Source organism: Herpailurus yagouaroundi, unplaced genomic scaffold (assembly GCF_014898765.1).
Source record: "Herpailurus yagouaroundi ecotype Mexico unplaced genomic scaffold, PumYag 166, whole genome shotgun sequence".
NCBI classification, from domain to species: domain Eukaryota; kingdom Metazoa; phylum Chordata; class Mammalia; order Carnivora; family Felidae; genus Herpailurus; species Herpailurus yagouaroundi.
Genome location: NW_024412407.1, coordinates 4,042,753 through 4,114,841, shown reverse-complemented (window position 1 = coordinate 4,114,841; position 72,089 = coordinate 4,042,753). Strand labels below are relative to the sequence as shown.

The 72,089-nt window shown below is 40.8% G+C and overlaps 3 protein-coding genes and 1 pseudogene across 3 annotated transcripts in view; 3 read left to right on the top strand and 1 right to left on the bottom strand.

The window, feature by feature from the left end:
- TMPRSS12 (transmembrane serine protease 12) overlaps positions 1-16,993 on the top strand; it is a 20,629-nt gene extending 3,636 nt beyond the window's left edge. The window contains exons 3-5 of the mRNA XM_040488145.1: positions 4,673-4,941; positions 13,181-13,323; positions 16,417-16,993. Of these exons, the coding sequence (XP_040344079.1) occupies positions 4,673-4,941; positions 13,181-13,323; positions 16,417-16,668 (664 nt within the window). The 3' untranslated portion in view covers positions 16,669-16,993. The remainder of the gene's footprint in view (positions 1-4,672; positions 4,942-13,180; positions 13,324-16,416) is intronic.
- Positions 16,994-26,896: 9,903 nt separating this feature from the next.
- On the top strand, positions 26,897-35,751 carry TMT1A (thiol methyltransferase 1A). Its single transcript, XM_040488150.1, has 2 exons — positions 26,897-27,756; positions 35,183-35,751. The coding sequence occupies exons 1-2, from the start codon at positions 27,259-27,261 to the stop codon at positions 35,417-35,419; spliced, it is 735 nt and encodes a 244-aa protein (XP_040344084.1). The 5' UTR covers positions 26,897-27,258; the 3' UTR covers positions 35,420-35,751.
- LOC121038979 (heterogeneous nuclear ribonucleoprotein A1-like) lies at positions 31,339-33,731 on the bottom strand (annotated as a pseudogene).
- A 17,608-nt stretch (positions 35,752-53,359) lies between the features above and the next one.
- HIGD1C (HIG1 hypoxia inducible domain family member 1C) lies at positions 53,360-68,217 on the top strand. Its single transcript, XM_040488139.1, has 3 exons — positions 53,360-53,745; positions 58,277-58,411; positions 68,044-68,217. The coding sequence occupies exons 1-3, from the start codon at positions 53,574-53,576 to the stop codon at positions 68,106-68,108; spliced, it is 372 nt and encodes a 123-aa protein (XP_040344073.1). The 5' UTR covers positions 53,360-53,573; the 3' UTR covers positions 68,109-68,217.
- Positions 68,218-72,089: the final 3,872 nt, after the last annotated feature.

Below are 72,089 nucleotides of genomic sequence, written 5' to 3'. Positions count from 1 at the left end.
CATTTCTTACGATGATGCACTGGTACCTTAGGAGGAATCTCACTTCTTTTCTGGACAGCTCTAATTCTTAGAGAGCTTTTCTTATGTTAAAGTAAGTGCCTTGATTTTTTTATCTGCTTTCTGACGCCAGATATATTGAATTCAGTTCTTCGAGGATAATGTTCATATTCCACTTAACGTTTCTCAAGGCTAAATCTCATTGATGTTTTTTTTACTTCCGCACTCGACATTTACTGGATATATGTTATCTGCTAGGGGCTGGGCTGGGTGCTGAGGAAGTAGACATTACTGGGGCATAGTCTCTACTTTTCAGAAGCGCCCCCTCTGTCAGAGGACTAACTTTGCCACCTTTTATTCCGGTTCCTCCTCACTTATCTTGCACCGTCAACGATCCCTTATTCCTTCTTATAACGACCATTTATCAAAGACTTGCTCTGAGATTAAGTACTAAGGATGTTAAATATAATTCTGTGTTTAAAAAAAAAAAAAAAAAAAAAGCCCTCCCAGTAACCCTCTGAGGTAGATAGCTATTATTCTCTCTGTTTTACGCCTGAAGAATCCAGAGAGCAGGGCGATTTGGTAACTTGCCCAAGATCACACTGCTGTTAAGTAGCAGCCCCCTGATTTCAAGCCAGTTCTCAAATCTGTGCTGTTTCATTATACCTCAATGTTGCTCTAGTATTTTTCAACCTCTCTCTGGTTTCTTCCCTGGAATCGTTACACGTGTTTAGATCACTCCGCCATTATTTAAAAACCCAAGCAACCTACCGATTAACCCTACCTGTTTCTGTTCTTCCCTTCACTGTTAAACACTCTGAGAGACCCCCTTTTGCTTCCTCTGCATTGACTCATAAGATCCCAATTGCAGTCTGATATCTGGGGCCAAATCACACTGTTAAAGATCCCCCTCCGTGCCAAATCCAATGACTTCTTGTTAGTCCCCATCTTATTTGATTTTTTTTTTTTTAAGTTTCTTTATTTTTGAGAGAGTGAGTGTGTGTGTGTGCAAGCGGGGGAGAGGCATAGAGAGGGAGGGAATCCCAAGCAGGCTCTGCACTGTCAGCACAGAGCCTGACGCAGGGCTCAAATTCACGAACCGTGAGATCATGACCTGAGCTGAAACCATGAGTTGGATGCTTAACCGCCTGAGCCCCGCAGGGGTGCCTCCTATTTGATCTTTATAGCATGTGGCGAAGTTGACCGCTGCTCTCCTCCAAACGATCTGTTTCCTTGATTTCTTTTTTTTTCTTTCTTTTTTTTTTCCTTGATTTCTAAGTCACCGTCTCTTTTTTCTTTTCTCCTTTTCCTTGATGAGTCTGCCATTGTCTAAATGGCAATATTTCTAGAGTTCCCCTTGTTATCCTTTTGCCTTATCCTCTGTACTCTTCGCTGGAGATGTCCGTCTACTTCTGTTTCAGTAGTCACCATGTCCTAGAAACACCCAAGTCTCTCCAGGGGAGTCATATTTCTGGTTCTCTACTACACATTTATACTGGAGTTGCCGTCTCAGCAAGTCCGAAAATGAATTTTAAAAAAATCTTTCCTCTACAACCCTGTTCCTTCTCGATTCTTTCACATAACACCATCACTAATGGCTCCATTACCTAGAATTAGCTCTCTCTGCACAGTAGCTCTTAAATTTGTTTCTCGTCTCCCAGTACCCCACACTGATTAGAAATCGATTCAGAACGTCAGTCTCCATGTGCCTAGCTCATCGCTTACACAACTTAACACTTACACTACTACTATGGTAACTATCCTAATGCATGTGAAGTGTATCTCACGGTGGCTTTTGTGTTTTGTCTTTGTTTCTGTTTTTGTCTTTGTATTTTTCTCAGAGAGAGCGTGCAAGAGTGGGAGTGGGGGGCAGGGGTAACGGGAGGGGGGGCAGAGGGAGAGAGAATCCCAAGCAGGCTCCATACCCCACGTGGAGCCCAATTTGGGGCTCAATCTCACACCCTGAGATCATGACCTGAGCTGAAATGAAGAGTCGTTTCAGCATTCGGTGCTTAACCGACTGAGCCACCCAGGCGCCCCTCACTGTGATTTGGATTTACATTTCCCTAATAACTAGTGATGATGAGCACCTTTCAATGTGCTTATTGGCCATGTGTATATCTTCCCTGAAGAAACATGTATTCAATCCTTTGCCCATTTTTAATTAGTATTTTTGCTGAGCTGTAGGAATGTTTTTTTATATTCTTGATATCAGTCCCTTATCAAATACAGGATTTGCAAATATTTTCTCTCATTCTGTGGTTTGTCTTTTCACTCTCTTCATAATGATCTTTGATGCACAAAAGTTTTTAATCTTAAAGACGTCCTATTTATTTATTTATTTATTTATTTATTGTTACCTGTGTTTTTGGTGTCATATCCAAGAAATCATTGCCAAATCCAATACCGTGAAAGACACTCCTGTGTCTTCTTCTAGGAGTTTTTTTGTTTTACTTTTATAGTTAGGCCTTCATCTGTTTTGGTTTAATTTTTGCATGTGGTGTAAGGTAAGTGTCCAGTTCATTCTTTTGCATGTACATACACAATTTTGCCAGCAAAATTTGTTGAAAAGGGCTGTCCTGTCCCAGTGAATTGTCTTGACACTTCTGTTGAAAATCAGTTGAGCCCATACGCAAGGGTGTATTTCTGGGCTTTCGATTCTTTTCAGCTGGTGTGTGTGTGTGCCTGCCAGTATGATACTGTTTTGACTATTGTAGCTTTGCAGTAGGTTTCAAGTCTGGAAATGGGAGTCCTCCAACTAGAGTCTTCTTTTTCAAGATTATTTTGGCTACTTGGGGTCCCTTGACATTCTGTGTGAATTTAGGATGGGCTTTTCTATTTCTTCAAAAACAAATCATTGGGATTTTTATACAGATTGCATTGAATCTATAGATTGCTTTGGGTAATTACTGTCATCTTAACAATATTAAGTTTTCCAGTCCATGACCACAGAATCTCTTTCCACTTATTCATGTCTTCTTTCATTTCAGCAATGTATACATTTCAGTATACAGCCTGGGTCGTGTGTGGTTTTTTTTGTTTTGTTTTGTTTTGTTTTTACTATTATTTGAGAATGAAAGAAAGCAGGGGGAAGAAAAGAAAGAGAGGAGGAGGAAGAGAGAGAAAGAGAAAGAGAATGAATCTCAAGCAGACTCCACGCTCAGCACAGAGCCTTATGTGGGGCTTGATCCCATGCTGGGATCATGACCTGAAACAAAATCAAGAGTTGGATACTCAACCAACTGAACCACCTAGGTGCCCCTACAGCCTGTTTTGTAATCTTATGGTCTGAATATAAACTGAAGTAAGGAATATAAGTTGAGTAAGTTTGGAAAAGAAAAGAAAAGACCATTATTTCAAAGTAGCTCAAAGCAGTGATTTCTTTTTACACAAAATAGAACTAGGGCTTTACAATTTTTTGGTAAACTTTCTAGAGGTTACCTAACCCACTTTTAGGATAGCTAAATATCTTCTATTTCCTTGGGAGAAATTCTAGGAAGTAGAATTGCAGAGTAAAATACAATGCAAATTTTATAGGCTATTGATACATGCTGGCAAAGTACCCATCTGTTTATACTTCCCACATGAATAAGAGTTGCTTTGTTTTGGTGACTTTTGTTTATCCTGAGCATTACACACACACACACACACACACACACACACACTCATAAACTTGGCCAGTTTGAAGGATGAAAAGGAATTTCAGCATTTGTAAACAACAGCCTATAAAGTAAAAGGCCCTCCTTCCCAGTCCAATTCCAGATGAACAACTATTAAATTCTTAAGGTTTTAATTGTTGATTTTGACCTACAGAAAACATTTTGGTTTTTTACTTGTTCTTTGTTTTTGTTTTGTTAAGATTGTCAAGATCCATAAGTGCATCCTGTTTTATATATTTAGAATGTTGTGCTTGATCAAGTCCTTTTTCCTATGTATGCTATGTATTCCTATTCCTATTTCCTATGTATGCTATGTATTTCCTATCAATGCTATGTATTCACCTACATTTTCTTCCTAGTTTTTTATAATTCTCATGCTAATTTCATATCCAAAGGTTTCATTCTAAAATTTCAAAAATTTACAAAAGTAGAAGGAATAGTTTAGTGAATTCCATGTACCTAGCATCCAGCTTCAAGTTATCAACTCTTACCTGATCTTATTTCATTTTTATCCCCACCAACTCCTCCCCCCTTCAGTTATTTGGAAGCAAATCTCAGACAGATCACTTTATGTATCTCTAAAACGAAGATGTTATTTAAAAGATTTCTGCATTAAAAAAGATTTTTGCATTTAAATATTTAATCCATTTGGGGTTTATTTTACTGTTTAATGTTTTTCAGAGATTTAATTTTATCTCACTTTTCAAACTAGTTAGTTTAGCTAGATGTCCCCATACCATCTATCAAGTAAATCATTCTTTTGTCCACTGGTGAGAAGAGATACCTTCATCATATACTAAAGTCTCATGTACTTAAATCTGTCTTAGGACCTCTGTCCCATTGATCTTTTTCTCCTTTCCTATGGCATGATATTTTTGGCTCTTATTTGATGTGACTTCATGTACATGAAAGTAAGATTCAATTTTTCTGATTACCCTGAGAAAAACAAAAACTAGTGGGAGATGAAGAATACCGACTTAATAAACATGTTTATAACAACATTTATTCTCTTTCAGAGATCCTTTAATGTGGAGAGTTGTGATTGGAACTAATAACATACATGGAGGTCCTCCATACTCCAAGAAGATAAAAGTTAAAGCAATCATTATCCATCCAGATTTCAATTTGGAAACTTACGTAAATGATATCGCGCTTTTTCATTTAAAAAAAGCAGTGAGGTATAATGACTATATTCAGCCTATTTGTCTACCTTTTGATGTTTTCCAAATGCTGGACCAAAACACGAAGTGTTTTATAAGTGGCTGGGGAAGAACAAAAGAAGAAGGTAATTATAATCTGAGTTTTATGTGTATATTTTTTTCCTGATTATTAGAGAGGATGAACCCTTGTATAGGTGTATCTCTTTATATCATGAGCTTGAGCAGTTAGTCTTTATAAACCATTGAAAAGGAAATGTTCTTTTTTTTTCTTGTATTTTTTTCTTTTTTGTGGGAAAGATGAAACTGTCTTCCAAAGCAGAAATAGAGACTTTCTCTGGTTATACCTGCCAAGACCCTTGAACCTCTAGACATTCTCAGAGAGGATGAGAGAGAGGTTTTAAGTGTTTCTTTGTTCCAGCTCTGTAACAGAATGGCTTATCTTTTTATTAAATTTTTTTAATGTTTATTTTTGAAAGACAGCACAAGAAGGGGTAGGGCGGAGAGAGAAGGGGACACAGAATCTGAAGCAGGCTCCAGGCTCTGAGCTGTCAGCACAGAGCCCCACGCGGGTCTCGAACTCACCGCGAGATCATGACCTGAGCTGAAGTCGGACGCTCAACCGACGGAGCCCCCAGGCGCCCCCAGAATGGCTTATCGTAATAAGCTTCTGGCTATAAGGGATCAAATTTAGGGTCCTTTTTACTTAATGTCCTATTTAGTATCAAGCAGGTTGATTGCCATACATTTTCTTTAGTGCACAAACAGGCACTAATTATTGATTGATTGAACTACTGGGAAGAACAAATAAATGTAGAAACTAGTCTCTGCCTTTGGTGTTAACAATAGCTACTACTTGAGAGCATTTACCGTGTTTTAGGCCCTTTTTCTAAATATATCATTTTCTTTTATCTTCAAAATATTCCTATTAGGAAGTTAATGTTATTATTCCCATGTAACAGACCAGGAATTGTGGATCTTAGAGGCTGAAAAGGTAGGACACAAATTCAGATCTTCCTCATCGTAAAGCCTGAATATATAAGTACTACATGAAGTACAAATTGCCCTCAAAGGAATCCAAATCTAGTTAGCAATACATGATCTCAAGCGTTGAGTCTCTTTTCTATTCCCCACAGAAACTAGCCATTTAAATATGTGTAGATTAGGCGTGCCTGGGTGGTTCAGTAGGTTAAGCATCCGACTTCAGCCCAGGTCATGATCTCATAGTTGGTGGGTTCAAGTCCCGCATCGGGCTCTGTGCTGACAGCTCAGGGCCTGGAGCCTGCTTCAGATTCTGTGCCTCCCTCTCTCTCTGCTCCTCCCTGCTTGCACTCTATCTCTCTCAAAAATAAATAAAGATGAAAAAAAATTTTTAAGAAGTAAATAATTAGGTATAGATTAGATAGAATACCAGATAAATGTATGAAAGATCTGTGAATTATTTTTTTTTCCTCTGAGAATACTGTTTAAACAAGATAAAGAGGTATGGGCTTTAGGACCAAAGACCTAAGTCTAAATCTCAGCCCTGCAGTGTACCAGCTGCATGACCATGGGCAAGTTACTGACTCTTGAACAACAATTAGAGCAATGATATAGCAGCAGCTTCCATTTATTCAGGTCTAGGTACTTAATAAAATGCTAAGCACCTTAATGCATTTCTCACTTAATGCCCCCAGTAACACCATGAAAAATACTATGACATGAATAAACTGAGGTTTGAAGATGTTAAGTAAGTTGCCCCAAATTACACAGCTAAGTGAGGAGTAAAAATTCAGTCCCAGGTTGGCCGGCTTCGAAACTCATGTGTTTCCACTATATTATATCATCTGTCACAATGTCATATGTATTCATGATCTGTGAGATGATAGCAATTATACCTATGAGAGGGGCACACGGGTGGCTCAGTTGGTTAAGCGTCCTACTTCGGCTCAGGTCATGATCTGGTGGTTCGGTTCGGGAGTTTGAGCCCTGTATGGGGCTCTGTGCTGATAGCTCAGAGCCTCGAGCCTGTTTTAGATTCTGTGTCTCCCTCTCTCTCTGCCTCTCCCCGGCTCATGCTCTGTCTCTCTCTCGCTCTCAAAAATAAACATTCCAAAAAAATTGAAAAAAAAAAAAGAAGTGTTAAGATACTGATTAACATTAGATTGAAGCATGAATGGTCAAATCTCAATAATAGCAATAGAAGATACAATGTGTAAACTAGTAGCAAGAAACAAATGGAATAAGAAAATGAAGACAAAATCTTAATAAATCAAGAAAGAAATAAGAAGCATAGGAAAAGTGAAAAAAGTGGAAAATATAAAATAAGACAGTAGAAAAAAGCCCAAATATATCCATAATCACGATAAGTGTTAATGGAGCAAACCACTAGTTAAAAGACAGATAATCAGATTAGGGAGTAGGAAATCCAGTTTACCTAAAGGGATAAGTAAAACAATAGTAAAGAAATATATCAAGTAAATCCAAATTAAAAGAAAGCTAGTATCACTATGCAAATTGCAGACAAAATAGACTTTAAGACAAAAGAATTATTAGGGATAAAGAAGGTCATTTTTATTTAGAAAAGGTTTAACTCACCAAGACGATAGAGCAATTCTAGACTTCTGAACCTAATAGGACCCAGATAATATTAAGGAGAATTATAGAATTGTAGGATTGTATAGAAAAGTAGAATTGTACAATAAACATTATAACTCCTCTGTGATGGTAGGGAATTTTAATACAACACTATTTTTATTATTAACATATCAAACAGATGAAAACCTAGTAAGTAAAGATTTGGAATATTTGAACAACATAATTAGTAAGCTTGATTTAATAGCCAAATCACTGCCTTCAAAAAGTTAGAGAATTTTATCTTTTCGAGTATAGGTAGAATCTTTATAACAATTGACCACCTTCCGTGGGTTCAAGCCCTGCATCAGGCTCTGTGCTGACAGCTCAGAGCCTGGAGCCTTCTTTGGATTCTGTGTCTCCCTCTCTCTCTGCCCTTCCCTGCTCGCACTCTGTCTCCCTCTCTCTCAAAACTAAATAAACATTAAAAAAATAATAATAAACTGACCACTTACTAGCCCATAAAACAAATCTTGAAGTTCAAAGGGTAAGTACTGTACAAACTATGAACTGTGATTATGAAACAATAAAACGATAAAAGGGATGGGAATTTGGGCTGTGATGGCATGGGGAGGGTGGCAAATCTTCTCCCCCCTCCCCAGATATAAACTGGACAAAATTGCCCAAAGCAACCATTTCAGGGCCTTGAAAATCAACCAAAGTACACAACACATTGAGAAATATTTGTTCATCATAAACGGCCATAAACTGGGTAAAAGAGGAACTTGCAGCTTTCTTGTTTGTGGTTGGTCCAAAGTCCCCTCTCATCAGTCAGTGCAATAGTTTTACTAGGGTCACAAAGAACAGAATCTTGTTACCAGAGGAGGTGAACTCTATCTGGAACAGCAGATGAAAATCCTGGCTAACAGCATTCTCAATAAAAAGTAGAAGACTCAGCAAGAGACAAATGGGGAAAACCCACAGCCTCTGCTAGTCCTGGATGTGGCCAGCAGTAGAACAGTCAGAAATTTGACAGATAAATCCTGAAAATGTGAGAGCTATAGAATAGCTCAATAAGCTTTCCAAATATCCTTGGCTGGTTGGGAAACCATACATGTGTCAGGAAAATCCGAGAGAACTCACAATAAAGAGAAAGTCAAAGTAGATTTGAAAACTGACTGGACTTTGAATACAGTCCCCAACCCAAACACAGATTTATTCATCAGCAGCCCAAATCATTGACTGACCCCTAAACTATACAGATACACATGCAAGCCCTATGAAGCTAGGCTGAAGGTAAAAATCAGAATGAAAACACTGAGCAGAAACATCAACAGTCATGACAGACGAGTCTGCAATTTAAGTCCGGGCAAGTTACTTTAAGGATGACAACATTCTTTTTTTTCTTTTTTTTTTTTTTTTTAATTTTAGAGCATGTGAGCAAGGGAAGGGCAGAGGGGGAGACAGAGAGAGAATCTTAAGCAAGCTCCACACTCAGTGCAGAGCCTGATGTAGGGCTCAATCCCACCATCCTGGGATCATGATCTGAGCTGAAATCATGAGTTGGATACTCAACTGACTGAACCACCCAGGTGCCCCTGACAACAGCATTCTTGAGGAAGGAATCAAAATCCAGGGTTGTTACAATATACTGTCTAAAATGACAAATTTTCTTTCTTTTTAAAAAAAAATGTATTTATTTTTGAGAGAGAGAGAGAGAGAGAGAGAGAGAGAGAGAGAGAATGAGACCATGAAAGCAGGGGAGGGGCAGAGAGAGAGGGAGACAAAATCCAAAGCAGGCTCCAGGCTCTGAGCTGTCAAACAGAGCCCAATGCAGGATTCAAACTCACGAACCATTAGATCATGACCTGAGCTGACGTTGGACTCTTAACCAACTGAGCCACCCAGGTGCCCCTAAAATGCCCAATTTTCAACAAAAATATAAGACATACAAAACAAACAAAAAACCCAAAAGTGTCACCTATTCTCAGGTGCGGGGAAATGGTCAATAGAACCAGACTCTATATAGGCTCAGATGTTGAATTTAGCAGATAAAGACTTCAGAGAAGCTCTTTAAAAAATTATTCATTTACTTTAAGAGAAAGAATGCAAACCAGATTGGGGGAGGGGGGGTGGAGAGAGAGAGAGAGAGAGAGAGAGAGAATCCCAAGCAGGCTTGGTGCTATCAGCACAGAGTCTAACACAGGGCTTGATCTCACGAACCATAAGATCATGACCTGAGCCAAAATCAAGAGTTGGATACTAAACCGATTGAGCTGCCCAGGCACCCCAAAGAAGCTCGTTAGGTGTGCATAAGTCAAAGGAATTAAAGGAAAATGTGATGACAATAATTTACCAAATAGGGAATATCTGTAGTGAAAGAGTCAATTTTCAAAAGAACTGAATAAAAAGTCTCGAATCAGTGAACTGAAACTGAAACAGCAAAAGAAGTGACCTAATCTGAAGAACACAGAGGAAAAATATTGCAGAAAAATCAATACACACTCAGAGACATGTGGCACAACATCAAGTACACCAACATGTGTGCAATGGGATTTCTGGAAGGGGAAGAGAGAGAAGATGGGGAAGAAAAAATAATTCAAAGAAAATATGGCCCCAAGCTCCTGAAATTTCATGAAAAACATTTACAAAAGCTCAATGAATCCCCAGTTGAGATTAAAAAAAAAGAAAGAGATCCACACCTACATTCACTGTAGTCAACAGAAGAGGTGCAAGGTCTATACATTGAAAACTTCAAGGGGCACCAGGGTGGCTCAGTCAGTTAAGCGACCGACTCTTGATTTCGGCTCAGGTCATGGTTCGTGAGCTCAAGCCCCACATCGGGCTCTCTGCTGTCAGCACAGACCCCTACTTCGGAGCCTTTCTGTCCCCCTCTCTCCTTACCCCTCCCCTGCCTGTGCGTGCACATAGTGTTCTCTCGCGCTCTCAAAAATAAACATTACAAAAAAGTAAATATTAAAAAAAAACCCTGCAAAACATGACATAATGAAGACCTAATAAATGAATGTCATACCGATTTGTATTAGAAGATTCATTATTGTTAATATTACAAGTATCTCTAGATTGACCTATATATTCAATGCAATCGCTATCCATATCCCAGCAAACTTCTTCATACAAATTGACAAACTTAGATGAAAAGGCAAAGGACCTACAACAGCCAAAATTATTTTGACAAACAACAAGGCTGAAGGAGTTACTCTGATTTCATATAAAACTATAGCCATCAAGACAGCAGGGCATGGGTTTGTTTTCTGTACTGAGAGCATAGAGATCAATAGAACACAATACAGTCCAAAAAAAAAAAGGCGGGGGGGATCCTAACTTACATTTGTGGCCAGTTGATTTCTTCATACAAACTTTCTAGAAAAGGCAAACCCATAGTAGCAGTAATCCTATTAGTCATTTTTTGAATGTGGGTTGGAGGTGGGAATTGACCGCACATGGGCATGGGAGGACTCTTTGGAGTGAAGGAAATAGTCTAAAACTGGGTTGTGGTGCCGGTATAAATTTACCAGAAATCATCGAACTGCAAGCCTACAGTGTGAGAATTTTGTTATGTAAGTTAAACATTCATGAAGCTTTTTAAAAAATGACAAAGATAATATTTTTTTTGAAAACTCACACATTTAGAAAATTCAAAATACACTACGAAATAAGTCCTGTGTCATAACTTTAAATCCTTAGACCTGAACTGTAATGTATATACTGCACAGAGAAGCCTGAATGTTGCAATTTCAGTGCCACATAAAGGGAAATGTAAAGCTTTAAATACATACACCTTTAGGCTCAAAAATACCAAAGAGTAAATATTTGACCTATTAGAGAAAAAAGGCTAAACACCATGCATTAAATATCCAACTGGAAAAAGTTGAACAGAACATTACATGACCCATAGAAAGAAGAAGAAGAGAAACCGAGATAAGCACAGCAATTCATGAATAGAAAATAAAGTTAGAAAAAAGAGGACCAACAAAGCCAAAATCTAGTTCTTTGAAGAAGGAAAAAAAAATAGCAAACCCCGGTGAGACTGATGAGAAAAGGAGAGAAGACACAAATACAAATAAGGTTATGAATTAAAAGATAAAATACTTTAAGCTATGTTAAGTTCTCCATTTTAATACTTAGATAAAATGGATAAATTCCTAGAAAATTCAAAGTAACCCAAACTGACTAAGAATAGTCCTATAAAGAGTAAAGGAGGGGCGCCTGGGTGGCTCAGTCGGTTGACTTGGGCTCAGGTCTGATCTCACAGCTCTTGAGTTTGAGCCCTGCGTTGGGCTCTGTGCTGACAGCTCAGAGCCTAGAGCCTGCTTCGGATTCTGTGTTTCCATCTCTGTCTCTGTCCCTCCCCCGCTTGCACTCTGTCTCTCTCTCTCTCTCTCTCTCTCTTAAAAATAAATAAATGTTAAAAAAAAAAATTTTTTTTTTTAAACAATAGCAATCCAGACACAGAAGCGAACTTCCTGAACCTGGTTAAAGTTATCTACCTCCAGACTACAGCAAACATCATTATTATAAACGAACATTTCTCTTAGAATCAGGCACGATTTCCCCCACCATCACTACTTTTGTTAATATCATAGTAGAGGTTCTAGCAAGTGCACACTAGAAAAAGATGCACAACACCTATGACTTAGGTAATAACAAAACACTCACTATTCACAGATGATGGGACTACCTACATTAATACAGTCCACAATACATTGGAATTAAGAGAGTCCAGTAAAGTGGCCAGATATAAAACCAAAATGCCAAAATCGATTTCATTTTTATACACTACCAATAGTTAGGGAATGTAGGGGTGCCTGAGTGGCTCAGTCAGTTAACTTCCTGACTTTGGCTCAGGTCATGATCTTGCAGTTCGTGAGTTCGAGCCCCGTGTTGGGCTGTGGGCTGACAGCTCCGAGCCTGGACCCTGCTTCAGATTCTGTGTCTACCTCTGTCTCTCTGCCCCTTCCCTGCTGGGACTCTCTCTGTCTCTCAAAAATAAATAAACACGAAAACAAAAAAAAAGAATCAGGAACAGAAACAAACCCCAGATCTTTTGATCTGCAGATATTTAAAAAAATTGTTAGGAAATGTAATTTTCAAAGTTAATAAATGTCACACCCACAAGATGTCTATAATCCAAAGTTAGACGGGAACGAGTGTTGACAAGGATGCGAAGAAATTGGAACCCTCGTGCATTGCTGGTGGGAATATAAAATGGCACAGGTGTTTTGGAGCATAGTTTGGAGTATAGTATAAATTAAAATTTATAGTTCCCGTATAATTCCAAACCTCCACTCCTATGTCTATACCCAAGAGAAATGAAAACACTTGTCCACACAAACACCTGTACTCAAATGCTCACAGCAGCATTATTCATATTAGCACAAAAAAAAAATCAATCTAAATATCCATCAACTGATAAATGGATAAACAAAATGTGGTATATTCATACAATGGAATATTACCTAGCCGTTAAAAGGAATGAAGTGTTGGTACATGCTACATTATACCAAGTGAAATAAGCTTGAGATAAAAGCTCACATATTGTACGATTCCATTTGTAGGATGAAATGTCCAGAATGGGCAAATCATAGAGACAAAAAGTAACTTAAAGGAATTAAACCATAAACAATCAGATTATTCTTCCACGATCTTCCTAGGCACACATGCATATATGGATACAACTTTACATAATTGTTGAATCACTTTGGAAAGAAAACCTATTCAACACGAACATTTTATATTGACGTCAAAATGCCTGCTCTCCAAAATAATTTACTGGTATTTTTTTGTTAATAGGTAATGTTACAGATGTGTTACAGGAAGCGGAAGTACATTATATCTCTCGAAAGATCTGTGATTCTGAGCAGAGTTATGGGCAAATAATCCCTAACACCTCATTTTGTGCAGGTGATGAAGATGGAATTTTTGATACTTGCAGGGTAAGACCAAATAATTTTCCTCTGCAATATTTGCTAAAGCTAGAGGGAAACTTGAACAGGCCTTTGATCACTTTCTGCGAAAGTCTTGAATTATCAAATTTAAAGGTACTAAATTCTTTTTTCTCCTTTTAAACTACATTCCAACAATCCAAATCCTATTGCTTTCCTGATTCCTTGGTTTCGTGGTCAACTTCAGGCGGAATTTGTCTTGAATCTTCCTTTTCTTATTACCACCTTTAATATACATATGTGTAATTCACCCATTTAAAGTGTATAACTCAACGGGCTTTTAGTGTATTTACAGAGCGTTGCAACCATCATCTCAATCTAATTTTAGGACACTTTTGTCAACCCAAAAAGAAGCCTCTACCCATTAGGAATCACTCCCCATTCTCCGCCCACCTGCCCTCAGGCCTAGGCAGCCAGTAATCCCTACAGATTTGCCTATTCTGGAATTTTCATACGAATGGAATCATTCAGTATGTTTTGTGATCGGCATCTTTCACTTAACGTAGTGTTTCCAAGGTTCATCCATATTATAGCATGTATTGATACTTTATTCATTTTATTGTCGAATAATATCCCACCATATGGATGTGCTGCATTTTATCCATTCATTAGTCGGTGGACACTTGAGCTGTTTCCATTTTTTTGGCTATTGTGAATAATGTCGCTGTACACATTTGTGTATACGGTTTTTATGTGTGGGTATGTTTTTTATTTCTTCTGGAAATTCCACCTAGGACTGGAATTGTTGGGTCAATGTTTAACATTTTGAAGAACTGCCAAAGCCTATTCCAGATGGCTGCACTATTTTATATTCCTACCAGCAATATGAAAGCTCCAATTTCTCCACATCCTGCCAGGACTTGTTATTGTTTGTCGTCTTTTTTTTTTTTTTTTTAATTTTTTTTTTTTCCTTAATGAGAGAGAGGGAGACACAGAATCTGAAGCAGGCTCCGGACTCTGAGCTGTCAGCACAGAGCCCGATGCGGGGCTCGAACTCCCGAACCACGAGATCATGACCCGAACCCAAGTGGGACGCCCAGCTGACTGAGCCACCCAGGCACCCCTATTGTTTGTCCTCTTGACTGTAGCCACCCTCATGGGTGTGAAGGGGTGTTTTTATTGTGGTTTTCACTTGCATTTTCCCAGTGACTAATGATGTTGAGCATCTTTTCATGTGCTTCTTCGCCAGCCATTTGTACATCTTCTTTGGAGGTGTGTCTATTCAAATAGTTTGCCCATTTTAAAACTGAGTTATTTATCTTTTTATTATTGAGTCATCAGCACTTTTTATAGATTTTAGATACAAGTCTCTCGCCAGATATATGGTTAGCAAATTTTTTCTCCCATTCTGTGGTCTCTCTCTTCATCTCCTTGATGTTACCATTTGTAGCACAGATTTTTATTTTTAGGAAGTCCAGTTTACTTGTTTTTTGGTCTCTTGGGCTTTTTGAATCTTTCTTTATTCTACTTCTCAATCTATCAGCACTTCACTCCCAAGCAGAACCCCCATGCTCTACCCTTTTCCTACTCGTTCTGATTTCTGCAATCCAGCGTTTATCTTTCCAGTGTCCTTTTTCTTAAAACTTTTACTGAGTAAAACAGTAGAGAATCGAAATCTAATGGAATTGCATTCATAAGCAAAACATCCTCATTACTGGGGCACCTGGTGACTCAGTCAATTAAGCGTCCTGCCTCAGCTCTCAGGTCATGATCTCGCGGTTCATGGGTTCGAGCCCCGCATCGGGCTCTGTGCTGACAGCTCGGAGCCTAGAGCCTGCTTCGGATTCTGTGTCTCCCTCTCTCTCTCTGGCCCTCTCCTGCTCCCGTTCTGTCTTTCTCTTCTTGAAAACAAATAAACAGTAAAAAAAAAATTTTTAAGCCTCACTATCAAAAAGTAATTACTCATTCAATGCCTACCTTATAGAGAGACACTGAAAACACCTTAGAAATACATTCCTGAATCTTTAGACCCTGAAACAGTTCTCTCAAGGTTCTAGTTGTTTTGAGTGATTAACAGTCCTTAGTAATAGTGTTTTGGTGCCCTGACAGTCTTGTATAAACTATGACAGACATTCGTTATTGTAACACTACTGAGAGGCTTAGCCATTTATTCCTGTTACCCCTGCAGCAGCCAACGTTAACACTTGGAAAGATGCCATCTCCTGCAAGATGCCAGTTTGTACGTCTCTTCTAGTGAGCAAACCTTGCACACAACTTCAAGAATCCTTTATCCATTTAAAGTTACGCTTTTCACATACAGCATTAAGCAATAAAAAGTATTCTAGCAGTATTTACAGTATTTTGCACACTACTCCCTAAATTATGTCTCTCCTGAGTAATTACACTAAAAACTCCAAACAATTGGATTTGTAGTATCCTGGTGCAATAGCATGCAAATAGGAGGTTTATCTACCAGCTTTATGGTTCCTCTAAGTATCAGGCCAGACAGAATGCTTTCTGTCTGAGTTGGAATGCAAAACTGAAAATCTATGGATCTTTATAACTTGAAGATAAGTTGAAAATGTATATTGGGGCGCCTGGGTGGCTCAGTTGGTTAGGCATCCGACTTCAGCTCAGGTCATGATCTCACGGTTCATGAGATCGAGCCCCACATCGGGCTCTGCGCTGACAGCTCGGAGCCTGGAGCTGCTTGGATTCTGTGTCTCCCTCTCTCTCTGCCCCTCCCCCGCTCATGCTCGCTCTCAAAAATAAACATTAAAAAATGTATTTATTTAGTTTTAATTTTTTTTTAACGTTTATTCAATTTTGAGAGACACAGAGACAGTGTGTGAATGGGGGAAAGGCAGAGAGAGAGGGAGACACAGAATCCGAAGCAGGTTCCAGGCCCTGAGCTGTCAGCACAGAGCCCGATGCGGGGCTTGAACCCACGAACCGTGAGATCATGACCTGAGCCGAAGCCGGACACTCAACCGACTGAGCCACCCGGGGGCCCCTAAAAAAATTTTTTTAAAGACCATTTATATTTATATAAATGTCTGATTAATGGCATTAATTTATTAAAACGTTCCCGTTGTTTAAAGACTACCAGAAGCAACTAACGCTATTTTGGGACTTTTTTAATAGGGTGATAGTGGTGGACCATTAATGTGCTACTTACCAGAACACAGACGATTTTTTGTAATGGGAATCACCAGTTACGGATATGGCTGTGGTCGGAAAAATTTCCCTGGTGTCTATTGTGGGCCCTCCTTCTACCAACAGTGGCTGACGGATCACCTCTACCGGGCAAGCAGTAAAGGCATATTTAACATAAATGTTCTACTTGGACAGGTCCTCATAGCCTCAGGTTCTGTTGTCTTACTGGGGGTCCCATAATGAAATTCTGAAGCGTCTTTATCTTGCGTCCTGTCCCTTTCCATGTTCCACCTAATGAAACCCATTTTTTCTTTTGGCAAGTAATTGCCCGCTTTGCACTTCTCATGTGAACGTTTTTTGGAACAAAAGGATTAGGACATATTAGATATGTTTTCATAAATGTGGCACTGACACGCCTCTTTGATGTATTTTGATTTTTTTTTAACTTTATAATCATAATTTTGCATTTGGAATACTTCCCTAGAGTGTGTATAGAATATTCAGTTGAATATACGCTTTATGCATACAAATGCCAAATAATAAAGAGTTTATAATTAAAATGAAAGCTGTTCTTTCTTAAATTAATCAAAACCATTTCCTTTTAAGTTAGATTTTCTTGAAAATTTGATATGCAGCATATATATATATATATATATATATATATATATATATATATATATTTGAACTTTTTAAACGTTTATTTACTTTTGAGAGACAGAGAAAGAGACCGAGCACAAGTGGGGGAGAGGCAGAGAGACTGGGACCCAGAATCCAAAGCAGGCTCCAGGCTCTGAGCTGTCAGCCCAGAGCCTGATGTGGGGCTCAAACTCACAAACCACGAGATCATGACCTGAGCCGAGGTCAGATGCTTAACCGACTGAGCCACCCAGGTGACCCTATAGTGTATATTTTTAATTACCATCCTGTTTCTGGTTCTCACTTGGAAGAGAAAAAGTATTTGCCTATTTGTAAAATTCTTTTTTTTTTTTTTTACGTTTATTTATTTTTGGGACAGAGAGAGACAAAGCATGAACAGGGGAGGGGCAGAGAGAGAGGGAGACACAGAATCGGAAACAGGCTCCAGGCTCCGAGCCCTCAGCCCAGAGCCTGACGCGGGGCTCGAACTCACGGACCGCGAGATCGTGACCTGGCTGAAGTCGGACGCTTAACCGACTGCGCCACCCAGGCGCCCCATGTAAAATTCTAATGAAAATAATTTTTAAAATATTAATACTCCCCTTCTTATGCCCAAAAAGAACCATGGTGCGGACACCCCCAAAATAATTTACTTTTTATTTAAAAATTTATCATGTGACTTTTAAAAAAAATTTTTTTTAACGTTTATTCATTTTTAGACAGAGAGAGACAGAGCATGAACGGGGGAGGGGCAGAGAGAGAGGGAGACACAGAATCCGAAATGGGCTCCAGGCTCTGAGCCGTCAGCACAGGGCCCGACGCGGGGCTCGAACTCACGGACCGCGAGATCGTGACCTGAGCCGAAGTCGGATGCCCAACCGACTGAGCCACCCAGGCGCCCCTCATGTGACTTTCTTAAAGCCCTTTATCTACTTCTCTCTTCTTGTAAGTTTATTTATTTATTTTGAGCAGTGGGGGGAGAGAACGTGGGAGAGGGGCAGAGAGACAATCCCAAGCAGGCTCCACACCGTCAGCACACCGCCAGACATGGGTCTTGATCTCGCAAACCCTGAGATCATCACCTGAGCCAAAATCAAGAGTTGGACACTTAACCAACTGAGACACCCAGGTGCCACTTACCTACTTCTAAACCTATTTTCTTTGAGCCCATGTTCCAATTTTGTATTCCTTGGACTCTCTGCATTAACTGTGAGGAGAGGTGACTAAAATCCTTGCTGGATAAAAGAGGGAATCCAACCTGAGACAAACTTACATAAAATAAATTATTAAAGCAAAAGAACAAGTTGCCTCAGTATCTACGATTAATAAATTCACTCAAATTCATTCAAATCTCCTTTGAATTTGGGGAACCCATGTTGTAAAAGAGAACTAATTTTCTCATCCTTGTTTTTACATTCAATAAGCTAAAACCAAGTGTTTCGTTTTTGCTGTTGTTTTGCTTTGCTTTAACCTAATTTCAGGATCTAAACTGAAAGGAAGGATGAGTTTTCTTTTTATTAATTCGCTTAGGGATCATTGTTGGTTTAAGACTCATGGGATAGAAGACTGTGATTTGTACAGGCTTGTAAGCAACACTGAGGGGATATTGACTGTTCTTTCTTAAAAGAGACCCTAGATTTCCATGAGCAAGGTCTTATGAGGAATTCGTTGGTAATGCTTGTATACCGATCAGCACAATGTATTAGGTTTTTCCTATTTATACTACCTGAGTACCATTCAGATTCACTTGATAGCCCTGAATGTTAATATTAAGTAACCCTTCCAAAATACATTCAACAGCACTGGGGGGCAGGTCTTGCGGTTCGCTTCAAAAGTATGCCTTGGGGCGCCTGGGTGGCTCAGTCGGGTAAGTAGCTGACTCCTGATTTCGGCTCAGGTCACGATCTCGTGGTTTGTGAGATTGGGCTCTGTGCTGACAGTGCAGAGCTTGCTTGGGATTCTCTCTCTCTGCCCCTCCCCCGTGTTCTCTCTCTGTCTCAAAATAAAGAAGTAAGCTTTAACAAAAAGTATGCCTTAATTACTCTTCAGGTATGTATTTCTAATCAGGCAGGAGCTACAACAAGCAATTTCTTATCTTTTACCCAACTGAGTTCACTTATTTCAGGCAACTGGAATTCAGGTATATGATGCTTCTCTCCACCAAAAGAGACTAGTAGAGTATACACTGCAATTTATTTTTATTTTTTTACTTGAGTATAGTTGACACACATCACAAAATGGCAATAAATACATACATATCAATAATTATTTTATATATAAATGGACCTAAGGCTCCAATCAAAAGACACAGAGTGACTGAAAGGATAAAGACAACAAAACAAAACGAAACGAACAAAACAGAAATCCCCATCTATATGGTGCCTACAAGAGACTAATTTCAGACCTAAAGACACATGCAGAATGAAAGTGAAGGGCTGGAAAACATATACCATGCAAATGGAAGGGGAGAAAAAGGCCAGGTAGTAATACTTGTAACAGACAAAATGGGCATTATTTTATTTCTTAAAAATTTATTTTAATGTTTATTTATTTTTTGAGAGAGAGAGACAGAGCGTGAGCAAGGGAGGGGCAGAGAGAGAGGGAGACACAGAATCCGAAGCAGGCTTCAAGCTCTGAGCTGTCAGCACAGAGCCCGATGCGGGGCTCAAACTCACAAACTGTGAGATCGTGACCTGAGCCAAAGTCAGACGCATAAATGACCAAGACACCCAGGTGCCCCACAAAATAGGCTCTAAAACAAAGACTATAGGTGCAAAAACCCTCAACAAAATATCAACAAACTGAATTCAACAATACATAAAAAAGAATCATTTAGGGTTGCCTGGGTGTCTCAGTCAGTTGAGCATCCAACTTCAGCTCAGGTCATGATTGCACCGTTCGTGGGTTCAAGCCCAGTTACAGTAATCAGACAAGAAAAAGAAAAAGCATCCTAATTGGTAAGGAAGAAGTAAAACTGTCACTATTTGCAGATGACATGACATGTTACAAAGAAAAACCTAGACTCCACCAAAATCTACTAGAATAACTGAACTCACTAAAACTGCAAAATATAAAATTAATATGTAGAAATTTGTTGCACTGTTATACACTTAAAATGAAGCAGCAGAAAGGGAAATTAAGAAAACAATCCCACTGAAAATTGTACCCCAAACAATAAAATACCTAGGAATAAACTTAACCAAGGAGGCCAAAGACCCGTGCTCTGAAAATTATAAAACGCTGATGAAAGAAATTGAAAACAGTACAAATAAATGGGAAGATACAACATGCTGTGGATTGGCATGAACTAATTAATTAATATGAGTAAAATGTCCATACTATCCAAAGCAATCTATAGATCCAAGGCAACCCCTATCAAAATGCACATAGCATTTTCACAGAACTAGAACAAATAACCCTAGTATCTGCACGGAACCAAAAAACACCCTGAATCAACAAATCAATCTTGAGAAAAAAGAACAAAGATGAAGGTATCATACTCCCAGACTTCAAACTATACTACAAAACTATAGTAGTCAAAATGGTATGGTAATAGAACAAAAACAGACACATAAACCAATAGAACAGAATAGAATGCTCAGAAATAAACCCACATGTATATGGTTATTAATCTAAAACAAAAGAGGCAAGAAAATACCATGGGGGAGGGGCACCTGGGTGGCTCAGTCAGTTAAGCATCCGACTTCAGCTAAGGTTGAGATCTCACAGGTCTTGGGTTCAGGCCCCGCATCAGGCTCTGTGCTGACAGAGCAGAGCGTGGAGCCTGCTTCAGATTCTGTGTGTGTGTGTGTCTCTCTCTCTGCCCCTCCCCTACTCATGCTCTATCTCTCTTTCTCTGTCTCAAAAATAAACATAAAAAGAAAAAAGAATATACCATGGGGGGAATAGACAGTCTCTTCAATAAATGGTGTGAGGAAAACGTAAGAAAAAGAATGCATACATGCAAAAAATGCAAAGAATGATATTGGAACATTTTCACACACCACACAGAAAGATAACCTCGGGGCACCTGGGTGGCTCAATCGATTGGGCGACTGGCTCTTGATTTCAGCTCAGGTCATGATCTCACAGTTCGTGAGATTCAGCCCTGTGCCAGGCTCTGTGCTGACAGTGTGGAGCCTGCTTGGGATTCTCTCTCTGCCCCTCTCCTGCTCTCTCTCTCTCTCTCTCAAGCTCTCTGTCAAATAAATAAACTTAAAAAAAACTAAAAAAAAAAAAAAGAAAAATAAACTCAAAGTGGATTAAAGACCTAAATGCGGGGTGCCTGGGTGGCTCAGTCGGTTAAGCGTCTGACTTCAGCTCAGGTCACGATCTCGCGGTCCGTGAGTTTGAGCCCCACGTCGGGCTCTGGGCTGATGGCTCAAAGCCTGGAGTCTGCTTCTGGTTCTGTGTCTCCCTCTCTCTCTGCCCCTCCCCCGTTCATGCTCTGTCTCTCTCTGTCTCAAAAATAAATAAACGTTAAAAAAAAAATTAAAAAAAAAAAAAGACCTAAATGCAAGACTTGAAATCAAAGATCCTAAAAGAAAACAGAGGCAGTAATCTCTTGGACATTGTTCTTAGCAATATATATTTTTTTTTTGATCTGTCTCCTCAGGCAAGGGCAACAAAACCAAAAATAAATAACTGGAACTACATCAAACGAAAAGGTTCCGCAGAGTAAAAGAAACCTTCAACAAAATAAAAAGGCAACCTACTGAATGGGAGAAGATATTTGTAAATCATATATCCAATAAGGGGTAAATATCCAAAACATATAAAGAACTCATACAATGCAACACCAAAAACAAAACAAAACAAAACAAACCTACAATCTGACTTAAAAATGGGCAGAGGACCTGTCCAGACATTTTTCCAAGGAAGACATACAATGGCCAACAGACACATGAAAAGATGCTCAACATCACTAATCACCAGGGAAATGCAAATCAAAACCACCAGGAGGTATCACTTCCTACCTGTCAGAATGGCTAATGTCAAACCCTCACGCACTATTGGTGGAAATGTAAAGTGACGCAACCCCTATGGAAAACACTGTGGAGTTGCCTCAAAAAATTAAAAATACAAACACCATACAATCCAGCAGTTCCACTACTGGGTATTTACCCAAAGAAAATGAAAACACTAATTTGAACACGTAGAGACACCCCTATGTTCCCTACAGCATTATATACAACAGCCAAGATATGGAATCAGCCTAAGTGTCCATCAACAGATGAATGGCTAATGAAGTCATAGTATGGAATACTATGTAGCCATAAAAAAGAGTGAAAATCTTGCCATTTGCAACAACATGGAAGGACCCAGAGGATATAATGCTAAGTGAAATAAGTCATACAGAAAAAGACAAATACTGTGTGATCTCACTTACATGTGGAATCCAGAAAACAAAACAGGGGCGCCTCAGTGACTCAGTCAGTTAAGCATCCAACTTCGGCTCAGGTCATGATTTCATGCTTTCATAAGTTCAAGGCCTGCGTTGGGCTCTGTGCTCATGGAGCAGAGCCTGCTTGGGATTCTCTCTCCCTCCCTCCCTCTCTGCTCCTCCTTCACTCGTGCTGTCTCTGTCTCTCTCAAAAAAATAAAAAATAGGGGCGCCTGGGTGGCTCAGTTGGTTAAGCATCTGACTTCAGCTCAGGTCATGCTCTCACAGTGGGTGAGTTTAAGCCCGAATCAGACTTTGTGCTGACAGCTCAGAGCCTGGAGCCTGCTTCAGATTCTGTGTCTCCCTCTCTCTCTGCCCCTCCCCTGCTCACGCTGTCTCTCTCTCTTAAAAATAAACAAACATTAAAAAAAATTTTGTTAATGAAAAAGTGTATAAATTGGACTTTATCAAAATAAAAGACACAGCTAAGACACTCTCTCAAAAATTAAAAAAAAATAAAAAAACAAAAAACAAAACAAATGAACAAATAAAACAGAAAGAGATTCATAAACACAGAGAACAAACTGGTAGTTGCCAGAGGGGAGGGGCATCAGGGGATGGGCAAAATAGGTGAAGGGGATTAAGAAGTACAAATTGAACTGCAATAAAGTACGGATATGAAGTATACAGTGATATAAAGTATAGTGTAGGGAACAGAGTCAATAATATTATAATAATTTTGACTGGTGATGGACAGTAACTAACCACATTTATGGTGGTCAGCATTTTGTAATGCATATAAGTATTGAATGGCCATGTTGTACACCTGAAAGTAATAGAATATTATATTATGTATATCAAGTAGCCTTCAATTAAAAAAGCCCTCTAGCTAAATTCACCAAAAAAAAAAAAAAAGACACAAAATATCAGTATCATTTCTATAGATCCTACAGATATTAAAAGGATTATAAGAGAACATTGTGGCCAACTCTTTACCAATAAATTCAACAACTTGGACTTTATAGGTGGCAAATTTCTGAAAGACACTTTACCAAAACAGACACAGAAAGAACTAGAAAATCTGAACAGTCCCAAATTTCCTAAAGAAATTACATTTTCCATTAAAAATTTACAATATGTATATTTCTATAATTTTAAAATTTCTAAATTTTATATAAAGACGCAAACGACCTAAAGAGTCAAAGCAGGGGCGCCTGGGTGGCGCAGTCGGTTGGGCGTCCAACTTCAGCTCAGGTCACGATCTCGCGGTCCGGGAGTTCGAGCCCCGCGTCGGGCTCTGGGCTGATGGCTCGGAGCCTGGAGCCTGTTTCCGATTCTGTGTCTCCCTCTCTCTCTCTGTCCCTCCCCCGTTCATGCTCTGTCTCTCTCTGTCCCAGAAATAAATAAACGTTGAAAAAAAAAATTAAAAAAAAAAAAGAGTCAAAGCAATTTTGAGAAAGAAGGACAGAGTCAGAAAGCTTAAACTACTTGATTTCAAGATTTTCTATAAAGCTACATAATCCAAGCAGTGTGATCCCGGCATATGGATGGATAAGAGACAATAAAGCAAAATTCCCAGAAATAGACCCACGCGTATAGATGACCAATATATTTTTAACAAAGTTGGCAAAATAATTCAACTGAAGAAAGGATAGTTTTTCAACAAATTGTGCTAGAGTAACTAGATATCCATAGGGAAAAAATATTAACATTCATGCTATCTAAACTTACAAGGTTCTGTCAATTATATTTTAATGAAACTGGAAAAAGTTAACCTTGTCCTTTACCTTAAATATCATACATTAAAAAAAAAAACTTTAATTGAATCATGGACCTAGATATAAAATCTAAAACCTCAAAAGATGTAGAAAGAACATATAAGAGAAACTCTTTACAACCACAGACTAGGTGAGGGTTTCTTAGGAAAAAAATCAGGGATCATGAAAAAAAAAATGTAGGGGCGCCTGGGGGCTTCAGTTTGTTAAGCATCGAACTCTTGATTTTGGCTCAGGTCATGATCTCACAGTTTGGGAGACTGAGCCCTGTGTGGGGCTCTGTGCTGACGGTGCAGAACCTGTTTGGGATTCTCTTTCTGCTACTCTTCCCATTCATGCATGCGCGCTCGCGCTCTCTCTCTCTCTCTCTCTCTCTCCCTCTCTCAAAATCAATAAATAAACATTAAAAAAAAAGAAAAAATGTGGCGCGCCTGGGTGGCTCCGTCAATTAACTGTCCGACTTCGGCTCAGGTCATGATATTACGGTGTGTGAGTTCGAGCCCCGTGTTGGGCTCTGTGCTGAAAGCTCCGAGCCTGCAGCCTACTTCAGATCCTGTCCCTCTGTCTCTCTGTCCCTCTGCCCCTCCCCTGCTCACGCTGTCTCTCTCTTAAAAATAAACAAACATTAAAAAAATTTTTTAAATGAAAAAATGTATATAAATTGGACTTTATCAAAATAAAAGGCACAGCTAAGACAAGATGGATGGACCTTGACGGCTTTATTCTCAGCAAAATAAGCCAGTCACAGACAAATACCATATGATTGCACTCATCTGTGTAACCAAAAAACAAAAAAACAAAATCACCCCACAAAAAAGAAAAAAAAATAACAAACACACAGATACAGAGAACAGATTGGTGGTTGGCAGAGGCAGGGGGAGCAGGGGAGAGGGGGCAAGATGGTGACACCATTAAGAGAATAAAAAGACCGGTCACAGACTAGGAAAAAGTCACCCTTTTGATAAATGACATACTGAGAATATACAAAGAATTCTCCATCTTCAATAAGAAAACAACCCAATTAAAAAAAATTTGTTTAATATTTTATTTATTTTTGAGACAGAGAGAGACAGAGCATGAACAGGGGAGGGGCAGAGAGAGAGGGAGACACAGAATCGGAAACAGGCTCCAGGCTCTGAGCTGTCAGCACAGAGCCCGACACAGGGCTCGAACTCACGGACCGTAAGATCATGCCATGAGCCGAAGTCGGATACTTAACCGACTGAGCCACCCAGGCGCCCCAGAAAATAACCCAATTTAAAAGTGAGTGAAAGATCTGAACAGAGACCTTACCAAATAAGACCACAAATGACAAATAGGTCCATTAAAAGATGCTCAACATCATTAATCATCAGGGAAATGCTAATTATAAGTACAAGGGGAGACGACTACAGACCTTTTAAAATGGCTAAAATAAAAAAAGACAATTACACCAAGTATTGGTCAGGATGTGAAACAGCTAAATCTCTCGTACCCTTACAGTGGGAATATAAAATGGTATACCACTATGGAAAACAGTTTGGCAGTTTCTTAAAAAAAATATTTGCAAAAAAAAAAAAAAAAGTGAAATATTTGCCTACCATGTGACCCATATATCCTACTCCTAAAAATTTATCCAAGAGAAATGAAAGCTTTTGTCCATACAAAGACCTGTATGCTGATACTCACATTAGCTCAATCTGTAACAGTCAAAAACAACCCAAATGTCCATCAGTAGGTGAACAGATAAACAAACTGTTATACATCCATACAATCGAATACTACTAAGGGACAAAATCAATGGATTCATGCAACAATGTTGCTGACTTTCAAAATAATTATGCTGAGTAAAAGAAGTCAGACAAAAAAGCACATTATGCCTGATTCCAATTACACAAAATTCTAGGAAATGCATAACTCGTCTCTAGTGACAAAAAACTGATGAGTGGTTGCCTTGGGATGGAGAGGGCAGGAGGGAAGGATCACAAAGGGGCAAGAGGAAACTTTCGGGGGTGATGACTAAAGTGATGGGGTCACAGGTATGTACCTAGGTCAGAACTTACCAGACTGTACACTTTATATGGTTTATTGTATGTCAATTCCACCTCAAGAAAGCTAAATATGGAAGAGATATATTTATATAGAGGATCACAAATAATGAATCAACAGAACACTCCCTGTATCCATCACCCAATTTAAAAAAGTAAACGTTACCATAATTTTTGAAAATTTCTGTGTTCCCTGACCCACCCGAAAGCCAAGGCTTTCTTGTTAAAAACAGATGAATGCTTGAAACTACTTTCTGTATACTTTAGGGTTTTAGGTTCCCCAACACGAATATTCTGGGGACTATTTTTATCTAAATTAGCTGAGTGACGGAGCAGTCACGCACAATTTGAAGTTGAAACTTGCCCTTAAAAAAATGGGAAGCCCAGAACTGTGACTCAAAAATAATCCTGTTGAGTTATGAACGTCTGAGAGCCTCGATCCAGAATGCAAAAGGGGGGAAACTCTCGTTAACTGTGGTCAGGCAAGCGTGTCTTCTCATTTCCTCTTTTTAAAAACAGGGCTGTGGGAGGAGAGGACCAAAGGGTGACAGGAGGCGGTCACTTGGCAGCAGCCTCCTAGTACGGTTTAGCCAGGCTCCACCCACGGGTTGTTTTCTTTGCAGATGTCATTGGAGGACCCGGATGGGGTGTGTACGAGAGCAGCGTGCATATAAAACTCCAGCAGGAAACCAGCGCTAGTTTCCAAACCCAGAGAAGGAGAAGCAGCAATAGATCTGGAAGAAGGGACTGTAATCAACTTTCCTTCTAAGGAGAAGCTGGGAAATTTCTCACTTCGCTTCATGAAAACGAAGCTGAATCTTTTGCCCAGCGCCTATTAATTAGGTGAAATGGGCCTCTCGCCCACGATTTGACTTGAGCTGTGTCTCTCTAGCCCGGCCAGTTCTTCTTTCCTCCGCAGAGGATTGGCTCTGGCTAGAAGCCTACCTCCTGCAATAAAGGAGTCTGGTTGCTGGGTCTCTAACCCGTTGATCTTTTTCTCTTGTTGGTGATGGCGCTTATCATCTTTACCCTCCGGCTGGCCATCGGCATCCTGCTATTTCCCATGTTCCTGCTGAACCTTCTGGGCTTGTGGAACCAGATATGCAAAAAATGGTTCCCCTACTTCTTGCGGAGGTTCACCGTGATGTACAACGAACAGATGGCGAGCAAGAAGCGCGAGCTCTTCAGCAACCTGCCCGAGTTTGCGGGCCCCTCCGGGAAGCTCTCTCTGCTGGAAGTGGGCTGCGGCACCGGGGCCAACTTCAAGTTCTACCCGGCTGGATGCAGGGTGACTTGTATCGACCCCAACCCCAACTTTGAGAAGTTCTTGATCAAGAGCGTCGCCGAGAACCGACACCTGCAGTTCGAGCGCTTCGTGGTGGCTGCGGGGGAGAACATGCAGCAGGTGGCCGATGGCTCCGTGGATGTGGTGGTCTGCACCCTGGTCCTGTGCTCCGTGCAGAACCAGGAGCAGATCCTCCAGGAGGTGTGCCGAGTGCTGAGGCCGGTGAGTGAGGCGGTGCAAGGGGGACTGTTTAGTGGCAACCACTATCCCCAAGAGTAGTTAGTTCTATCAATTTCAGGTGGATCGGACGTTCAACCATAAAAAGGGCAACTAGGAGAGAAGGCACTGTTGAATTTTGTAGAATCTTAGAGTTGGGAAGAAGCTATAAAGGGAAAGACTGATTCTGAATACACAAAAAGTGTAAAACTTTGACAGAGGGAAAAAAAATACTATAAACACAGTAAAGTACAAAAACATAGATGCCAGGGATGATAGACAAAAAAAGGTTAACTTCCTTCATATTAAAAGACATTACAAATCAAAAGATCAGTAGGATTTTTTTTTTAAAACAATAAGAAAAACACAAGAGAAAAATAGGCAAACAGCGGGAATGGAAATATAAATAAAAATAGCCAATTATATGCCAGGGGCCTGGGTGGCCCAGTTGGTTGAGCTTCACCTTGATTTCTGCTCAGGTCATGATCTGACAGTCGGTGAAATGGAGCCCTCAGAAGGGCTCCATGCTGACAGTGGGGAGCCTGCTTGGGATTCTCTCTCTCTCTCTCTCTCTCTCTCTCTCTCTCTGCCCCCTCCACCCCCCACTCTCTCTCAAAATAAATAAATAATTATTTTAAAATAGCCAATTATGTGATAAAAATGCTCAACCTTACACGCAATTAAAGAACAAAATAAAGCCAGATACCATTTTTACCTATTAATACTATCAGAGGCTTTTTTTTTTTTTTCCAACGTTTATTTATTTTTGGGACAGAGAGAGACAGAGCATGAACGGGGGAGGGGCAGAGAGAGAGGGAGACACAGAATCGGAAACAGGCTCCAGGCTCTGAGCCATCAGCCCAGAGCCCGATGCGGGGCTCGAACTCACGAACTGCGAGATCGTGACCTGGCTGAAGTCGGACGCTTAACCGACTGCGCCACCCAGGCGCCCCAATACTATCAGAGGCTTTTAAGGCCAATATGGTATTATGGTTTTGGGAGGCAGGACATCTTCCTTTACATTGGAGGAAGTGCCCTCTTTCGAGGGTAATTTGATAATATCAAAATTTATCAAAATATCAAAAGGTGCACAGAGTCTTTTCTCCACTAATTTATCCCATAGTTATACTGCACAAATATGCAAAAACGTGGCCATATGCAAAGATATTGGTTACAGTATTTATAATAGCATACATTGGAAATAACCTACATGTCCATCGACAGGAGGCCATTCAAGTAAACGGTCACAGAGTATAGAAGAATTCTGTGCAGTTGTTAAAAAGAACAAGGAAGGGTTACCTATGTTGATATGGAAAAAATCCCTAAGAGATCATGTTAAATGAAAAAAAGCAATCAAAGCATAGACAATTAGGTAGAGTATAAGTGCATGGGATATATATATATATGTATGTATGTGTATATATACATATACACACATATACATACACATATATATGTGTGGGATATACATATACATGTATATGTATATATATGTATACACACATACATACACACATATATGCATATGTATATATGTTAAAGTGTGGGATATACATATATACATATATGTATGTATATATATGTATACACACATATATGTACACATATATATGCATGTGTATATATGTTAAAGGAAATGACAGACAAAAAACTATTAACAATGGTTACCTCTTGGGAATGGGATTGGATGCAGGGGAAGAATCACTTTTTTTTTTATTTTTTATTTTTTAAAATTTACATCCAAATTAGTTAGCATATAGTGCAACAATGATTTCAGGAGTAGATTCCTTAGTGCCCCTGACCCATTTAACCTATCCCCCCTCCCACAATGCCTCCAGTTACCCTCAGTTTGTTCTCCATATTTATGAGTCTCTTATGTTTTGTCCCCCTCCCTGTTTTTATATTATTTTTGTTTCCCTTCCCTTATGTTCATCTGTTTTGTCTCATAAAGTCCTCATATGAGTGAAGTCATATGATTTTTGTCTTTCTCTAATTTCACTTAGCATAATCCCCTCCAGTTCCATCCACGTTGTTGCAAATGGCAAGATTTCATTCTTTTTGATTACTGAGTAATACTCCATTGTATAATTATACCACATCTTCTTTCTCCATTCATCCATTGATGGACATTTGGGCTCTTTCCATACTTTGGCTATTGTTGATAGCGCTGCTATAAACATGGGGGTGCGTGTGTCCGTTCGAAACAGCACAAGTGTATCCTTTGGATAAATGCCTAGTAGTGCAATTGCTGGGTCGTAGGGTAGTTCTGTTTTTAGTTTTTTGAGGAACCTCCATACTGTTTCCCAGAGTGGCCGCACCAGTTTGCATTCCCATACTTTTCATTTTATATCTTTTGGTATTGTTTGGAATTCTTTATACTTGCATGTAATTTTTACCTATTACCTTTATTATTTTTTAATAGTTTTATTCTAAACATAGTTGAACATAGATAAAGTATGGGTGTCTCAACATTTGAATTCACTGCTCTAGTAGAACAGGATGCTCTGTAATCCCCAGTTTTATTTTCTAGTAGAGAAAGTTCCTCAGGAAGAAAAGGACTTGAGATGGAGTTTACAGGCAATGATATAATTCTGTCTTTGGTTCAAGGATAGGCCAACATCAAAATAGTAAATGAAAAAGTTCTGCCTCTTATACCCAAATGCTGGGTTTTTGTGTCCTGAGACTGGGCACTAACTGGGCAATGTTAGCAAATGTTTTGCTTACAGTGTTATCCCTACAAAACAAGTAATTCTGGGGCGCCTGGGTGGCGCAGTCGGTTAAGCTTCCGACTTCAGCCAGGTCACGATCTCGCGGTCCGTGAGTTCGAGCCCCGCGTCAGGCTCTGGGCTGATGGCTCAGAGCCTGGAGCCTGTTTCCGATTCTGTGTCTCCCTCTCTCTCTGCCCCTCCCCCGTTCACGCTCTGTCTCTCTCTGTCCCAAAAATAAATAAACGTTGAAAAAAAAAATTAAAAAAAAAAACAAAAATAAGTAATTCTGACCCCCGTTTTAATAGCACTCTTAAGGAGATCACATTCTTTGTAGCCTTCTACTCTCTACTGAATATAACCAGGAGCTTTATTACATTGTCATTTAACCTTCACAACAGTCCTTTAAAGCAGATACTGTCTTCATGTTGTTTTGAGGAAACAGACTCAGAGAGGTTAAGAAATTTGCCCAAGGTTACACAGCTAGTAGGTCTCACTTCCTTTTATTTATTATTTATTATTTTTGTTTGTTTGTTTGTTTAGAGAGAGACAGAGAGAGAGAGACAGAGCGTGAGTGTGTTGGGGGGCAGATGGTTTGTAAATCTAAATATCTAGCCCAGATCTTTCTTCTAACCCCAAATCTGCATATCCAGCTCTCTATTCAATAGTCACCTGAATGGGTGACAGGCATCTATCTCTAGCTTAAACCTGTGTGACCCTTGGGGTAACACTGGCCTCCGTGGGTCTCCTCCTTTCTCTCCTGCTCTAGTCTATGGATTTTTTTTTTTTTTTACCCAATCAGGAAATTCCAAGTTTTCCATTCCTGAACTTATACTTACATTCCTGTCTTATACTTACCCACAGAAATGAGAAACTCCCACCTCTAAGCTCTCTGCTTGGGATAGGCAAGATTAGGGTAGATAGAAGAGGCTAAGAAGAGTGTGGCCGTCATCACAGGTTTTGGAGGGGATTTGGAGGTCCCTTTCCCCTTACTTCCCAAAGAGGTAGATAGGTAGGAGACTTCTGAAATCCCCGATAGTCTATACCCTCCACTGTGTCTATACTTCACCTACATTTATAGGACTGCCCTAGATGAAAGCAGCAGTTGCTAATTCCTACATGACAGTGACTTACGTATCACATCCACCGAATAAAATACCTAATGACACAAAGGTACCGTGACTTCAGTAATGCTTTTGATGCTTCAGTGTTTTATTATTAATTATTAATTATTATTATTTATTAATTTTTATTATTTATATATTATTAGATATTATATATGCAGTGTATATTATATATTATTATTTATATATTATTATATATTAATATTATATTATTTATTATAATTTATTATTTATTATTATTTTTGAAAAAGACACATTTATTCAGTGTCATGATGAGACTATTACATTTAGCAATCAACAGCAGGGGTGCAAAAAAAAAAAAAAAATCTACACTAAAACCCTTTGTTGGGAGGCTCCCGGGTGGCTCAGTCGGTTAAGTGTCGACTTCGGCTCAGGTCATGATCTCATGCTTTGTGGGTTCGAGCCCCGCATCAGGCTCTGTGCAGATAGCTCAGAGCCTGGAGCCTGCCTCAGCTGCTGTGTCTTCCTTTCTCTCCACCCCTCCCCTGCTTGCACTCTGTCTCCTTCCCTCTCTCAAAAATAAACAAACACTTAAAAAAAAAAACTAAAGAAAAACCAAACCTTTGTTGGAATGCTTTATGCTTTCCGTAGAACAGAAACTAAAATACCTTGTTATACAATTAGTCACAAATACAGTCCTTGAGTTTTTTGCCCATACACATGAGTATTGTCTAAAACGTGTCTTCTTTGTAGCAGCTAGGCCCTGCCACCCCTGTGCTTGGCTGAGTTCACAAATCTGTTGGAACCTGTAGCTTCCCTGTCACTTCTCTGACTCTTCTCTCCTGCTAAGCTTTGTTTTCTGGTAGCAATTAAAACCTAAAACCGTCCAACTTCGGCTCAGGTCATGATCTCCCGGTTTGTGAGTTCGAGCCCTGCGTCGGGCTCTGTGCTGACAGCCCAGAGCCTGGAGCCTGCTTCAGATTCTGTGTCTCCCTCTCTCTGACCCTCCCCCGTTCATGCTCTGTCCCTCCCTGTCTCAAAAATAAATAAACGTTACAAAAAAATTAAAAATAAAATAAAATAAAAATATTTTTTTAAACCTCTGCCACTGCCATAGCTGCTGCTGCTGCAACCACCATAGCCACGCTGGGTTTGTGGTTTGGCAGAGTACTGGCCTCCACCACCACAGGGGCCAGAGCTTCCGCCCCCCCCAAATTGCCTCCTTTCCTGGGTCTAAAGTTTGAAGATTGGCCGTTGTAACTGTCAAAATCATTACAGCTTCCGCCACCTCCAAAGTTGCTTCCATCATTACCAAATCCGTGACAGCCATCCCCACTGCCACTGTATCCATTGCCACCTCGACTGCCACCAAAGCCACCTTGCCCACTGCAGTTTCCTCCACGACCAAAGTTGTCATTCCCGCCAAAACCACCTCCGTGACCACCACCGAAGTTCCCAGAACCACGTCGACCTCTTTGGCTGAACGAAGCACTGGCCATCTCTTGCTGAGATAGGGCTCTTCTGACTTCACAGTCGTGGCCGTTCACAGTCTGGTATTTTCGAATGACAATCTTGTCTACAGAGTCACGGTCATCAAACGTCACACAAGCAAAGCCTCTCTTTCTGCCACCGCTTCGGTCAGTCATGATTTCAATCACTTCAGTTTTACCCTACTGTTCAAAATAATCTCTCAGGTGATGTTGTTCAGCGTCTTCTTTAATGCCACCGACCAAAATCTTTTTCACGGTTAAGTGCGCACCAGGTCCCTAAGAATCTTCTCTCTCTCTCTTTGGTTCCACAACTCTCCCATCCACCTTGTGTGGCCTTGCATTCACGGTTGCGTCTACCTCCTCCACAGTGGCATAGGTGACAAACCCAAAGCCTCTGGAGCACTTGGTGTTTGGATCTCTCATTACCATACAGCCCGTGAGCATTCCCCATCTGGCTCCTCAGATGCTCATCGGTTGTTTCAAAGCTCAAACCTCCAATGAAAAGCTTCTGTTCAGGCTCTTTAGTAGATTCTGACTTAGACATGATGGCTGGGGGAGGGGAGACTTTCACGATGCTGACTTGGCGGTGTCCACGGGCTGATGCTTCAGTATTTTAATTCATCATATCATTTACATCCTTGTGACAATGGTACAAAAGTATAAGACATGCTTATTCAGTCTCAGGCAATGCTGGGTGTGGATTCAGACTCTCCCACAGGTTTGCAAAACAGAACCCAAGAGCAATTCTCAGATGAAGTAAAAAAAAATTTTTTTGTATGTATGTATATAAAGTTTATTTATTTTGAGACAGGAGGGGAGGGACAGAGAGAGACAGAGACAGAGAATCCCAAGCAGGCACCATGCTGTCAGCACGGAGCCCCATGCAGGGCTCGATCCCACTAACTGTGAGATCCTGATCTGAGCCAAAATCAAGAGTTGGGCTGACTGAGCCACCCAGGCACCCCCAAATTTTTGTTTTTAAATAAAAGTAGAAGTTAAAAAAATGTGCCATTAAAAGGCAAACAACAAACTGGGGGAGACATTTGTAGTATATGTTGCCTTATTATACTAAATGCCCCCACTAAGCAGTAAGAAAAACCCAACACCCTACTAGAAAACTGATGAAGGACATAACAGACAAATCGGAAGAGAAGAAATCCAAATCGCCAATAAGGTTTAGCGAAAGATGTTATCTATATTAAGGATATTAAAGATGTACACATTATTGAAAATGAAATACCATTTTACCCATCAGCTTGCCAAGGATACAGAGGAAAAAAGGATTGAGAAGAGTTTATTGGAAATGGGCACTCATATGCATTGCTAGTATGAATGTAAACTTGCTATGACTCTTCCGTAGGGCAATTTGACCACCTGTACCAACAGTTTAAGAAGGCACAGACTTTGGACTCAGCAGCTCCACTTTTTAGCAAGTTATTTTTTTGGAAATAATTAGAGGTTGTCACAGAGATGTACGGACAAGGCTATTCACTGTGATAGTATTTATAATGATGAAAAACTGGAAATAACTTCAATGAGAATGGTCAAAGGAGACATGGTACCTTCAGTGGTGTGCAATGTTGTGTGAAAAGTTTTTAAGTCATGTTTTAGAATAATATTCGAATACATAAACAAAGCAGGTTACAAAAGAGAATGTACATTCTAATCCTAGTTTTAGGGAAAAAATAGATATTCACATAATATGAATTTTTTAACATTTATTTGACAGAGAGTGTGCATGCACAGGAGGGGGGGGAGAGAGAGAGAGAAAGAGAGAGAGAGAGGAAGAGAGAATCCCAAGCAGACTCCTTGCTGTCAGCACAGAGCCCAACGTGGGGCTCAATCCCACTAACCATGAGCTCGTGACCTGAGCCAAAACCAAGAGTCAGACGTAACTGACTGAGCCACCCAGGCGCCCCTATATGATCAGAAAATATGTGTTAATTGCCTGAAATTGGCAGCGCTGTATAAAATTTGACAGAAGGTGAGACTATTGACCAAAATGGTGCCTTAGCAGGTTTTAATTTATCCATGCCTTTTCATGAAGTTAGCCTCTGGGGCCACTGAAATCGAAGCTTCTTCAGTCATCTTATAAACCTGTTCTGACAAAACCAATATGCGGGGTTTGTTTGTTTGTTTGTTTGTTTCTCAGGGAGGGGCTTTCTATTTCCTGGAGCATGTAGCCGCTGAGAGCTCAACTTGGAATTACTTCTGGCAACAAGTCCTGGATCCTGCATGGTACCTGCTGTTTGATGGGTGCAACCTGACCAGAGAGAGCTGGAAGGCCCTGGAACGGGCGCGCTTCTCTAAACTTGAGCTGCAGCACCTCCAGGCGCCACTGCCCGTGGAGCTGGTGCGCCCTCACATCTGTGGATATGCTGTGAAATAGCAGGAGCGGGGGCGGAGAGCTGCGTGGCTCAGATGGCTTAAGGCTACAGTTTTATTTACACTCACCATACTAATTGGGAGAAAGGAAACCTTTTTTTTCTTTTTAAGTAAAGTTGAATTTCATCCCTAGAAGTTTATGTGATAACCCGTTTAGCCATTTTCTGTTGGCTCCCAGAGGATCAAAACCAAAGCAAACGCAAAACAGGACTCTCCCTTAAAAGGAAACACTGGGCTTTCATAATTGAAGTTTACCATTATCCCCAAACTTAAGTCTGTAACTTCAAAATCCTCCCAGCCGTCTTTTTTGTCTTTTAATATCATAGATTTTTATAATTTTTTCATGTTTTATTTCTGAGAGACAAAGAGAGCGAGCACAAGTAGGGGAGGGCAGAGAGGAGGAGACAGGATCTGAGGCAGGCTCTATGCTGAGAGCAGAGAAGCCAATGTGGGGCTTGAACTCACGAACCATGAGATCATGACCTGAGCGCAAGTCAGACGCTTAACCGGCTGAGCCACCCAGGCGCCCCACAACTGTCTTACTTACATGGTCACCTGACAGATTTTAATTGTACCCGCTTTTCGAGAGCTTGGCGCTATAAGTCGTCAAATCACTCAAGAGAAGACTTTGAAAGGGGAGACGTGACAAGATCTTAATAACTCACAAATTGAATAAAGAAATCCTACCCAGGCGAAAATCCTAATCTGAACAGCCCAGATTTTTTCAGAAAGAAAGCTGAATGCATGTGTTGTTCTTAGGATCGCGGGGCTGGTTTTCAAAATTAATGGACCAGGATGCCACACCTAGTTCTGCCCAGTTTACTGTGTTTTCTCCAGTATTCCACCCACATTTGTTTTCCTGCATTCCAGTCTTCAACTCTTAAGGTGAAGAGTGTGCTTGACCCGTTAGTATGTCCATAAAAATAGTTGAGATACTTAAGGTTCTTGACTCCATTTTCCTGATTATGTGGCATATACTTTGCTGGATGTCTTAAATTGTAGGCAAGGAAAAGGGCCACTGTAATTAGGAAAACCTTGGGTAATTAGGTACACTTTGTAAGAACCCCTATAACCCAGGCAATCTGTGAATCTGTCAAGAAGTAGACACATATTTTGGAGATAATTCTGACCAAATGTCCCCTCTTGTCCCAAGATGATTTCTTTGTTCCTTGCCACTCTGGGAACCTCTGAAGTGTTAGGTTGGTCAGAGGGCTTAAGAATAGCGTTTTCAGGGGCGCCTGGGTGGTGCAGTCGGTTAAGCGTCCGACTTCAGCCAGGTCACGATCTCGCGGTCCGTGAGTTTGAGCCCCGCGTCGGGCTCTGGGCTGATGGCTCAGAGCCTGGAGCCTGCTTCCCATTCTGTGTCTCCCTCTCTCTCTGCCCCTTCCCCGTTCATGCTCTGTCTCTCTCTGTCCCCAAAATAAATAAACGTTGAAAAAAAAATTAAAAAAAAAAAAAAAGAATAGCGTTTTCAGCAATAGTCTGTATGTATTTTAATAAATTTAGTATATTTTCTGAGATGACTTTACAAAAGGACTATTTTAATTATCAAATCAATACGTTCATATAGATTTTAGGAATGGAAATAAATGGTTTATGTCTTTGCTGGCTTGGCTTCATTTTTTTCTTTTTTTTTTTTTAATGTCTGGAAGGGGAAAATTAAGCTATTTGAACATACAGATTTATGTTTCTAGAGCCAGGTAATTGCTTACAGAAAGCAGAGGGAGGATCAGAATGGATTTTGAAAAGTTCAAGTCCAAAGACCTCCACTTGTAACATTCATAAAGCAAAAAGGAAGGAAACATAACGATTCTCTCTCGAACATGAAGACAGTTACTGTTATGGTGAGGTTCGGATAGTTACCTAAGGCCTTCTGAGCTCTAGAACAGGGATCTCCTCCCTCTGCAGTCGCTCCAAAGTAGGGACCTCCTTAACCACCCCACTTCACTATCGGTTAAGGTAGTCCAGTGCTTGAGAAATATGAAAAACCACAGGTTGACATGCTGAAATGTTATCAGCATGTTGAAAGGAATGCCATATAGCACAATGTACTAGGTATATTCTTATCAATTCCCTCTTGTCTAAGTGGTGTGGCAAAGTTGATCCTTTCTGTGGAGAAATAAATAAAGTTTCTTACATTCCATGAGTTCCTGAGCAAGTCTTAGAAGCCCTAATTCCTGAAACTACAAGACCTGTCTTGACATCATGGCTGCCATAGCACCTCCCCACTGCTTTCCTCCACAGGCCAGAAGACACACGTTTGTGGTCATTCTGACAGCCTGTGGAAGTGACCTAAGCCCGTGCAAAATGGAAACTGGAAAAGGTAAAACGGGTCCAATGTCTTTTGGGTCCTGTGTTGGTTAGGATTCCTTCGATTGCAAGTGACGTGACTGTTCAACCAAAAAAAGGCATAAGCAGAAGAAAGACCTTCAGACTCAAATTAGTGAAAAGCACAGGGGCAGAAAGCCTCCCGCACAGCTTGAGCAGGGCTCAGCTGATGTGATCAGATGTCACATCTGCCCTTCCTGACTGCCCTACCAGGTGGTGAGTCTGTGGAAGTGGTGCCAATCTTCATGCTTCCCCAGGGCCAAGGCCAGTTGGAAAGATCAAAGCTATTTTGCAAATGCTCCACCCAATTTCTGCACTGAGTCTCAGCCGGCTCTTGTTGACAATCTGGGGTCACAAGTCCATTCTCGAACCAGTCATAATGTTTAGACCAAATGGATTAGGCTGATTTGGCTCAAGTAAAGGTCACAGTGCTTCATCCCTGGGGCTGAGCACACCCAGACCCTTGTGAACGGAGACAAGGAGACTTGTATATCCTCCAAATGAAACAAGGCTAGGGGAAAGCGGGAAGGGAGGCTGAGAAGGCACGCCACAAATGCTCGTTATGGGCACATCGCTGCATTTTGATCAGACCCTGTTTGCTTCCGGGTGGTAGATAACATAGTACCGTGCGGAGAACCCTGGCTTTTCACTAGGATAGTTGCATGCAACGAGGAAGATAAAAGACAAAATGACACTGGCTTTGGCATCCAAGTGACTTAGGTCAAGTCCTGGTTGTGTCATCTGTTGACTGTGAGACCTTGGGCAAGTTATTTCTCTATCTCACTATCACCTTCTTTATCATTATTATTATTATTTGTATTTTAGTCAGTTCATATACAGTCCAAATTGGTTTCAGGAGTAGAACCCAGTGATTCATCACTTACATATAACACCCAGTGCTCCTCACAAGTACCCTCCTTAATACCCATCAGGCACCTAGCCCATCCCCCACCCACCTCCCTCCATCAACCCTCGGTTTGTTCTCTATCTTTAAGATTCTCTTGTGTTTTGTTTCCCTTTCTAGTGCCACTTTCCTCATCTGTTAATGAGGATAATATCTACCTCAAGGGTTACTGAGAGGAATTAATGAAGTGAAGCATTTGGTACTTAACGAATGTTAAACTTCATTCGACAGTTACTGAGTGCCTACTGTGTACTCCACCCTTGGTGCTTGGCTTAGAGCCCTGAATAAGCTACACTTGTTCTCTGCCCTCACAGAGCAGAGGCATAGGCGGTGATAAATGCTAGGAGGGAGAAGCACCAGGCACCAGGAAAGCGGAATCGGTGGCCCTGGGGTGGAGGAGGGAGGGGAGGATCAGAAGTTTCCTTGAGGAAGTGACATCCGAGCTGAATTCTAGAGGGTATTAGTATTTCAGCCTAACAGAACAGCTGGTACCACACACAAATAAAAGGAGGAAACACAATGTGTTCAAGGAACTGAAGGCAGGCAGGGCTGGGTACGAGAGACTGCAAGGAGGATTTGGGGATGGCTGCTACTTACACCAGGCCTCTTCCTAATCTTGTTAAGTCCCTGGACCCATGAGCCCCGTACTTCATTTTAATGGCAAACCAAGCCAAATACCATTGAAATTTCTTATGTTTATATTATAAAACACTCTGTTCCTAAGTGTTCTCATATTCTAATTGCTTCTTCTGAATTCCTACATATTTCATACTTGGATAGCGAGTGAAGCAAATATTGCATAATAGCACCTTTTGTACTCTTAACCCTTAACATAAGCCTTCCCCTTTGGTATTGCTTTAGAAGACCTAGAACTTAACTGAAATTCAATTCCCATTAATCTGTTAATGCAATTGGGAGCGTAATGATCAAGGAGCCTAGTGCCAACAAAAGCTAAAAAGAAAACTGTCCAGTAAGTGTCACTTGAACTCTTTCAATACCTAAAACCAAAAGCATTCAGGCTACATTAAAGAAAAACCAAGGGCGCCAGGCTGGCTCAGCCGGAGGAGCATGTGACTCTTGATCTCAGGGTTGGGAGTTAGAGCCCCACGTTGAGTGCAGAGATTACTTAAAAATAAAATCCTGGGGCGCCTGGGTGGCGCAGTCGGTTAAGCGTCCGACTTCAGCCAGGTCACGATCTCGCGGTCCGTGAGTTCGAGCCCCGTGTCGGGCTCTGGGCTGATGGCTCGGAGCCTGGAGCCTGTTTCCGATTCTGTGTCTCCCTCTCTCTCTGCCCCTCCCCCGTTCATGCTCTGTCTCTCTGTCCCAAAAATAAATAAACGTTGAAAAAATAAATAAATAAAAATAAAAATAAAAGTAAAAACCTCTCACAGCCTTAATTCAGGCTGTGTCCTTCTCAATCTTTAAAACGGGTCTGACACTGATGTCAACCTTCTCCTTGGAATGATCCTTCTATTCCAAGACTCTAATAGCTAATAATAAAAACTTTCATTTATTACATGCCTTCTTTATGCCAGGCACCAAGTTTTTACACAATTATTTCATAGAATACTCATAACTCTGTAAGGCAGATACATTACCTGCAATTGACAAACGAGAAAGGGCCCGTGACAAATGGTCAATGTCACTTGCCCAAAGCCACTTACTGAGTGATCACCCCAGTATGCCCATGAAACTTACCTGATTCCAAAGCCCAGCCCTCCCCACAACGTTGTGATGCTTCTTGAGGTCTCTTCAAACCCAAGTCTCTGTAATTCTGTCTCCTTTCTCTACCATTTCACCGTGAATGGTCCCTGAGACTCATTCAGTGTGTGTTTCATCCCTCGAGCCTTGCTTATATTCCTAGGTTGTGAGCTATCACCCGTGTGGAAGAGATTCTCAAACCTCCCACTTTTGCCATTCCTTTGACATTGGGAATTTAACATGTCAAAAACAAAACTCACCGTGTCCTTCCCTAAACAAGCGACATTTGCTAATTTCTTCAACTCCTAGGATTATTTCCCAAGGACCAGATAAAGAGACGCCCTTCTAGAAAGCATTTGCTGGCTGTTTCAAGAAGCTTCCTCTTTGAGAAACCCCTCGGCATTCACTAATACACTGGTGGGTATTAGTGCACAGGCCAGACACAGTGCTTACTACATAGCAGGTGCTCCCAGAGTAGTTACCGATTAATTCGTCATCAAATCCTCTTCTCCATACCTCTTAGATGGCCCCTTCTACCACCTTTCCACAGCCACCATCTTAGTTTGAGAACTAACCGCTGGATGATTATATGTATAGATTGAATGTGGACAGCTCGGATCACAAACCATGCGTGCAGGAACTTGCTAGGTAATGCATGATTCAGGGTGTCGGCAGCAAAATAGCTCCAGGGTGAGGGGAAGATACTACATGTAGCTAGAGTAGTAGAAAAACACTCCTGCAACTGACTCAGCTTTCTTTGCCTTCCTTCACTCAATTCACCCCAATAACCTAGGATAGAAAAACGATAACTCAGCAAATAAATTTCCTGAGGCACAAAGAAGTGGTTTCCTAGGAAGGCACCAATGTCTGATCTAAGTCACAATCTCTCATGCCAGAAAACGCTTCAAACTGGTCTCCATGCCTTCAACACCCACCGCCTTCAAGCTCCTAATTTCCAAAACACTTTACTCTAGCCATTCCTGCAACTCAAATTATGAAGGCAGCTACTCAGCTTCCTGAGTTGAACTGAGGTCGCTCAACTTCGCACTTGGGACTGTCAACAGACACCTCAACGCTTCTCCCTGCTGTGTAGGCCAGCGGGGAAAGGATGGGGTTCGGAGTGAGAACGTCTGAATCTTACTAACTGAATCTAATTGAATCTACTAGTACTAACATTGCGTCTTACTAATTCACTTGTTCACTTAAAAAGAGAACACTGCTTACATCTCCCAGGATTCTTGTGAGGATGCAGGACGTAAATGCAAACAGTGCTTTGTAAACTTCAAACTGTTTGCCATGAACGCTGGAGTTCTTCACATGGTCCCTTACTTGGGTCGGGGCCTGGCCTCCTTAAGCAATCGTGAGAGGAACAGAATAAAGTTAATTTGTCTATAGGAAAAGATATTTTACTTCTTTCTTAATTTTTTTTAATGTTTATTTATTCTTTGAGAGAGAGAGAGCATGAGCAGGAGAGGGGCAGAGAGAGAGGGAGACACGGAATCCCAAGCAGGCTCCAGGCTCTGAGCTGTCAGCACAGAGCCCGACGTGGGGCTCGAACTCACAGACCAGGAGATCATGACCTGAGCCGAAGTCGGTCACTCAACCGACTGAGCCACCCAGGCGCCCCAAGATATTTTACTTCTATAAATGCAGTCCTAGAATTCCAATCGGCTGGATTACTATACACCCTAATGTTTTTCTGGAGACTCAGTATACTGTTAAAGAAATCTCCCGTAAAAAATAACTTAACAAAGCCCTCATGTTTGCACCTAACAATAAAATGTTTGGCACCTACAGGAGATGCTGCAAAGAACTTCTACACAGAGCGCTAAAGATACAGATGTGATTTCCCAAATCCCTCTAATCTTGGCTCACATTTTACCTGTCAGGCTAAGTAGACAGTATTAGAGCTGTAAAAACAGCAGCACTCAGTTCAAATTCTATCTCACCTCTCAGGTTATGGGAACGGATTATTTGCTCTGGTCTCAGAGGAAGCGTTTCTTTTAAATTTTATTGTCTGCCACAGCTTAAGGACAAAAAAAGCTAAAAACTTTTTTAAAAGCCAAGCGTGCAATATTAAAATACATAATATTTATAATGTTTATTTGTTTTTGAGAGAAAGAGACAGAGCATGAGTGGGAGAGGGGCAGAGAGAGGGAGACACAGAATCTGAAACAGGCTCCAGGCTTTAAGCTGTCAGCACAGAGCCCGATGCGGGGCCCGAACTCATGAACTGTGACATCATGACCTGAGCCGACGTTGGACCCTTAACCGACTGAGCCACCCAGGTGACCCCATAATATTTACTTATAAATATAAATGTTGCCATATACCAAACTACTTACCAATGGATGCAACCTCATCTGCCCAAATGTTGAAAGTGAGAGAAAACACTGGAGAACGTGGCCACAATCAATAAATCAATAACCTGTCGGCCCCCCTTTTTGCTACTGTGTTTTTATTTTCTTCCTTTCGTATTCTGGGAAGGAGGCCTTCTGGGATCCTGAGTAAATTTCATAAAAAATATTTGCCTTTTGCACACACAGCAAATACACATCCATACCTGGAGGACAGGTATGTCTGAAAGTGTAAGAATTAGGTAAAAATGGTGCCACCTGGGGGCGCCTGGGTGGCTCAGTTGGTTAAGCTTCTGACTTCAGCTCAGGTCATGATCTCGAAGTTCTTGAGTTCAATCCCCGCAACAGGCTCTGTACTGAGACCTCAGAGCCTGGAGCCTGCTTCAGATTCTGTCTCTCTCTCTCTCTCTCTCTTTCTCTCTCTCTCTGCCCCTCCCCTGTTCGTGCTTTGTCTCTTTCTGTCTCTCAAAAATAAATAAATGTAAAAAAAAAATTTTTTTTTTAAATCACTTCCTGCCTCAAACCTTTGGATGGCTTTTCATGGTTTTCAGATGAAACTTCAAAATCCTTAGGTTAAAATGCAAGGCTCTCGCGATCTGGCCCCACTGGCCCTGCAGCTTGATTCTCTACAAGCCACTCCCACCCCTGACTCTACACACTGTGCTGTCTGGACCTTCTGCCTCTGAGCCTTTCCACGCGCTGTGCCCTCTGCCCGGAATGCCCTACCCTCTCCTCTCCTCTCTTCACCTCAAATCGACTAGTTCTCTACAATATCCCGTAAAAGTCACTTTCTCCAAAATGAACTTCCTTAATTCTCCAGTTGGGTCTTTAGGTCCTTCATCCAGGCTCCTACGAGCCCAGGCCTCCTCCTGCCACGTTCTCATGTGCTGCCACTGTTGCTTTACTCATCTGTCTGCCCCAGACTGACTCAAAGCTTCTTGGGGGACAGGGGGTTCCTCTTAACTCAGCTTTTACCTGCAGCACTCCATCTGTGTGAAACGTACAAACGATCCCACTCATTTTGTCTCCTCTGCTGCCTTTAGGAGAGAGCCCAAAGCCCCAGTTAGACTTCTCAGGGCTGCTCAGAAACTGCTAATGTACCCTCAGCTGCCACAGGGTCCCGCCCGTCCTTGACCATGCTCATTTCCACATCGCCACGCCTCTCCTCTCAGCAGAGGACTTTCACTACTCCACAGAGGGAAACACAAACAGAGAGCCATTGAGCGGGTCTACAGATTTAAGAACCCCACCAGATGCCCTCTCCTGACCAGATCTGCAAGGCCAGCCCTGGGCCCTGGATTCATTTCTTCCCGGTCTTTTTTTTCCTGCCAAGTCACACTCTTTTTGCATCTTCTCTCTTCCCCTTGTGTTCAAATATCCTAAAATCCATACCACCTTCCTCCAGTAAAAACAAACAAACAAAAAACACCAAAAAAACTTAGCTTTGCTTTCCCCTGAAATCCCTATGCTCTTTTCCTCCCTCCAAATCTCTTAAAAATATCAAATCCTTTTTTTTTTTTTTTTTTTTTTTGCCTACTTCCCACTCACTCCTCAATCCATTCTCATTGGGTAGCCAGCCCTCCCTGAAACTGTTCTCCTCGAAGCCACCACGGATATCCTGCTTCCCAAATATAAAGGCTTTGTTCTTTGGTGTGTTTTTAAAATTTTTTTAAATGTTTATTTATTTTTGAGAGAGAGAGACAGAGACAGAGCGTGAGTGGGGGAGGAGTAGAGAGAAAGGGAGTCACAGAATCCAAAGCAGGGTCCAGGCTCTGAGCTGTCAGCACAGAGCCCAATGCGGGACTCGAGCCCACGAACTGTGAGATTATGACCCGAGTGGAAGTCAGACGCTTAACCGACTGAGCCACCCACGCGCCCCAAGGCTTCCTTCTTTGTATGAACTGTGTACTATCTGATTTTGACCGCTCTTCTGGAGATCTTCCTCCTTTTTCTTGTGAGTCTTTTTGACCCTCTGGCTGCTCCATCTCGAGCTCCTTGGCTGCCTTTTACTTCCCCAGAATTCCATCCTTAGTCCTCTCCATCCCTACAGACTTCCCTTTGTGGGAATTCAACAGAACTGCCAAGTCCAGTTCCACATCACCTCCCTCTCCTGGCCTTTGGGGCAGACTGGCTGTGTGGGAGAAGGCCAGGCCCGTGTCAGCCATATTAGTTTCCTATTGCTGCCATGACAAATTACCACAGATTTAGTGGTTTAAAACAATACAAACTTTTATCTTCCGGTTCTGGAGGACAAAAGCCCCAAATGGGTGTCACTTGGCTAAAACCAAGGTGTTGGCAGGGTTTCGTTTGTTTGTTCGTTTTCTGTGGGGGCCCCCCCCCCCCCGGGAGAAACTGTTCCCTTGCCTTCGCCAGCTTCGAGAGGCCACGCTGGTTCAAATCTCTTTCTGAAACGGACCTGACTTTCTTGTCTCCCAGTTTCACTTCTAAGGGCCCTTGTGATTACACAGACCCTACCCAGATACTCCAGAATAACCACATCTCAAGGTCAGCTGGATAGCAAGCTTAATTCCACCTGCAACCTTAATTTCCCTTTGCCTTGTAACATAACACATCCAATAGGTTGCGGGTACTAGCACGGGGAGATCTCTGGGAGCAGGGTAGAGGAGGCATTATTCTGCCTACCACATCAGCTAGACTGGACAAAGAAAGAAAAGGCAAATATGTAAATGATAGTGGGGACTTTCACGAAGCTCCAGCTGGCCTAACACAGAGCCAAGGTGAGAACGGTGCAGAATGGCAAACGAGTTGCGGGAAGAACTGAACGAGGGATACAAAAGGACAACATGAAACTCTAGGTTTCAAAAAGGCAATTCGGCTGCACTTTACAGGACAGCTCGTGTTTGCCTCTGAAGTCTCCTCATGCTAAAATGATCATTTCTACTTCTGGAGGCTTCCCGTACCGATCCCTGAACTCAGAATCCTTTGACGAGTCTGGGGATATCTGCCAACCCTCCCCAAATTCCTCAGGAACTTTAAAATTATGAAAGCAAATAATTTTTACTATGCCAAAATGGCCCTAGATGTCATGCTCAATCTCGCTCACAGTCCACAAAATGTGAATTAAAACTACCGGGGGATACCACTTCTCACACATCAGGTCTGCGAAGACTCCAAACGTCTGACAATACATTCAGTTGGGCAAGCCATGGGGAAACAGACATACCTGCGTATCGCTGATGGGGATGCCAAAGCGTTCAACTCTTGTGGAATTTGGCAATACTTGACAAAACTATACCTGCATTTACCTTTTGGCCCGGCACTCCCACCCCTAGAATTGCATCCTGAAGATACGCTTCCAACCACAGGAAAGTACAGAAGCACAAGACAGTTCATTGTCGCATCGTTTGTAATGGTTCCAAGCTAGATGCTCATACATACGAATGTGCTTGAATAAACCAGGGCACTTTTTGCACAGCGGAGCACTTACTACATATCTGAATAGCAGCATGACAAAGAGCTGCTAGAGTCCACGGCCACACCACCCTGAACGCGCCGCCCGATCTCGTCTGATCTCGGAAGCCAAGCAGGGTCGGGCCTGGTTAGTACTTGGATGGGAGGCAAGGAGCTGCTAGGGTGATAAGGTGTGATTTCAAGGACATATTATTGAGTAAACAGAAGCTCTGTCAGCTAAAACTAGCTATAGTGTGGTACCTTCTCTGTAAAAAAGAAGGGTAAATAAGAGAATACCCACGTATATGTTTATTTTTGCAAAAAGAAACTGCAGAAGAATAAGCCAGACACTAGCGAGATTGGTTGTCTATAGCAGTGGGTGGGAAGAGAGCAGAAATAAAAGGGGGAAGAGCAGTGATGCAGTTTTATTTTTTATTTTTTATTTTTAATTTTTTTTTCCACGTTTTTATTTATTTATGGGACAGACAGAGACAGAGCATGAACGGGGGAGGGTCAGAGAGAGGGAGACACAGAATCGGAAACAGGCTCCAGGCTCTGAGCCATCAGCCCAGAGCCCGACGCGGGGCTCGAACTCACGGAGCGTGAGATCGTGACCTGGCTGAAGTCGGACGCTTAACCGACTGGGCCACCCAGGCGCCCCGCAGTGATGCAGTTTTAAATATACCCTTTGTATAGTTTTGATTTGGGGAACCATGTTAATGTCTTACATAAAATATGCAAACGAATGTTTTTTACATAAGATGAAATGAAGAATGGGGGGGGGCATCCCTAAAATCGAAAAATAAAAAACACCTAATGGTATTCTTGTGTGTGTGTGTGTGTGTGTGTGTGTGTGTGTGTGTGTGTGTAAAATTCTTTTCTGCTTTTTAAGTTTTATTTATTTATTGAGAGAGAGAGAGAGAGAGAAAGAGAGAGCAAGCACAGGCAAGGTAGGAGCAGAGAGGAGACACAGAATCCCAAGCAGCCTCAGCACCGTCAGTGTAGAGTCCAATGTGGGGCTCGAACTCACAAACCGTGAGATCATGACCTGAGCCTAGATCAAGAGTCAGACACTTAACCAACTACTCCACCCAGGTGCCCTAATTGTATTCTAAATGAAGACTAACCACATTGATGCAGGGGGAGAAAATTCAACCCAAGTAGCTTTTTTTCCAAGTAACTTTTGTGTGTGTGTCATTAGATTTATCTATTTATTTTTTAATATGAAATTTATTGTCAAATTGGTTTCCATACAACACCCAGAGCTCCTCCCAACAGGTACCCTCCTCAATGCCCATCACCCACCCTTCCCTTCTTCCCACTCCCCATCAACCCTTAGTTTATTCTCAGTTTTTAAATTTTTTTTTAACGTTTATTTATTGAGACAGAGAGAGACAGAGCATGAACAGGGGAGGGTCAGAGAGAGGGAGACACAGAATCTGAAACAGGCTCCAGGCTCTGAACTGTCAGCACAGAGCCCGACGCGGGGCTCGAACTCACGGACTGCGAGATCATGACCTGAGCCGAAGTCGGCCGCTTAAACGACTAAGCCACCGAGGCGCCCCTATTCTCAGTTTTTAAGAGTCTCTTATGGTTTGGCTCTCTCCCTAATTTTTTTCTTTTCCTTCCCCTCCCCCATCAAGTAACTTTTTTTTTAAACAACTTTGTTAACATATAATTCACATATCCTAAAATTTACCTGAAATATACAATTAAGTGATTTTTATTATATTTAGCATTGTGCAACCAACATCACAATCTTTATTTTTAAATGTTTGTTTATTGAGAGAGAGAGAGAGAGAGAGAGAGAGAGAAAGCACAAGCAGAGGAGGGGCAGAGAGAGAGAGAGAAAGAGGGAGAGAGGAGAGAGAATCCCAAGGCAGGCTCCATGCTGTCAGCACAGAGCTTGACATGGGGCTTGATCTCATGAACTATGAGATCATGATCTGAGCTGAAATCAAGAGTCAGATACTTAACTGACTGAGCTACCGGTGCCCCCAACACAATCTATTTAAAAAATTGTTTTCATTACCCCCTGAAAAGCCTCTGTAACCATTAGTAGTCACTCCCTATTTTCCTTCCACTGTCTCACAGCCTCAGGCAACCACTAATCCATTTTGTTTTTTAAAATTTATGGTTTTGGGGCGACTGGGTGGCTCAGTCGGTTAAGCGGCCGACTTCGGCTCAGGTCATGATCTCGCGGTCCGTGAGTTCGAGCCCCGCATCGGGCTCTGTGCTGACAGCTCAGAGCCTGGAGCCTGTTTCAGATTCTGTGTCTCCCTCTCTCTCACCCTCCCCCGTTCATGCTCTGTCTCTCTCTGTCTCAAAAATAAATAAACGTAAAAAAAAATTAAAATAAAATAAAATAAAATAAAATTTATGGTTTTAATTTTATTATGTTTTTATTTTAGAGAGAGTAAGTGAGCATAAGCAGGGGAGAGGTGCAGAGGCAGGAGAGATGGGGTGGGGTGGGGGGGGAGAATATTTTAAGCAGGCCCCACACTCAGCATGGAGCCCAATGCCGGACTCAATTCCATGACCCTGGGATTATGACCTGAGCTGAAACCAAGAGTCAGGCGCTCAACCAACTGAGCCACCCAGGCAGCTCTCTATTTTCTATCTCTATAGATTTGTTTATTCTGGGTATTTCATAAAAATGGAATCACGCAATATATGGTCTTTTATAACAGGCTTCTTTCACTTAGCATGTTTCAAGGCTCATCTATGGTATAGCACATATCATTACTTCATTTGTTTTTATGGCCAAATAATTTTCCATTGTACAGCTATATCACATTTTCTTTCTTTTCTTTTTTTTTTTTTTGTTAAATACAATTTTATTGTCAAGTTAGCTAACATACAGTGTATACAGTGTGCTCTTGGCTTCAGGAGTAGATTCCCATGATTCATTGCTTCCATACAACACCCAGTGCTCATTCCAACAAGTGCCCTCCTCAATGCCGTCACTCATTTCCCCCTCTCTCCCACCCTTCCCCATCAACCCTCAAGTTTGTTCTCTGTATTTAAGAGTCTCTTATGGTTTGCCTCCCTCACATTTTATTTTTCCATCAAATGATGGCTGTTTGGGTTGTTTCCATTTATTGGCTACTAAGAACAATGATGCTGTGGACATCTGCCCGCGAGTTTTTGTGTAGAAATGTGTTTTCATTCCAAATGATTTTTGAAGACAGTATTTGGACCATTTTCCCTCTGACAAAAAAGAACTATAAAAAATATTTAATGGGGGGCGCCTGGGTGGCGCAGTTGGTTAAGCGTCCGGCTTCAGCCAGGTCACGATCTCATGGTCCGTGAGTTCGAGCCCCGCGTCAGGCTCTGGGCTGATGGCTCGGAGCCTGGAGCCTGTTTCCGATTCTGTGTCTCCCTCTCTCTCTGCCCCTCCCCCGTTCATGCTCTGTCTCTCTCTGTCCCCAAAAAAATAAACGTTGAAAAAAAATTAAAAAAAAAAATTTAATGGGCTTGTTTTTCACAGAGGTATGGGTTAGAAAATCTGAAATGAATTTTTGTGTACTCTAGAACTAAGCAAATAAGTAAATATCCTAAAGATAGCGGGAGCCAGGTCTCTCACAGAGAAAGGTATCACAAATAATGAAAAGGGAAGACTAGAATGAATCCTGTGGAGTTGGGTTGAATTTGGAGATCTTACTACAAACTCATGATTTTAGTATAGATAGATACATAGGCAGAGAAATAGACATAGATATAAATCCTAATTCTGCCTACTGAGAGAGGGCTTAAAGGAATGACACTCTAGGAACAATGAGCACTTCCAATGCCTGGAACGTGGTTTCTAAATACCATTCTCTACTGAAATGAATCAGGGCTCCTTAAAGAAATGGCTGATTTCAGAGCTGGGGCAGAAAAAGTACAAGTTTAGCCTGGAACATCTTGTTATGCCAGGATAAAAAGAAGAATGTTTGAAGAATGATGGGGTCATGTCAATAGGAGTCAATAGAAGCCAGCCTGAAGGGGCTCCCATTAGACAAATCTGGGACAGTCTGACCATCAAAATAAATAATGGTGGTGATGGATAAGCACTGAATAAAATAGAAATTGACGAGACCAAACTGATATAAGAGTGATATAAGAGTTCCTTATATTAGAGTGCCAACTGAAAAATGTAAAAAGAATGATGTATTTAGAAAATTATCATCTGGCAAACATAATATCAATTGATTCAGACAAGGATCATAAATGGATGCTGAAGTTAATGAGTAAAAGCCTGATACATAACAGTGTATTTGCATAATACTAAAGTATCTCCTCACAAAATACTCATTATGAATAAAGGGAAAAAAGAGGAACTTTACAGTGTAGAAACTGGCGGACCCCACCTTAATCCAAATGCTCAAAACTGTGGCATGCCAGAGTCAACTCACCCCAACTCAGGGGCAGCACGTCTCTTCCCAACTTTGTGTTCAGTGATGACATAACAGTAGCTTGAAATTGGCCATTTACAAGTGGAAAGTGACAAATACTACAAGTCAGGGCTTCTCTTCCTCTGGATAACCAGCTGTTAGACATTTATCAGCATAACAGTGGATCAAAGTTACTGCCACCGGACGAACTAAGTTATGTGCCTCCGGATACTGCACACCAACAACACAGCATCACTCTGCCAAAAACGTATAACCGCAACCTAATGATGAGAAAGTATCAGCAAAAAACTAAATTGGGAGACGTCCTACAAAATAAGTGGCCTGTGTTAGCAAAATATCGGGGTCATGCAAGACAAAAGAAGATTTTGATGGTTAATTTTACATGTCAGCTTGACTGGGCTAAGGGATGCCCAGATAGCTGGTAAAACCTTATATCTGGGTGTGTTTGTGAGGGTGTTTCCAGAAGAGATTATTAGCATTTGAGTTGGCAGACCAATAAAGAGCACCCTCACCAATGCAGCGGAGTACTATCAAATCCACTGAGGACCCGAACAGGACAAAAAGGCAGAGGAAGGGTGAATGTGTTCTCTGCCTGAGCAGGAACATCCATCTTCTGCCCTCAGACATCACTGCTCCCGGTTCTCAGGCCTTTGGGGTTGGATAAGGACTTACACCATTGCGAAGTTGCAGATGGCAGATCATGAGACTTCTCAGCTCCCACAACCACATGAGCCAATTCCTATAGTAAATTTCTTCATATAGAAGTATATATACATGAATATATGCATACGGAGATATGCAAGCTCATATATATATATATACACACACACACATACATGTATGTGTGTGCGTATATGTGTGTAAGTATATATGTGTGTATATATATCTCCTATTGGTTCTGTTTCTCTGGAGAATCTTGACAAATACAACGACTAAGAAAATGTTTCAGATTAGAGGGGGGGATAAAGCGACTTGACAACCAAAGGCAGTATGTAATCCTGATTGAATCTTAGCCTAGAAAAAAAAAATGTTTGTTATTAAGGTCATCACTGGGACCTTAACTGCTGAAATATGAACAAAATCTTTAGATTATAGTATTGTAGCAAAACTAACGTCCTGATTTTGACCACAGTACTATGGTTACATAAAAGAATGCCCCAAATGCATACAGAAGTTTTTAGGGGTTGGGGCGCATCAGTATATGACTCCCTCTCAGGTGGGTCTCAGGAAGAAAGGAAGGAAGGGAGAAATTTTCGTTGAGAAAAATGATAAAGCAAACGTGGCTAAACGTTAACAAAAGGCAAGCTGGGTGTCGGACATCCAATTTTTTGTACTATTCTGGGCACTTCTCTGTAAATTCGAAATTACTTAAAAGTTTAAAGCCATAAGGAAAAAACCGTGAACGCTACCTGGTGCTCTGCGCTCATCTTTGTGGATGCAGTCAGATGGAGACGGTGAGCCAGGACTTTTCCGAGGCCTCGAGCACCCGAAGGCTGCGGGGTCACAACACAAGCAAAAGCAGCGTCCACCACCGACCGGCCCGGGGAGCCACAGAAGGCTCAGGCTCCCGGCACAGGCGCAGGAGAACAGCTCCCTCAGCACCTTCCTGCGTCTATCCGGGCTCTCACATTGGCCGGGGGCTTGGTGACGTCAAGTGCTTTACAGCCTGGTGCTCAAGCTGCTCGAGGCTCTGCGGGAGCCTCAGGTGTGAGGGCCTCGCCTCCAGGTGACCCCAGGTGCAGGCTCGTGGCATCTCAGCCAGGGATCTGGGCCGCAGTGGGCGCCCCTTTAGCAAGTGCATATTCTTTTTTCTTTTTAATGTTTGTTTAATTGATTAATTAATTTTTGAGAGACCGAGTGTGAGTGGGGGAAGGGTAGAGAGAGAGGGAGACAGAATCTGAAGCCGACTGCAGGCTCTGAACTGATGGGGGGGGGCCTGAACCCAGGAGATCATGACCCGAGCTGCAGTGGGAGGCTTAACCGACTGAGCCACCCAGGCGCCCCCAGAGTCGTTAAAGACAAGACTCTCAGCCTCAGATGGCTAACATCCACCCCCACCCAAGCCCAATGTTGTAACCACGGGCCCACTTTCCTCTTGATTTGGGGTCCTGGTATCAGGTAGTGGGGACTCACAGCCATGGAGAGAAGTTGGGAGCTCCCTGTGAAGGCAGAATTCAGTAAAAGCATCTTCTTCAAAATCCTTAATGTTTCCTTAATGCTGTCTTCAAAACCCCCAATGTTTGTGGTCCAGGTGGTGTTAGTAAATTTCCAGCGGGGGAGGTGGAAACCTCGGCAATACCAGCTGGCCACGCCCCCCCTGGGGCGGGGGCCAGCAGGTTGTTTCTGGGCTTTCTCATGATCAATTCGTAGGAAATTGCACATAAATGTGTCCCAGCCTTTCAAAGCCTGTTCTGATCCACAGCTTCCTGCTCAAGGAGCACTGGGACAGGCAGCAGGTGGTGGGGTACGCCAAAGGTATGGTGTTTCTGCCGCTTACCGGGTTCCATTTTCCGATGAAAACCGATTTATAGGATGAAGCCATGGTATTTGAATTTTGAGGTAAAAAGAGTGGGTGGTGCAGATAACAGACTGAGGTGCTGCTAAGCCATGTTGATGACTGTGAGTTTCCTCATTCCTGTATAGACAAGGAGGATTATTTCCACTGTCTCAATCATTTTATAGTGCTCTGCACATTCTGAAGAATTGGAGTGATCATTCTGCCGTCAGCTGTGAATCGGGAAGTAATTCTGCGTATGTGGCACTGCCATCATTCTTTAAAATGTTTTGTAAAAGCATTGTCTTCCTGTTTGTGGAAGAAGTTTTGAGATTCCCCATGTTCTCAAATGCTGAGCAGTGAAAGGAGACTGAATAACCCAGTTATGATCTGTGTCTTCATTCTGTATTCACGGAATCTGATTATCATCACTTCTCTTTTTCTTTTACCCCCTACCCCCAAACAAGATGAAAGGATTCCATAATGAAAAGGGTGAAGGAAACAGGACTGTTTATTTCAATGGAGCAAGCAGGCAGATCAAGCAAACTGAAAACACATAATCGACAATGTATTGGGAGAGGGTAAATGGATTTTTAATGATTCACAGCAACCACATTTATCCCCTACTGTTACTAGAGAGAAAAATGTCTTCAGATAACCAGTGGTCAGCAGATGGGGAGGAAAGCCCACTCTCACGACTGATTAGGAAATCTAGAGACTCCCCTTTTGTCCCCGTAGGTAAGTACAAGCCTTGACTGGACACTGGAGAACTGTCTGTAATAATAATAATGCCTTACCCAGTATCTTTGAGAATGGAGATGTTTTACATCATTGAACTTTTAAGATAACTGAAGCTAAGCCTCTCTAAGCAGAAGTTAAACTTTCAGAACAGTTTCTAGTAGATGGCAAATCCCCAGTAAATGTTAGCTATTTTTATTACGAAGCTTCAAATCTTACTTAACTCCTCTTCATTCGAGGTCTATCTCAAATTCCTAGTTTCCAGCCACTCTAACTGGAGTTGAATGAACTTTAACACTTCTATGATGACTAGATCATTAGCAGCACCCGTTTATTACATTGAAAGTCTAAGAGTGACTACTGAGATGTGTATGTCTCTTTCTGTGCTAACTCCAACCTTTAAACTCTTGTGTCTGATGTTTATAGATTTTTCTGTCTCTTCCATTAATGTTGAGTGCAATCAAAAACTTCTGCTTCTAGTATTCTGTGGCACCAGAAGCTAGCTACCCAAGTTTAAAAGAACTGTGAGTCAATTCAGAGTAAAGAAGCTCTGAATGAAAAAGCCTAGGCCTACCTACTTGTCTGTACACTTGAGAGCGTGAACTTTGTGATGTTCATGTTCAATGGCCCTTTTTGCTGGTTTCCTGAAGTGTTCCAGATGTTGAGGTTGATGGTTAAATAAACTCTAGATTAAAGAAGTGGTATTATAATTAGACCTGGAGGCTTAGCCTGTTTGTCTTTTCCCGACACAGACTTAATATGCCTACATTTAGAACAAATACTATATGTAAGTGGACTTAGACACACACACACACACACACACACACACACACACACACACACACACAATCTAAACACCAATATTATGTTTTAAAATCTAAGTTTTCTCTTTCTTCTTTTGGATGCTTTAGCTGATGCAAGCATTATTATTGTATACTGCAGCCATGCCTCTTGCCTGGTGTTCATTTGGTCTGGAAGCTATTAAAATAACTTATTTAAATGAGACTTACATTATGTAAGTTACACTGACATAGGTGATTAATTCCCTAAAGCCTTCTGAATAGGTATATCATTGGGTTTCTATTACCACTGCAAATCTAGCAACCTTGTGTCATTATTCACATATTAAAAAGAATCAAAATTTTACTTTATACTAATATGCTGTTTATATGTTTAATTTCACTTGGTTAAAACTTGATAATAGCACCTATAAGAAATGGAAGCAAATAATGTTATAGTGATTCATCTTCCTTAGCATTTTTAACTGGAAAAACAATTCAAGAACTTGTTGCCACTTGAACAGATCACTATCATGAATAGAGAGATTAATCACTGTGCCCACTGCAAATTAAATAATTTTTCCAGAGACATTTAGGGTGATTAAAGTAGTAAGATAAAAGTGTTTCCAGCTAAATTCAATTACATATAAACTACACAGAGACACTACATGGAAAACAGTAAAGGTTCTGACTTTAATCTCCAAAAGAAACAAAACCAATTTAACTAAGAACAGAGCCTTGATTTGATAAGGGAAGAGAATCAAGTTTTTGCTAGAAAAATAAATGACAAAATCTGAATATATATTATTGAATAGTTTGTTTAGCTATTGTTATTTTAATAATATCTACTATATATTTCCTGCTGCAGGGAGTGAGCTGTGCCGAAAACTCACAAAACATTTTTATCTTCAACAACTTCCATCATTAAATATATCTATAAAGAGATATATTTACATTCCACCAATAAATATTTTTATTGTCTTCAACAACTTCCATCATTAAATATAAATAGATATATTTCCATTCCATCAATAAATACAATCTATATTGCTTAAAATTATTTTATGAACATTGTTAAGGTCTCTGCACACATTATACATATTGAAACTCCTTGCTATGCTTATAATTTTTGTCGTAGCTATGGCAGTTCTTCCTCTGTTTGGGACATTTGGGTTGTTCAGGTTTTCTTCATACATAGCGTAGCCATAAAGATCTTTGTGTCAACTTCTTGACGTTTCTTTTGCTTATTTCCTTGGAGTATGAATTTTTAGGGCAGGAAGTACATCTGATTTAACACCCCTTATTATATATTTCCAGAAATCTTTATAGAGTTGGCTACACTCACAGAGCTTTCAGCATTGTACCTGTTTCTCAACATGCCTGCCACTATTCTATTATTACTTGTTTTTTGCTGTTTTTGTCATTTTAATTTTGATTTCATTTGCTAATCGGCCTACAAAATATACGTGTCAATGCAATTACTCTCTTACTTCCACTTATTAAATGGATTCTGAAAGAATGAATATATCCTCACCCACCTATAGAGGCATACATGTGCCAACATAACTAATCAAAATTTGCTATCCTACATAAATATCAACTGAATTTCCATGTATTAACAACATACAGAAACTGAAATTAAAAACATAACCTCATTTCCAGTCACTCCAAAGGCAATGAAATGCTTAGATATATGCTTAACAAAACATACATGCAATCTGTATGCTGAAAATTATAAAATGTTAATGAAAGAATTAAAAAAGGACCTAAATAAATGTAAAGACCACAGGTAGTATTGTGTTCATGGATTAGAAGACTTTCCCCAAATTGATCTACATGTTTGTGTAATTCCCATCAAAATCCCAGTAAGTTTTTTTGTAGATAAGACATGCTTACTCCAAAATTTACATGTAAAGGGGTGCCTGGGTGACTCAGTCAGTTGGGCTCTGATTCTTGATTTTGGCTCAGGTCATGATCTCTGGGTGAGTTTGAACCCCACGTCGTTGGGATTCTCTCTCTCTCAAAAATAAATACACTTAAAAAAAAATTTTTTTTTTTAAGGACACCTGGGTGGCTCAGTAGGTTAAGCGTCCTACTTTGGCTCAGGTCATGAGCTCACGGTTCATGCGTTTGAGTCCCGTGTCAGGCTCTGTGCTGACAGCTCGGAGCCTGGAGCCTGCTTTGGGTTCTGTGTCTCCCTCTCTCTTTGCCCCTCCCCTGCTCACACTCTGTCTCTCTCTCTCTCTCAAAAATAAATAAACATTAAAAATTCGTTTTTAAAAATTGTTTTAAAAATAGTTTTAAAAAGTCAATAAAAGGGGCGCCTGGGTGGCGCAGTCGGTTAAGCGTCCGACTTCAGCCAGGTCACGATCACGCGGTCCGTGAGTTCGAGCCCCGCGTCGGGCTCTGGGCGGATGGCTCAGAGCCTGGAGCCTGTTTCCGATTCTGTGTCTCCCTCTCTCTCTGCCCCTCCCCCATTCATGCTCTGTCTCTCTCTGTCCCAAAAATAAATAAACGTTGAAAAAAAAATTTTTTTTTTAAAAATCAATAAAAAATAAAATTTACAAGTAAAGGCAGAAGTCCTAAAGTGGCTAAAACATTAAAAAACAAGGATAAAGTGGGAGAAATCACTCTACCTGATATGGAGGCTTACTATATGGCTACAGTAATCAAGACAGTGTGGTGTTGATGGAGGGACAGATACACAGACCAACAACATAGGAGAGAAAACCCAAAAAATAGACCCATGTTTTCATTATGCAAAAGTTTTCTTTATTCTTATGTCAAAATGGCATTTTGCCCTTATCATTTTCTCTTAAGTCTATTTTACCCTCTTTTAGATGTTACAAATATGCTGTTCCTCTTTGTTTTTATTGGTGTTTTTGTTTTGTTTTTACATTTAATTCTAACTCCTGCAGAATTTTTTTTGGAGGGTCTGCTGTGAGATACAAATCCAAATTAGTTCTTTATACCAACAAATTGTACCGATGGAATTTATTAAATAATTACTCCTTTATCTGTTATTTGGTTATTTTGATTTGTCATGAATTCTCAGTGTTCTCACAGTGTTTTAAATCTGTTTCTAGAATATTTCCTATTCAGTTGATTGGTTTTCTGTCTTAGAGCCAATTACACAGGATCTTGGTTGTCACAGCAGCATATTCACCCCTTGACACTGGTAGGGAATACAAAAATATTTGCCCTTCTGGAGTCTCCTAGAGTCATAGTTCTTTTTGGAGTCACACACTTCCTGTGCAAATATTCATACCTTTCCATGTCTCATTACAATTCAAATATCTCATTTTTACGGAAGATCAAAAATGTTCTCATTTTACGAGATTTACTCCTTACTTGATAACAAGTAGACAGGAGTAAAGGCAAACATTCGAAAGCTATGGATGCTGGGATGTTTGTTGTTGGTTCACTCACTGGCTAAAGTGACTTGCCCCAAATAAAAGTCTCTCAGCATGCACAATCTGAAATCATGCCTCAGGAAAAAGAGAAATTACTACACTCTATGATTCGGGGTTTTCTGGGAAGAGTCAGAAACTGCAAATATTGAATCCATAAATGTTAAGGGTCTCTTTAAAAAATCTGTGGATCAAATCCAGCATGGTTCTTTTTAAAGTATTCTCTGGTATCTTCCCTGCTTATCTTCCAAGTACTGATCCTTTGGACAGTCTTATTCAGCTCTCTAAATGGTGGGGATTCTAGCCTACTATTTACATAACCTCTACTTTTTTCTTTCACAGGAATAGCAGGCTTTATGACTGTGGTGTCCTATGGTCTTTACACGTTAAAGTACAGAAGGGATCAGAAAATGTCCATTCATCTTATTCACATGAGAGTTGCTGCCCAAGGATGTGTTGTAGGAGCTGTGACTCTAGGTAACCTGCTTAATTTGTATATTGTGCTGTCTTTGTGAGTATTTTTATTTATTTTATTCAATCATATTGGAAAATGAAAATTGGGTTAAGATGATATAATGGAGGAGGAATGGTAAGAAAGACCATGAACTTCACTTGGTTGAAGTTGCTTCCCCATAATAGGCTTAATTTCTTGGTATTTTAAGCACTGAAAGAAAAACAACCAGTAGACAAAAAGTACAAACGTCCACTTATAAAATAAATAAGTGCTGGGGATGTCATGTACATAGTGGTGACTATAGTTCATAATATAGTTCATATAGTTTTGCATATTTGAAAGGTGCTGAGAGTAGAGAGTAGATCTTCAAAGTTCTCATCACAAGAAAAAAATTCTGTAAGTATTCATGGTTACAGACACTAACTACACTTACTGTGGTGATCATTACAACATATAGAAATAACAAATCATTGTTGTACACCTGAAACTAATATAATGTTATAGGTCGATTATAACTCAGTTTAAAACAGAGGGGGCACCTGGGTAGCTCCGTCACTTGACAGTCTGACCCTTAATTTCGGCTCAGGTCATGATCTCACGTTTTGCGAGATCGAGCCCTACATTGGGCTCTGGACTGATGGCGTGGCACCTGCTTGGGGTTCTCTCTCTCCCTCTGCCCCTCCTCACTCTCTCCCCCTCTCTCTCTCAAGATAAATAAATAAACATTTTAAAAAGGTAGAGAACTAGGTTTCGGGTTCTGTTATCTTGTATTATGAAAGGAGCAGTGAATAGTTTGTACCCTCTGTAACCCAACTAAAGCAGTGGTTCTAGATTCCAGCCTTTACTGCTCACCTAAGAGCAGCATAGTTCTTGGACTATTCGAACAGCAGATATAATTACTGATGTAGTTTAACTGGGAAGAATACATTTTTTGGAGCCCACAATCTCCACATCTGTTCTCCTTTTAGTCCGGTCTGAGCAATAGGCAATCCTTTTTTAATCAGTCTATAAATTAGGCTATACTTAACATAGTGAAATACAAAGAAAAGGTGTAAAATTATCTGGTTAATTCCAGTTATATCAACAGCTAAACCAGATAGTTCTAACAAGAAATCTACTTTGGGGATCTAAATTATATATATATATATATTTTTTTTTTTTTTGGGGGTCCACATTAATGAAAACAAGTTACAATGTTCTTAGTTCTCTTTCATGCTGTGCAGAGTAGAATCAGCCTAAGCGTAGGTGTAGGATTATGGAATGAGCAGTGTGGGGATTGTGTATAGGGAGTTATATGGTAATTATCTTACTACCATGAGCTGTGATACACAGGTGTTAACAAAATACAAGAAGCCTCACTACAAAGTTACAGTGCTCATTTTCATCATTTAGCAAACATTTATTGAGCTCTTGCTATGTGCAAAGCACTGCACTGGTCTAGAGATACAGAGATAAGACTCAGTCCCTACCCTCAAACAGTTTGGTCTCCTTAGGGAGAGACACCAACAACAGAAGACCATATAAACTCACAGATGCTATGACAGAGATAGCACAGGTTGTTGCTATGGAAGCACAAGCAGAAAGGAGGGGCATTTAACTAGGGCTGAGAGTCCAGGAGAGGCTTCCCTAAGGATTAAACCATATGAGGGGTGCCTGGGTGGCTCAGTCAGTTAAGCATCCAACTTCAGCTCAGGTCTTGATCTCGCAGTTCATGAATTTGAGCCCTGCGTCGGGCTCTGTGCTGACAGCTCAGAGCCTAAAGCCTGCCTCAGATTCTGTATCTTTCTCTCTCTCTGCCCCTCCCCCACTCACGCTCTGTCTCTCAAAAATAAATAAACATTAAAAAAAAATGAAAAGTAGATGTGGGGGTACGTGGGTGGCTCAGTCAGTTGAGCGCCCAACTTTGGCTTAGGTCATGATCTTGCAGTTTGTGAGTTCAAGCCCCACATGGGGCTGTCAGCACAGAGCAGGATTTGGATCCTCTGTCCCCCTCTCTCTGCTCCTCCCCCGCTTGCACTCTCCCAATCAATCAATCAATATTTTTTTTTTTTTTAAGTAGATGTAAAGTGAGAGAAGCAAGAAAAATCTGGAAGCTACAAGGATGAGCTGAACACATAGGATAGACTGGAACCCTTGTGGGTTTCTCACCATCTCTAAGCCTCTGAATTCGATGATGGGAGTGACAGAGGGAAAAATGATGCCCTTCATCTTGGAGATAAACATGAACCGAGCCAAGGAGTCAGAAAAGGTGAAGGAGGAAATTAAGCAGATCCACAGTAGATGCATTCCTAGTTGTTGCCCCATGCCAACAAAGTGGACCAGCAGATAAACAAACATGTGCTGCCTTCCAAGAAAAAAATGAATTTAGCTGCTGCTTCACTTCTGTCCTCTATATCTTATGCAAAGTGTTTCTTCTGCAATAACTCAGGGAATAAACGGAAAGGAATTCTGGAAATGTAGTTATTAGTTTAGGGTTAAGTTGACACAACACAAACTTACCACTAGGCCTTGTCAACCTGGCATCCATGTACATCTCTTTTAATACACTTAACTTTCAAATAAAGACAATGGCAAAATCAACCATCCATTGTATAACCAAAAACATGCTAATTCTGTCCCAAAAGAGGATACAAAAATCCTTTTACCCATCTTTGGGTGGTGTTGATTTGTCTTTGAATAGAGTCACATTCCTGTTTGATATCCTGTAACCTAAATCCTGAAATATAAGATTAAGTATTATTAACACTTTTTACATTAGATGGCAGATAAATGGAAGTAGCAAATAGAAAAAAATTAATGTATATACAAATGTATTCATATCAAAATAAGGAAGAAATATTCCCATCAGACTTTGTTTCTACAACTGGTCGGATGGTCATGGCTGGTATTATAACTATGTTCTTCCACTAGTCATTTCTTACTCACTTTGCCTTCAGCAAGCACCTTGGCTATTCCAGGTTATTTGACTAGAATGGTGACCCACACCTTCATTCCTAAATGGTCTGGGTCCTTAGCCAGTCTGCTTGTATTGGGTATAGTTTTCCACGGTCTTTAATCACAGGACATGGGAGTACTAAAAAATGCCCAGAAGATACATGCATTCCACACATACCTCCTTACCTTACCATTATATAGTAGTACCGTAATCTCCCCTTGATAGATCAGATCAATGTAATGGATTAACGTGCTGTCCTGTGCAATGGAGCGATGATCAAAGTCCTTGCAGACCAGATTATGGTATAGTCTGGAGAATTCAGGCAGCCCTGAGACTGAATAGTGAAAGTATACTCTTGGCCCAACCGGGTGAAAGCAAAATGCTTTTGGTAGTTTTTATTAAAAACTCTAGAGAATAAAGCAATCAGCCAGATTCATAGCTGCGAATCAAACAGCAAAGATGCTTGTATCAATAGGCTCTAGCAATGAAACCACACCTGGACAACAGCTGCAATTAGAGTGATCATCTGATTAAGTTTATAGAAATCCATTATCATTTTTCAAGAGCCATCTGTCTTCTAGCCAAAGAGGCAAATGAATTGGTATGTGGTAGGAGTCCCCACCCTAGCATCTTTAAAGTCCTTGATGATGGCACTAATCTCTACAGTCCATCTAGGAATGCAGTACTGCTTTGGTTTACTCTTTTGGTAGATACAGGCAAGTAGAACGGCTTACAGTTGGCTTTCCCCACCATAATAGCCCTTACACCCCAGGTCAAGGAACTGATGTGAGGATTCTGACAGTTGCTGAGTATGTCCCTTCCAGTTACACATTCCAGAACTGGGGAAATGACAATCCAAATGACATATGGATTTAGGGGCCCACCAGGCCAACTGCAAAATGGACCCACAGCAAAACTCCACTGACCACCTGACCTTCATAAATTCCTAGCTTGACTGGTAGACCGCCCTAATTCTCCAGGCATTAGTATCAATTCAGAGCCAGTGTTTCATAATCTCACAAATGTGATCATTTGCCATTCCTTATGCATAGGCATCTTGGTGAAGGGCCACAGATCTGTTCATAGTATTTACTTTTTGGTTGTGTTAACAGCATCTTTTCTTAAGGAGATCTGACTTCTCCTTTATTCAAGGGACTCTGGGTCTGTGAAGTGACTCAAATCTGGGAATTGGTTGGGGGCCCATGGCTGTCTACTGTGATGATTCAAGTTACACTTTTGTTCACCAAACCTAGAGCTTTTCTGCTTAAATGTTGCCCACCACTTTCAACTCTAGGGACACCATAATCAATTAGACAATGCCAAAGGTCTTTATGGCTTAGCCTATTCTGATTACTGTTTAGTCTTTGCTGCCCATTACAGTAATCACACTTTCCTCGTCTTTGTCAATTAAATGGTGCTCCTTGACCCCTGCTTCTCAGGATCCCACCATCTCCACTGAATTCAGGAAGCTTAGCAGTTTCCGCCGTCATTTCTGGTTACAGAAGATAGTTGCCACGCAACTCTCCAAGGATGCCAGGGCTCCCTTCACGAATGTGTTTTTCCCAGCCTTGGTGAAGGGAGTAGATATATTTAGGGGGTGAATGAGCAGGATAAATCTACCTTAACATTCCAATCTCCCTAAGCCTTTGGATACCTTCCCAAATGTCAGGGTATCTTAGTCTCGGCACTACTGACATTTTGGACTAATTGCTCTTTGTTGTGGAGGGCTGTCTTGTGCATTACAGGATGTTTAGCAGCATCCCTGGCCCCTACCCTCTAGATGCCAATAGCACCTACCCACCCCCAGAGTGACAACCAAAAACAGCTCCAGAAATTGCCAGATTTCCCTGGGGAATAAAATTGCCCCAGTAAAGAAGAATCACTGCCAGTACAGAATCACTGCTGTACCTTAGAATTATACCAAGAAAGCTCTGGCGTTGCAGCTTCATTTAGTGGAGATTACCTTTCAGTCCAAGTTTCAGTCGTTCTCTGAAAGGAGTGGAAAGGGGTCTCCGTCAGATACAGGGATTTAAGGACTCCCTTTCACTGAAATCTGCCCACGTATCCCCATCCTAATTTTCAGGGTCCCACTCTTTCCAAAGCAATGCCCTAACTTTGACAAAAGAGACTCTGTGAGGGTGGGAATTTTATGATTGTAGTGATTAGCCACTCACAGGATTAGTCCCTGTGTTGTGTTTTTCAAAAATATCAGCCTCACAGCTACAGGAGTTGAGTTTCTTTCTGGGAAGTCATAAAGCTTTCAGGTCCCCTCATCGGACTTTAAACGAGGAGTTAAAAGCCCTGAGCCCATCATTTTGTTTTCCCGAGTTCTCCAGCACACTTAGAAGAAACCAACCTAATTATACTTCTCTTTTCCACTAAATGTTCTATGACAGTAAATACTTGATCACCCAAAGCCTTGTTTTCTACAGGCACCTGATTAAGGGTATCTTATCTATAGGTGACAATCTTTAAAAAATGCTTTGCTAGCATGCCATGGACTGCTAGCATTGTCTTTACTACTGGAAAAAATGACCATTAATATCTTTAAATCTCATCACACCAGAGAACCAATTCGAGATGACCCAGAACCTATTCAGAGCACCTGCACTCATGGTAATGTTCCTCTGGAAGCTTCTGATACCAAAATCTGTATCAGTCAGGGTTCAACCAGAGAAGTAAGACTACGAGTGGTGATCTATACAAAGGGAGTTATTATAGAAACATGACCCTAACCAACTTTGGGAGCTGGTTAAACAGTCCATGTGAGGCTGTTGCTTATGTTTCTAATACTGGAGCCTAAATTTAGCCAGGCAGCAGTTGGGAAGGAAAAATAAACTGGAATCTGCAAGGAAGAGATGGAACCCACAGAGAAATAGAAACCTGAGTCAGTCTCTGACTCCAACTTCGATCATGGTGTGACCTGTAGGAGAAGCTGGCGCCGTCTATCATGGAGCTAATCCACTGGCCTTGTAGCCAAATAAGCTAAACGAGGAGCTCCGGAAGGAGCTGAACGATCTGTGGGTCTGACAGCTGCCCAGCAACGGCAAGGTGAGCCAGCAGATAAACAACACGCACAAGCTGTAACAGCACCTAGTAACCCTGCACCGAGCCTTCCAAGTGTGAAAAGAATACAGAAGCTATACTGCTTCAGTTTTACCTTCAAATCTCAAGCAAAATGTCTCTTGTGAGCCAAGCTAACTCAGAAAAAATGCAGGGATGGGAATTACAGTTTAGCTAACCTGATAGAAAACAAATCCCCAATAGATCTACATGGCTGCGAGCTGAGAAGTCAACGAGATGAAGTGAGCCAGTGAAAGATTTAAACAGGGGAGTAACGTAGTCAGAATGGCAGCTCAGAAAGATGCCTGCCTTATCGAAGCTCAAAAACAGGCAATATGAAACTGTTTGTTTAAACAGATGGTCACAGTATAAAGACAAGGAAAAAACCTGTTACCATAAAAGTCAGAACGGTGGTTATCTATGGAAAAGAGCGAGATACAGCCAGGCTTCTAGGATGCTTGCTATATTTTATTTCTTGACCCACAATTACAGGTATTCAGTCTACAACTGTTTGTTTATCTAGTCGTTTAACTTGTGTCTACTGTTTTCCATGCATATTATATTTCACCATGAAAAAAAATGTGAAAAGGAAAAAGAAAATGATTAGAGATGATTGGCAAAGGAGGGGAGAAAATAAAGACGGAGAGGCCAATGAGATGATGAACTGGGTCTGAATTAAAGCAGTAATGGTGAAAATGGGAGGAGATGGAGTCTACGAACATTGAGGACTCAGCAACTAAGTGCGTGGGAAAAGGAAGGAAGGAGGAGTCCAGGATGATTCCTAGGTTTCTGGTTTGGGCAATCCGATATAAGATGGGCCTTGCACTAATGTAAAAAATGAAGCAGAACAGGGTTGGTAGGAGAGTAAGTCCAGTAAGTACTGGACAAAATAATAGCTAATAGTTAATGAGTGTTTATGATGTGGAACCCACTCTAATTGCTTTATGTATCACTACCTCACTTAACCTTTTTTTGTAGGTAAACTTTATATTATTATCATTTTCATTCCAGTATAACATACAGTGTTATGTTAGTTTCAGGTGTACAATATAGTGATTTAATCCTAATAATTAATACCTCTTTACACCACCTGGTGTACTGTAATACAATTCAATACTGACGCCAACCACTGCAGCTCACCTCAGATGCCACAGGTTTAAGGACATGGTTCCCGAAGGGACCGCTGTTACTTCAGACACCAGCCATTGGGGGTTCCCAGGCCACCCGCCCTTCTGACCAACTAGCGACAAATTCAGGGGTTCCCAAGACTCCTTCAGGTTTGATATTTCACTAGAACAACTTGTGAACTCAGGAAAGCTCTATACTTACAATTACAGTTTTATTACAAAGTATACAGATCAGAAGCAGCCCAATCGAAACACATAGGGTATAGGTCTGGGAGGGTCCCAAACTCAAAGCTTCTGTACCCTCTCCCTGTGGAATGCCACCCTTCCAGCACATCAGTGTGTTTACCAACCAAGAGACTCTACGGAGCTTCAGTACCCAGAGTTTTTATTGTGACTTCGTTACGCAGGCACCATTGATTGAATCACTGGCCCTATGACACAACTCAGTCTCCAGTCCTGTTCCCCTCCTGGAGGTCTAGTCACATAGTTGGTCTTCCTGGCATGACTAGCCATATCCTGAAGTTATCTAGGAGCCCACCGTGGACCACACCATTAACGTAAACTCCGGTATGATCCAAGAGGCTCATGAATAACAAAGATACTCCCATACCTGGTAAATCCCAAGCATTTTAGAAGCTCTATGCCAGGAACTGTGGACGAAGACCAAAGTCTTTATTAAACAATACCCTATGAGGTAGGTACTGTTATAATCCCATTTACAGATAAGGAAATTGAGGCTTAGAGAGGAAAACTTTCTTGCTCACAGTCACGGAGGCTCTCTACTCCAGGGCCTGAACTCTTAATTCTATATTATACTGACTGAGGTACCTGTGGCAGATGTCTCTAAATTAGAGTACTCATACCCTAGGAGATGTAGAAGGAGATCCGTGGGTATGTAGGAAGAATATATTTCTATCTTAAAAACAAAAAGCTTTGGGGCGCCTGGGTGGCTCAGTGGATTGAGCGTCCGACTTCGGCTCAGGTCATGATCTCACACCTCGTGAGTTCGAGCCCCGTGTCAGGCTCTGTGCTGAGAGCTTGGAGCCTGCAGCCTGCTTCAGATTCTGTGCCTCCCTCTCTCTCTGCCCCAACCCACTTGCATTCTGTCTCTCTCTCAAAAATAAACATCAAAAAAATAAAATTAAAATTAAAAAAATTAAAAAACCAAAAAGCTTTACTAATAGACACACTGACCAATAGTACATTTATGTAAGTTTATAAATAAATGACCATTTTGAGGAGCAAGCTCAAATTACTGATTTGTGCACAATTTAAAAGTCTGGCAGCCACCTACCCATGTATGTGGAAATGCCACGTATAGTATAATGAATAGAAGTCTCATGTTCAGAAGAGAGATCTAATAACTTGCTTACCAGTGAAGCAACAGGTATGAGTGAGGCGAGAAAAGAGTTGAGATTGGAACTCCAGGGAACACCAACATTTAAAAGGTAGGCATGAGGTAAGAATTATCTGTGTCTAATAAGCATAGGGAAATGAGTTCTAGAAGTCTCTCTGCATTGGAGAATGTTATTTCCCTAGATACGACAGTGATTCAGGTAAGCATATTTTTGCCTTGGATCTTATGCATCTATGATAGTTACACTCCTGTTTCGTTAGAAAATTGTGCAGACGGCTGCCTCACGTGGCTACCATGTTAAGATGAGAACAACTAACTTACTGACCCCTTGTTCTCTGTGCGCTCTTTGAAGATATTAACAAGAGGTGTAAGAAAGCAGAAGAAAATGGAGGATTTAGATTAGACAATCTACTAGATATCTGAAGCCTTGATAATTGATACGGGCGGGAATGGGAGCTGAGCGGACTCCTTAACTTGCTTTGGGTATGAACATTTGCTGACATCCCCACAATTCAACGAGAACACTCTATTCCACACGCTATTTCCCCTGACTCCTTACCCTTTTCTGCATGGCCCTAGGACCTCATCCTGGTGAAAGACCCACATCTATGTCATCTGCCTAAACTCACAGCTAATTCACCCACTAGACTGTAATCCCCTAGAAGCAGTTTTGCTTCTCTTGAGATGCTGAGCATAAGCAGACACTGAATAGAGGTTTGCTAAGTTGAGGTGTCTATTATTTCTATTTTATTATCTAGCCAAATCTCCCCACTCTCTCTTTTTCACCAATATTTTAAAATTCAAATTTTAGGATGACATAGTAACATTATAAATTCAGATTTAGATTTGTACTGATCTTAATGGGCTCTAACTTTTTTGGGCTTCTTTTTCTGGAGCCACTTATATAATCTAAGCCAAAAGTTAGTGAGATGGAAGGCATTTGTTTGTTTTTAAATTAAGGGATAACGGGGCCCCTGGCTGGCTTAGTCGGTAGAGCATATGACTCTTGATCTTGGTGTTGTGAGTTCAAGCCCATCATTGGGTGTAGAGGTCACTTAAAAAAAAAAGGCACCTAAACTGAGGGACAGTTTTGGAAAAATACAAGCAGAATACAATAAATTCAGTGTTTGTTTCCCATAGATACCGTATTGATGTCTATCTTTTTGTTTCTAGGTGTTCTCTATTCTATGTATAAGGATTACATTAGACCTCGATTCTTCAATGTGTCCAAAAAATGAAGCTACATACAAGACAAGAAGGCTTCTGAAAACTATTTATTCTGAAGAATAAATTTTCAGTATGTAGTAAATTATACTGCAAAAGTATGAGACAGGATTCGCATAGCCTTGTATAGCAAGTCTCAATTGTTTATGTTGATTTCCAAATCAAGAGTCATAGTCAAGTCAAAAATATCCTTGTTGTCTTTCAGAACCTAGGACATGATTTTCTGACTTTTAGAATTTTTATTTTCTAGTTAGTGGCAAAAAATAATCTATATTACGTCAAACCAATCTGAAAATTGGGAGTTAGTTATATAATGGCTACAGAAAAATTATCTATATCTGTATTAAATGTGACGGTCTAGCCTGGGTGGCTCAGTCGGTTAAGTGTCTAACTTCAGCTCAGGTCATGATCTCGCAGTTTGTGGGTTCAAGCCCCACGTTGGGCTCTGGGCTAACAGCTCAGAGCCTGGAGCCTGTTTCGGATTCTGTGTGTGTGTGTGTCTCTCTTGCTGTCCCTCCTCTGCTCACTCTCTCTCTCTCAAAATAAATAAATAAACCTTAAAAAAAAAATGATGCTCCATTCATTGTTTAATTCTCTCCAAATAGGGCAAGGTAATTAAAGCTTTCATAAATTCCTTTTGAGAATGGGAAACAATTACATCAGAGGAGAATGGCCATGTTGTTATTTAAATTTGGTTTACCATTGTGTGCTTTGCTCTTATCTCAAAATTTGACTATTTTGCCACAAACATAAATGTTTAACATTTAAATGTCTATGTATTCATTTTTATACTTGAAAGCATTTCTAGGAGTACAAAGGTGAATTGCTAAAAAAAAAAAAAATCCCTTTTCCCCAGATGACAACGGTAGGGGTGAAAGGAATTAGTCCAGTGCTATTGCTAATCTGGTATGACACTCGAAAACACAGAAATCAAAACAGACATTAAATGTTAATTACACCTGTGACCTGAAACTCCTCTACAACTGCCCTAAGGTTCTAAAAAATTAACTATACTGTTGAAGTCATTACATCTGTGACTCAGATCTACCTTCTAAGACTCCAAGCCTGGGGAGAAAGGGAAAAAAAAAAAAAGCAAAACCAGAAACAAACAAATGAAAAAAGCATTCACTGAAAAAAAATCAAGAATGCATTATAAAATTATCTGTGGTGGTTACTTCCTTTTTGATGTTTCCTACAGTGGAGAGTTCATCTGAAAGGAAGGTGAAGTCTAGTATTTGGGAAAGAAACAATGTCGGAATATCTGAAATTAAGTCTGCAGTCCAGGCATTAACCCCCACTGTTCTGTGTATTAATTGGCACAGGCAATTATTTTTAAAATTGTCATTTGTACCTGTCATGGGGCTCTCCTAGTTCCACCAACAAGTATACATATTTTGGGCAACACTGTCCTCTGGGGAAAATAGGCAAGGCAAGAATCCAACGACTTTATTCCACTAAATAGTCCTGCAGCTGGATCTAATATGTTGCATGGAGGTCAGGGAGATTGAGAACAGCAGGCATAGAAATGTCACCCTTCGTGTTGATTCCACAATGGAGAAGTACTTCTATTCAGGGTCCTGGAAAGATTCCATTCTCTCAATGTATACTCTGCATTAAAAATAGACTTCAGTGTTTAATTAGAAATGGGCTTTTTTCAAAACACCCAACAGGTTCCAGAATTTTGTAATTTTACTGAGAGCTGAATATATTTATTGCTTGAAACAGAAATGCAAAGTATTTATTCACCAAGAATAGCTATGCATGAGAACTCACAAACTATATTTAAATTAACGTGTAAAATCATCTGCATAGAAAAGAAGCAGGATGCTCATTTATCCACTTTAGCTTGGGTTAAGAAGAGGGGTCACTGTAGGGACCCTACATATAGGTGAAATACAGTACCCGAACGAAGACAACACTTCTGGGGCAAAACTTTGGAGGCTTGATATCATAATGTTTAAAGTTGAGAAGGCTTTTTTCATTAACTACTGAAACCCCTGATGCCTCACTTGCTAAACTATTTCATTTGCCTCAATATGCTCTGCCTTTTTTTTTTAATTAAAAATTTTTTTTTCAACATTTATATATTTTTGAGAGACAGAGCACAAGCAGGGGAGGGGCAGAGAGAGAGGGAGACACAGAATCCCAAGCAGGCTTCAGGCTCTGAGCTGTCAGTACAGAGCCCAACATGGGGCTCGAACCCATGAACTGTGAGATCATGACCTGAACCAAAACTGACTGACTGCCTTTTATATTAGGTGGACATGTGGTTATGTAGCAGCAGCTGCCCAGTAACTATTATTTTGTTGTATTTTTTTGACATTCTGGATATTCATTGTCAGAGCATCCTCTTATAAATTGACTCCATAATGTTAAACCTGAGGAACTGAGTGAGTGTATGCTTCTAGGTTTATCTTACGATTGAATATGTTAATAGCTATAAAAGCATATAATATAAAATCCAGATTTGTAAATATAAATTAGAGAATGATTAAAAGTTCTAACTTAGAAAAAAAGTTTACCCAAGACTCATTCTTTAGAAATCAGTCTCCTCTACTGATCTTGGTGTGACTCAGTTTATCAACTTTTCAGATTACAGGAGTTGTATGACTTGATGGATAAATTTATAAACATTTTTTTCAATTTATTTTTATTTTAAGTAGCTTCCACACCAACATGGGGCTTGAACTCACGACCTGAGATCAAGAGTTGCATGTTCTACCGACTGAGTGGGCCAGGCGCCCCAAACTTAAAAGCTTTTGTAAACTCCAGTCTGTTCCTTTAATGTACAGCCATAGGATGGAGATGAGAGCTAGACTCCCCCAAGTACTTAGTCTCTGTTTAACCAAGCACTTCATCTTTTTATGAGTGGCAAAACAGAATTTTGTAACCTTTTTCTTCTTTCTCCTAACACTCTCTGGTAATGAAACTAACTACCTGAGAAACTGAATTTCCAAGAGAGGCAGGAAAATCCACATTGGTTCATCTAGAGTTGCTATCTGTGTATAAAGAATATAAAATACTGTGGGGCAGCTGACTGGCTCAGTCAAACAGCATGTGACTCTTGATCTTGGGGTCATGAGTTCAAGTCCATGTTGGGTGTAGAGATTACTTAAATAAATAAAATGTCTTTTAAAAAATCTAAAATACTGAAACTCATTTTAAAAATCTCTTTTTCAGGGCACCTGGGTGGCTCAGTCAGTTAAGCATCCACTCTTGGTTTTGGCTCAGGTCATGAGATCAAGCCCCACAGCAGTCTACGCAATGGGCATGGAGCCTGCTTAAGATTCTCTCTCTCTCTCTCTCTCTCTCTCTCTCCCTCCCCCCCGCCCCTCCCCTGTATGTGCGTGTGTGCTCATGCTCTCCCTCTCTTTCAAAAAAGAAATCTCGTTTTCAAATGAAAGCTAATAACTGATGTTAATTGTTTCATTTTTAAGATCAGAAGGACTCTAACCTACAAATGCTACTCTTACCAGAAGTTTCAAGGGCCTCTAAAATAGAAATGAGAGAATTTTTAAAAAGTATTACCTTAGACAACTCCCTGCCACTTAGAGGACCAAGTCTTTATAAGTGAAGATAAACGATGTCTGGAATTTTAAAAAGTCTTACTGAAAAAATACTAACTTTTATTTTTTTATTTTTTTCATTTTTATTTGTTTTTAAATTTTTTAATGTTTTTGTTTATTTTTGAGACAGAGAGAGACAGAGCATGAGCAGGGGAGAAGCAGAGAGAGAGGGAGACACAGGCTCCAGGCTCCAAGCTGTCAGCACAGAGCCCGACGTGGGACATGAACTCACAGACTGTGAGATCATGACCTGAGCCAAAGTCAGACGCCCAACCGACTGAGCCACCCAGGTGCCCAATACTAACTTTTTTTTTTTTTTAATTTTTTTTTTCAACGTTTATTTATTTTTGCGACAGAGAGAGACAGAGCATGAACGGGGGAGGGGCAGAGAGAGAGGGAGACACAGAATCAGAAACAGGCTCCAGGCTC

Excerpts from the sequence above, each read along its gene's own strand:
- TMT1A (XM_040488150.1), top strand. The coding sequence starts at position 27,259 with ATGGCGCTTATCATCTTTACCCTCCGGCTGGCCATCGGCATCCTGCTA. Across the intron at positions 27,757-35,182 it reads TGTGCCGAGTGCTGAGGCCG|GGAGGGGCTTTCTATTTCCT; the intron begins GTGAGTGAGGCG and ends TTTGTTTCTCAG.
- HIGD1C (XM_040488139.1), top strand. The coding sequence starts at position 53,574 with ATGTATTGGGAGAGGGTAAATGGATTTTTAATGATTCACAGCAACCAC. Across the intron at positions 53,746-58,276 it reads CTCCCCTTTTGTCCCCGTAG|GAATAGCAGGCTTTATGACT; the intron begins GTAAGTACAAGC and ends TTTCTTTCACAG. Across the intron at positions 58,412-68,043 it reads TGTAGGAGCTGTGACTCTAG|GTGTTCTCTATTCTATGTAT; the intron begins GTAACCTGCTTA and ends TTTTGTTTCTAG.